This window comes from Trichosurus vulpecula, chromosome 7 (genome assembly GCF_011100635.1).
Source record: "Trichosurus vulpecula isolate mTriVul1 chromosome 7, mTriVul1.pri, whole genome shotgun sequence".
Classification (NCBI taxonomy): Eukaryota; Metazoa; Chordata; class Mammalia; order Diprotodontia; family Phalangeridae; genus Trichosurus; species Trichosurus vulpecula.
Genome location: NC_050579.1, coordinates 97,876,286 through 97,948,374, shown reverse-complemented (window position 1 = coordinate 97,948,374; position 72,089 = coordinate 97,876,286). Strand labels below are relative to the sequence as shown.

The 72,089-nt window shown below is 38.0% G+C and overlaps 1 protein-coding gene across 1 annotated transcript; it reads right to left on the bottom strand.

Moving 5' to 3' along the window:
• Window positions 1-15,610: 15,610 nt before the first annotated feature.
• Window positions 15,611-70,029, bottom strand: TMEM242 (transmembrane protein 242). Its single transcript, XM_036767465.1, has 4 exons — window positions 69,837-70,029; window positions 68,803-68,903; window positions 58,869-59,006; window positions 15,611-17,900 (listed from the first exon to the last, which is right to left on the bottom strand). The coding sequence occupies exons 1-4, from the start codon at window positions 69,922-69,924 to the stop codon at window positions 17,802-17,804; spliced, it is 426 nt and encodes a 141-aa protein (XP_036623360.1). The 5' UTR covers window positions 69,925-70,029; the 3' UTR covers window positions 15,611-17,801.
• Window positions 70,030-72,089: the final 2,060 nt, after the last annotated feature.

Genomic DNA, 72,089 nt, shown 5'->3' with positions numbered 1-72,089 from the left:
AGTAAAAATACTTTGCATCACTCTGCATTCAGACTCCATCCGTTCTTTATTTGCAGGTGAACAGCATTTTAGATCACAAATCCTACAGAACTGTCTTGGATCCTTGTATTTCTGGGAATTGCTAAGTCATCCACAGCTGATCATCATACAACACTGACATTATTGTGTACACTCTTCTCCTGGCTCTGCTCACTTCACTTTGTCACTTTGCAACAATTCATATAAGTCTTCTCAGGTTTTTCTAAAAGCATACTGCTCATCATTTCTTATAGCACAATAGTATTCCATCACAATCATATACCACAACTTGTTCAGCCATTCCCCAATTAATGGGCATCCTCTCAATTTCCAATTCCAAGATTACTCTTTAAAAATTTTTAAAATTCAATTTTATTTTTAGTTCCAAATCCTCCATCCCCACCCCCACTTCCCATCCATTTAGAAGGCAAGAAAAACAAAACTCATTACAAATATGTGTAGTCATGCAAAACAAATTTTCAAATTAGCCATGTCAAAGAAAGAGAGAAAGAAAAAGAGAAAGAGAAGAAAATATGTTTTAATCTGCACTCGGAATACATCAGCTCTCTATCTGGAGGTTCAAAGCAACTGAACTACTGGCTCCCCTTTGGTCTGGAACACTGCTGTCCTGGTTATTCTATTTCAGGCTTACATGTTAGACTAAAGACTAGACCTCAGCTGTCATTCTGCTCCTGGCCTCAGAGCCACACAGTTACATTTCCAGGACTTAGTACTCAGAGCCCTGCTTGCTCAGGATTGATTGTCTCTGCCCTTGATCTGTGACCAGAGACTGGATAATGGGTGATAAGAGCTGCCAGGTGGCACCCATTTCTGTACCTGATGCTAGCTCAGATTTCCCTTGGGATCTCTTTAAGTTCTGGCACCTCCTACACCAGCACTCTCTTGGTCCCCTTTCTGATCTTGAGAATGGAAATGTACTGCCCTCCCCCGCTCCCCGTGTTGCTCCTTTGGTCAGTGCTGCTGCATCATGCTCTTGGCCAGTCCTCAACCCAGTGTCGAGAGGATATGTCTGTTTTTCTAAGCTGCCCTGGGCTGGAAAAATGACTCACTATGACTTTTTTCTTAGCTTTCCTGATCAGAATTCAGTCTGGCATATTTTCTAGATTGTTATGCAGGAAACATGCTGGCTGAGCTAGGCAAAAATGCTTGCTCTCCCTCCACTATCTTGACTCTGCCCCAAGATGACTCTTGATAGCCATACCCAATGGCTTTTCCTCAGTCCTCAGACTGTTGCTGTCTCTGCAGCATTTGGCATTTTTGACCACCCTCTCACTCCTTCCAAACGCTTTTCCCTCCCTGGCTTTCTGTGATCCTGCTCTCTCCTGATTCTTCTTCTAGTGATCTGGTCATTCCTTCTCGGTCTCTTGGTGGATGATTATCTATGTGCCATCTCTTATGGGTCAGGGTAGCTCAGGACTCTGTCTTGGACCGTCTGATCTCTTTTTTTTCCCTCTACACTCTCTCAACAATGTCTTATGCAATCCTGAGCTCTGTGCAGATAACTTAAAGATCTATGTGCCTGCTTTAGTTTCTCTTAACTCTAGTCCAACATTACCAATTTGATTTTCTACAGGCATTTTAAAAGAACACGCCCTTCTCTCCCAAGTCCTCCCTTCTTCCTAACTTCCCTATTTTTGTTGAGGATATCAGCATCCTTCCAGTCACCCAGGCTGAAAACCTTGGTGTCATCTCCTTGAGAGCAGGAAGTGCTCGATTTTTGTATTTGTATTTTTCAACTCTTAGCAAAGTACCTGGCACAAAGCAAGCACTGAACAAATGTGGAATTAATGGAGACTTGTGGTTAGGACCGCCTATTCTAATCTGAGCACTCAAACTGATTTGCATGGCCTCGGACACATGGAATATACAATAGTCTCTTTCATGGAGTAGAAGGGTTAAACTCAAAGAGGATCAAAGCTGTGGTGTTCCTTCTCTGGGCTCTGGATCATCATACTACCTAACTCTTGAGAAGCTGTTTAACAAGTCTTTTGCTCTGACAACCAGATTCAATTATTGAAACCAATGAGGAATTAATGATATCATTCTCCTATATATCAATTAGATTCTTCTCCCCCTCTGCTCACCCAAACTTCCCATCCCATATCTACCCAGTGTATCAGCAGGCATTTAATAGATGCCAAATTCTAGTTATTGTGTCTATGGAAACCCAGAGTAGGAGAGCTATTTGGCATGGCATGGAAAAACAGGGAGAAGTGAGATTTAATAGAGAACAAACATGCTTGGGGTACTATTCTTTACTCCAACTTTTGGGTGAGCTTTACTAAAAGTCACTTAACCACATTATCATGCTACTCTTCCTTTTGACAAGTGGTTGTCTTCTAAGCATCTTCAAAAGATCTTGTATGAGAATTAACAAAATTTATTGCAGTAGCTGAGTATCCCTCATCAGTTAATATCTATACATAAGAAAAAGCAAACCATTCTCTTAAGCAAGAAGTTGGTGGGTTGATAATGCATTCTGATACCTTGTAACAATCTTCTACAATAAAAATTTATGGAAATAAAATCATTGTTGAGTAGATTAAGAGCCAAAGGCTTTTTCAATCATTCTTATCATTTGATGACAGCTTTTATTTTAGCTTTGTGTGAAATTTACTACAATGTAATATGTTGGGTTTTTTTTTTTAATTTTGTGACCCCATTCCCTCTAAGAGTGAGAAACAATAGGACAGTGAATGGTGACTGGTTCCAGTGCCCAGTTACCTAGTAACTGGTAAGCCCCTGTAAGATTTCCATATGGTGATGTATGAATGTCTGCATCTTGCTCAGCTTAGAAAACAGATGGGGGATTGAGAATAAAGTCACTACAGCATAAAGTTGGAGGATTCTGCTGACAAACAGCTGAAGATATTCAAGGCTCAAAAATCTGGTACCCATTTTGGCAAGATAGGCAACAGGAAGGGAAATATGGGTTTATCTAAGCAAAGTTCTCACCACTTAGGGCTGGATTATACCCGTGAGGGACCCTTGAACTAAAATCAAGGCCAAAGTTTAATGGAAGTTTTATATGAACATGAATCATCTAAGTTGTGCATGAAGAATAGCAAAAATAAAAAGAAACCAGTAGCAGGGATTTGGAGAGTCTCCAATGACTAAAAAAACAGCAAGAAGATTTCTTTCCCCAAAGCACTTTCATACTCAAATCATATTGACTGAATCACTGTACCTTTTGAACACCAGCACTCTACTAATGGAGAGTTAGTATCTAGAGGCAGGAGCAGGGCAATGGCAGATGGGCCCTGGGAACACTCTACTTTCATATTCATTTGTGGGTATTTTAGATACTAGTTCTGCTACTCTGTGAAATTGGGACAATACTCTTGAGTCGGGACTATCTAGAGCACTCTATTTTCAGAGGCTCAGGCTATAAAGTGCCACAAATGTGTCCGATTTTGCAGTTTACCTGACAACTTAGCACTCAAGTCAATAAAGAATAGAGCTTACCATTGTTTTAATATATATTTTTAGTCTTTCCCTTCCCAGTTTTACTTATCTGATGTTCAGGGAAAAAATGTGCTGAATTGTTAAAACTGAAGGAGCCCAAAGAAGCTTATTCCAGTGCTCCAATGCATTCCAGTGCTTGAGATAAGATAAATGCAACTGACAAGTTGTATTCTTTAGAAACAATTATTTTTCTTAAGACTTTCTTTCCTCAAAACTTATGTTTTAGAGGGGAGGTAAGCAAAATGGCAGAGAAAAGGCAGGAATTTGCCTGAGCGCCCCCAAATTCCCCTCCAAATAACTTTAACTAATGCCTCAAGACAAATTCTGGAGAGGCAGAACCTGCAAAAGGCCAGGGTGAAATAATTTTCCAGCCCGAGACAACTTAGAAGGACTGCAGGAAAGGTCTGTCTCAGTAAGGTAAAGGAAGACCATAGCCCAAAGACACCAGGTGGTATCTGGGTAAGCCAGCAGGAGGTCCCTAGCCCCAGCTTAGGTAAGCTACTGAGGCCCAATGGTTCCAGCACAGCAGGCCAGCTGTGAGGCCTCCCGCACCTGGCACGGCAGGTGAGTGGCTAGGCCCAGTAGGCCTGGTGCAGCAGATGAATGGCCAGGCCTGGAGGCCCAATGCAGCAGGTGAGCTGCCAGGCCTTAATGCCCTGGGGCAGGAGGTGAGCCAGTAGGCCTGAAGAGAGCCTGGTGCAGAAGGCCAAAGGGCAGGCCCCTGACCCTTAACGTAAGAAGTTTGTGAGAGTGCTCCCTGAACCCCAGGAGCAGAGCTCAACTTTAAAAGTCATAAAATAGGCTACAAAATGAGCAAAAATCAAACCAAACCAAACCAAACAAACCCAAAACTCTGACCATAGAAAACTACTATGGCAAGAGAGATCAAAACACAAACTCAGAAGAGGACAACAGTGTCAAAACAGCTACATGCAAAGCTTCAAAAAAAAATATGAATTTGTCTTGGGCCTAAAAAGAACTCCTAGAGCAACTCAAAAAAGATTTCAAAAATCAAATAAGAGAAGTAGAAGAAAAATCTTTCTTTCAAGAGAGTTATGCTAGAGAATAATGAAAAAAGAATCAACAGCATGGTAAAGGAAGTACAAAAAAGTGGAAAAACATGAATAAAAATTCACTGAAGAAAACAACTCCTTAAAAAGCAGAATTAGCCAAATGGAAAAGGAGGTACAAAAACCAACCGATGAAAATAATTCCTTAAAAATTAGAAGTGGGCAAGTGGAAGCCAATGACTCTATGAGATATCGAGAATCAATCAAACAAAATCAAAAGAATGTAAAAATAGAAGGAACTGTGAAATATCTCATTGGTAAAATAGCTAACCTGGAAAATAGATCCAGGACAGATAATTTAAGAATTACTGGACTACCTGAAAGCTAGAACTCTCAGGTTAAGGGGAAAATACTGCAAGCAGCCAGAAAGAAACAATTCAAATATCAAGGAGTCACAGGCAGGATTACACAGGATTTGACAGTTTCTATATTAAAGGACTGGAGGCTTAGAATACTATATTCCAAAAGGCAAAGAAACTTGGATTACAATCAAGAATCAAATATGCAGCAAAACTAAGCATAATCCTTCAGGGAGAAAAGTGGATATTCAATGAAATAGAGGACTTTCAAACATTCCTGAAGAAAAGACCAGAGCTAAACAGAAAATTTGATTTTCAAATACAAAACTCAAGAGAAGCACAAAAAGGTAAACAGAAAAGAGAAAACATAAGTTATTCAATAAGGTTAAACTGTTTGAATCCCTACACAGGAAGGTGATACTTGTGTAACTCTTAAAAACTGTATCACTATTAGGGCAGTTAGAAGGAGTATAAATAGACAGAGGGTGTGGGTATAAATTGACTTTGATGAGATGATATAAAAAAATTAAGGGGTGAGAAAGTAGATTGCATTGGAAGAAGAGGGAAGGGAGAGGTAGAATGGGGTAAATTATCTCATATGAAGAGGCACAAAAGACCTATTATAGTAGAAGGAAAGAAGGGAGGGTAGGGTAAGCATGGTTTGAACTTTACTTTCATTAGATTCAGCTCAAAGAGGGATAACATACACACTCAGTTGGGTATAGAAATCTATCTTACCCCATAGGGAAGTAGGAGAGGAAAGGGACAAAGAAAGGGGAGGGGCTAGATTAAGGGAGATGGTGGTCAAGAACAAAACACTGATGAGGGGGTACAGGGTGAAAGAAGAGAGAGAGAAATATAAACAAGGATAAAATAGGATGGAGCAAAATACACAGTTGGTAATTATAAATGAATGAGATGAACTCACCCATATAACAGAAATAGATAGCATAATGGATTAAAAACCAGAGTCCCACAATATGTGGTTTACAAGAAAACACAGAGACACATACAGAGTAAAGGTAAGGGGCTAGAGCAGAATCTATCATGCTTCAACTGAAGTTAAAAAAAAAAGCAGGGATAGCAATCATGATGTCAGACAAAGCAAAAGCAAAAATAGATCTAATTAAAAGAGATAAAGAAGGAAACTATATCTTGCTAAAAGGTATCATAGATAACGAAGTCATATCAAAACCAAATATATATGCACCAAATGGTATAGAATCTAAATTTTTAAAGAAGTTAAATGAGTTACAGGAGGAAATGGTAAAACTATATTAGTGGCGGACCTCAACTTTCCCCTCTCAGAACTATATAAATCTAACCATAAAAATAACAAGAAAGAAGTTAAGGAGGTAAATAGAATTTTAGCCAAGTTTTATATGATAGACCTCTGTAGAAAACTGAATGGGAATAGAAAGGAATGTGCCTTTTCTCAGTGGTACATGGCACCCACAGAAACTGACCATGTATTAAGATATAACAACCTTCCAAGGCAGAAACATTAAATATATCCTTTTCAGCTCATGTGCAATAAAAATTACAATTGATAAAGGGCCGTGGAAATATAGATTAAAAATTAATTAGGAACTAAATAATCTAATTTTAAAGAATGAGTGGGTCAAAGAACAAATCATAATAAACAATACAAAAAATGTCATTAAAGAGAATGACAAAAAATGAGACAACACACCGAAATTTATGGGATGTAACTAAAGTAGTACTTGGGGTGAAATTAGCGGATCAATAAATTGGTCATGCAACTAAAAAAACTAGAAAAAGAACAAATTTTAAATCCCCAATCAAACACCAAATTGGACATCTTGACAATCAAAGGAAAGGATAACTGAATTGAAAGTAAGAAAACCATTGAACTAATAAATAAAACTAGGAGCTAGTTTTATGGGAAAAAAAAAACAATACAATGGATAAACCTTATTGGTTAATTTGATTAAAGAAAAGAAAACCAAATTAACAGTATCAAAAATGAAAACAGTGAATTTGCCAGTAATGAAGAGGAAATTAAAACAATAATTAGGAGCTGTGTTGTCAAATTATATGCCATTAAATATGACAATCTAAGTGAAATGGATGAATATTTACAAAACTATAAATTGCCCAGAAGAACAGAAGAGGAAATAGAATATTTAAGTAACCTCATATTAGGAAAATAAATTGAGGTGCAGCTAGGGGGCTCAGTGAGTAGAGCACTGGTCTTGGAGTCAGGAGGACCTGAGTCCAAATCCAGCCTCGGACACTTGCCACACTTACTAGCTGTGTGACCTTGGGTAAGTCACTTAACCCCGAATGCCCTGTCTTCCCCTCTCAAAAAAAAAAGCCTTCAATGAACTCCCTAAGAAAAAAATCTCCAGGGCAAAATGGATTCACAAGTGAATTCTACCAAACATTTAAAGAACAATTAATTCCAATACCATATAAACTATTTGGGAAAATAAGTGAAGAAAGTGTCCCACCAAATTCCTTTTCCACCATAAATATGATACTGATACCTAAACCAGAAAGAGCCAAAACAGAGAAAGAAAACTATAGAGCAATTACCCCAATGAATATTGATGCAAAAATTTAAAGTAAAATACTACCAAGGAGATTACAGCACTATATCATAAGGACCATACACTATGACCAGGTGGGATTTATACCAGCAATGTGGGGTTATTTCAATATTAGGAAAACTATCAGTATAACTGACCATATAAGTAACAAAACCAACAGAAACCATATGATTATCTCAATAGATGCAAAAAAGCTTTTGACAAAATACAACACCTATTCCTATTAAAAACATTAGAGAGCATAGGAATAAATGAAGCTTTCCTTAAATGATAAGCAGTATCTATCTAAAACCATCAGCAAGCATTATCTGTAATGGAGATAAGCTAAAAAACCTTCCCAATAAGATAGGGATAAAGCAAGCCTACCCATTATCACCACTATTATTCAATATTTACTAGAAATGTTAGCTGTAGCAATAAGAAAAGAAAAAGAAATGGATGGAAGGAATTAGAATAGGGAATGAGGAAAACAAAACTATTACTCTTTACAGATGATATGATGGTATACTCAGAGAATCCTAAAGAATCAACTAAAAAACTAGTTGAAATAACTGGTAAACTTGCAGGATATATGTCAGATCTAAATAATTGGAAAAACATCAGTTGCTCATGAGTAGGCAGAGCTAATATAATACAAATGACAATTCTACTTAAATTAATTTACTTATTCAGTACCACACCAAACTACCAAAAATTATTTTATATAGCTAGAAAAATTAACAACAAAATTCATCTGGAAGAATAAAAGGTCAAGAATGTCAAGGGGATTAACGAAAAGAAATGCTAGGGAAGGTGACCTTGCCATATCAGATCTTAAATAGTATTATAAAGCAGCAATCATCAAAACTACCTGGCTAAGAAATAGAGGGGTGGGTCAGTGGAATAGATTAGGTACACAAGACGCAGTAGTCAATGACTATAGTAATCTACTGTTTGACAAACCAAAAGACTCGAGCTTCTGGGATAAGAACTCACTATTTGACAAAAACTGTTGGAAAACTGGAAAATAATATGGCAGAAACTGGGCACAGAACAATATCTTACACCATATTCCAAAATAAAGTCAAAATGGGTACATGATTTAGATATAAAAGCTGAACTGGGAGAGCAAGGAATAGTTTACCTGACAGATTTATGGAGAATGGAAGAATTTATGACAAACAAGAGATAGAGAACATTATGAAATGCAAAATGGATAATTTTGATTACATTAAATTGAAAGTTTTGTACAAACAAAGCCAATGCTTAGGAGGGAAGCAGAAAACTGGGAAAGAATTTTTACAACCAGTATCTCTGATAAAGGCCTTGTTTCTAATACATATAGAGAACTATGTCAAATTTATAAGAATACAAGTCATTCCCCAATTGATAGTCAAAGGATATGAACAGGCAGTTTTCAGAGGAAGAAATTAAAGATATCTATAGTCATATGAAAAAATGCTCTAAATCACTATTGATTAGAGAAACACAAGTCAAAACAGCTCTTAGGTAACACATTACACCTGTTAGATTGGCTAACATGACAAAACAGGAAAACTATAAATGCTGGAGATGTGGGAAAATTAGAACATTAATGCATTGTTGGCAGAGTTGTGAACTGATCTAAGCATTTTGGAGAGCACTTTGGACTATGCCCAAAGGGCTATAAAAATGTGTATACCCTTTGACCCAGCAATACCACTTCTAGGGCTGTATCCCAAAGAAATCATACAAATGGGAAAAGGACTCACATGTACAATAATATTTAAATCAGCTCTTTTTGTGGTGGCAAAGAATTGGAAATTGAGGGAATATCGATCAATTGTGGAATGGCTGAACAAGTTTTGGTATATGAATGTAATGGCATACTATTGTGCTATAAGAAATGATGAGCAGGTGGACTTCAGAAAAACCTGGAAAGACTTATATGAATTGATGCTGAGTGAGGGGAGCAGAACCAGGAGACACTGTACACAGTTACAGCCACATTGTATGATAACTTTCTTAGGCTTGGCTCTTCTCAGCAATGCAAGGTTCAAAGACAACTCCAAAAAGCTCATGATAGAAAATGCTATCCACATCCAGAGAAAGAATTATGGAGTCTGAATGCAGATCAAAGCATACTATTTTGTTCTCTTTTTTGTTTTGTTTTGTTTCTTCTTTCTAGTGGTTCATCCCATTAGTGAAAATATGTTTAATATGAATGTATACGTAGGGGCAGCTAGGTGGCACAGTGAGTAGAGCACTGGCCCTGGAGTCAGGAGGACCTGAGTTCAAATCCAGCTTCAGACACTTGACACACTTACTAGCTGTGTAACCTTGGGTAAGTAACTTAACCCCAATTGCCCTGTCTTCCCCCCTCCAAAAAACAACAACAACAAAATGAATGTATATGTAGAGTCTATATCAGATTGCACGCTGTCTTGGGGAGGGAAGAGGGGAGGAGTGGGAAAAATTTTTAAACTCAAAGGCTTGTGGAACTGAATGTTATAAACTAAAAATAAATAATTTTTTTTAAAAAGTTGCAAGATATAAAATAAACTCACATAAATCATAAGAATTTCTATATATTACTAACAAAGTCCAGCAGCAAGAGATAGAAAGAGGAAGTACGGCTACTGGTTTCGAGCCCCACCTTCGACTGTGAATTTGTACAAGTCTCCTAAAATGAGATGTGACCTAGATTAGATGTTCTTAATCTTTTTTGTGTTATGAACTAATTTGTTAGTCTGATGAAACCTACAGACCTCTTCTCAGAATGTCTTTTTAAAAAATTCTAATTGAAGGAAAAACTCACAACCTTGGAGACATCCTGGGCTCCTCACTACCTCTCCCCCCACCAATCTCTTGCTAAGGCCCATCAATTTTACCTTTGCAACATCTCTCCATTATGCCCCCTTCTCTTCTCTGACACTGCCACCATTGTAGTGCAGTCCCGCCTCACCTCACATCTGGATCATTGCCAACAGTCTGAGTGGATCTGCCTGCCTCTAGTCTCTCCCCCCTCCAATCCATCCTCCATCAACCACTAAAATGATTTTCCTGAAGCACAAGTCAGACCATGTTACCCCTGCCCCCATTTGATATACTCTAGTGGCTCCTTATTACCTCTAGGATCAAATACCAAATGCTCTGTTTGGCAGTCAAAGCCCCTCATAGCTAGCCCCCTCCTACCTTTCCAGTCTTTACACTTTATTCCAAGACATGAACTGATTCAGTGACACTGGCCTCCTAGCTATTCCATGAACAAGTATTCCATCTCAGCTTGGGGCAGTTTTTTCTGGCTGCCTCCCATGCCTGGAATTCTCCTTGCTCTGCTCTGACAGCTGACCTCCCTGGCTTCCTTAAATTCCAAATAAAATCCCATCTTCCCCAACTCCTCTTAATTTCAGTGCCCTCCTCATGTTACTTCCTATTTATCCTCCATATAGCTGGTTGACACACTGATGTTCAACTTTTTAATAATGAGGCCCTCTGCTACTACTACTAGTCTGGACTTTGTCACTGGAGTCCTACCTGAAATCTTTCCATCTTGGTAGAATTTGCCAAACCTTGCCTCTCCACTGACAAAACCTTCGATACCTTGCAGATACCTCTATGCCACGATGAAGCATCAGAGAATGTTAAGTCAACAACCTTTTTGTTATCAGTCATTTCAGTTGTGTTCAACTGTTCATGATCCCATTTGGGATTTTCTTGGCCAAGATACTGGAGCGGTTTGCCACTTCCTTCTCCAGCTCGCTTTGACAGATGAGAAACTGAGGCAAACAGGGTTAAGTGACTTGCCATGGGTGACACAGCTAGTGTCTGGGGTCAGATTTGAACTCAGGAAGGTGAATCTTCCTGATTCCAGGCTCAGCACTCTATCCACCATACCACCTAGTTTGCCCAATGAGATAGAAGAAATTAAATTGTTCTCCAAAAGGAAGTTAAACTCAATAGATTTTAATTTCCTTTGACCATATGGTTCTAGGTTTATTTTTCTTCAGAAATTAGGTTGTGATTGAGGGGCTTTACAAACTCAACCTAGTACCTGAGTCACCATTTTATCAAAGTAATAGAAATGATTGTATTACTTGGGATGAGGCTCACAATTTACTTGAGGCTAATAAATGTTTTCAGTTCAATTTCAAATATACTGACATGTGGCAAGGTGGATATTTCTTATAATCACACCATTAGCTCTGCTGCTATTTAGCAACAGGTCCTTGTAATAGTAATTAAGGTGGGACTTTTTGCTGTTGACCTTTAATGATTCTGGCCTTTGTTTGAATGGGGCAGATAAAGTGGGATGTTTTTGTATTTCTCAGCACTGAGACAATTGGGAGTCATTGATTTGTATCTGATGTGGTACTGGGGGTGGGGAACTTCTCCACACCCAGCCTGGGTGAGGTCAGGGCCCTGGGGGGGGGGGGGGGCCCGGAACAGGATATATAAGCGCAGAGGTTGGTGTTCTCTCTTGGAGCTCTTAGCCACAGCGAGAGTGGTGCCTGACTCTGGGCCAGCCGTTGTAATGAGTTCCCCGGCTGAACACTCAGATGTTGATAACTACGAATTATATTTGGTCTGTAATTCAGGGTGCTGACTTTTTCCCCTGAATTAGGTGGATGTTATTTGTATGCTGGATTAAAGTAAGATTGTTAACCCCTTAACGTTGCTTTCCTTAAGTAAAGCAGACCAAAATGACCTGTGTTGGCAGCTTTCTGGGTGCTGGTTGTCGGTGGATCTCACACCCCCACAGAGGCTGCTAGCTGGATTGTTGATACAGTCCTACACTCTGTATCCTTATTAAAACCCATTTTGTTTAGTGATGGACTACTACTTATAGTTTGCATATATGTATATATATGTGTATATATATATATATATATATATACACAGACTTATATATGTTATATATACTATATCAGAGGCATATTAACATGTCTCTATAGTATATACACATACATGCCCACATATGGGACAGTTTTGTGGCACAGTGAATAGAATGTTAAAATTTTTGAGTCAGGAAGTTCCAAGTTCAAATCCTGGTTCAGAAACAAGTCACCTCTCTCAGCCCACTTCCTCATCTGGAAACTTATCTTGCAGGGTAGTAAGGATCAATTGAGGTAATATTGTAAAGCACTTTGCAAACCTTAAAAGTGCTACATGAATAGTGCTATTGTTATTATGTGTAGCATAAAGTTGTTTCCAAGGTCTGTTTTCCATTCCCAAGTTGTTTAAAGATCTTTCTCTCTTTACCCTGAAAATAACCAATTTTTTACTTGGCAGCAATAAATAACAAGAGAAAGTATTTTCCTTGAATGAATGCAGAGTTCTTGTAAATATTTCCTCATATTCTCTCTGTTGCTTTGTGTACCAGCCCTTGTGGGCAATGAAATCCTAAATTTAGAGTTTAACCCCTAACCAACATAAACAATGTCCTTAGTAAAAAGTCTCCTTAATGTTGGTTTAGATGTGCAAGGGAAATAACTCGTGTTATCCATCCTTTTTAAAAATTTCTAGTGCTCAGCCTCCATGAAATGGATTGCTTATGGAGAGATAATGTCTGCTCTGTTCCTTTTTAAGTCTGTGAAAAATGTCATCCTGGTTAATAGGGTGGTTAAAACTCTTTATGCTCCAGGAGATAAATGTGATTATGTTTGTCATATACTACCCAAGATAAAGGCAGCAAAGAAGGCAAACTTGAAATTCCATAACATTTCCCCTCTTCCATATCCAGGAACATTCAGAGCTCAATACACAGATGGTAATCCACATAAAAGAATGAGATTATCTGTTAAACATTTTTCCCTTCCATTAACTAATTTAACAATATGCTTTTGATATAAAAGTAACAGACAAATGACAAAATCTTCTGACATCTAAATTCTGATTGTAGAAAAACATTTTTATTAGATTGTAAGGTTCTCATCTTTATTTTTTTAGCCTCTTAAAAAAAACAAACCACACAGTCAACATAGGGAAATAATTGTGGTTGTGCATACATACCTTCCCAACCTCAGTCTCATCTCATTAGGCCTCTGATTCAAGATCATTCTTAGAACATTCATAATCTTAAACTTTATTTTTTAGCATCTTTCCTATTTCTGTTTCCTGTTCTTGAAGGTTTTATTTGGTATTATCAATTAGGTCATATGGTTGATAGTTGGAAAAAAAAAAGACATTTTGAAAAAAATTTCCCAAGTTCCTAAGAAGCCAGGAATAACCTTTTAATAGAAAAAAAGATTATTCTGCCATGTATTCTCATCTCTCCCTCTCTAAGAGTATGTAGTAAAATCACATAGTACAAAAATGTTGTATTTAGTTCAAAAAAACTATAAAACTCTTGCATGGGCATAGATTCAGAGGAAGCTTGTGATAGTGGATAGAAAGCTGGCCTACAAAGCAGGGAGACCTGATTCCAAATCTCACCTCTAACATATACTGGCAATGTCGATCTAGGGAAATCGTTAAACCAGCTCACTCCACTGTCTATCTGCAGCTCTTCTGGGTTTCAACTCCCTAGAATGAGAGGCTGGGCAACCCCTAGTGTCTCTTCTCCCATTTCCCTTTCCATCTTCCTTTTCTGTGTTGCCTTTTAGATTATAAACTCCCCCCATTAGATTATAAACTCCTTGCAAGCACAGACTGTCTTTTTCTTATTTGTTTAATAAATGTTCAATATTCAAAATGTTTATTCAATTCAATGAACATTTATTAAGCACCTAGTATTTGTTAGGCACTGTGCAAAAAGAGGCAAAAGACAATCCTGACTCTCAAGGAGCTTACAATCTAATGGAGGAAACAACATGCAAACAGATATAGACAAAACAAGCATAAATAGGAAATAATTAATGACAGAAAAGCACTGAAATTAATGGGGTGGGGTGGGGAAAGCTTCCTTTAGGAGGTGGGATTTTATCTGGGAGCCAGGGAGGTGAGCAATTAGAGGTAAGGAGGGAGAGTATTCCAGGCATGGGGGACATCCAGAGAGAATGCCCCGAGCTGTCTCGTTCATGGAATAGCCATGAGGACAATGTCACTGGCTTCAAATAGTATGTATCATGGAATAGGGTGTAAGAAGACTGGAAAGGTAGAACAGGGCTAGGCTACGAAGGGCTTTGAATGCCCAACAGAGGCTTTTGTATTTGATCCTGGTGGCAATAGGGAGCCACTAGAGTTTATTGAATAGGAGCAAGGGTAAAATGGTCTGACCTGTGCTTCAGGGAAATCACTTTAGTGGCTGATAGAGGATGGATTGCAATAGGGAGAGACTTGAGGTGGGCAGACCCACCATCAGGCTATTGCAATAATCTAAATGTGAGGTGAGGAGGGCCTGTGGCAGAGGAGAGGAAGTGAAATGCAGAGATGTTGCAAAGGTAAAACTGACAGGCCTTGGCAAGATATTGGGGGGGTGAGGAATAGTGAGGAGTCCTAGATTGTGAGCCTGGTGGACTAGGAGTATGATGCTGCCCTTTGCAATAATAAGGTGTGTTGTGTGTAGGGGTAGAACATTAAGGGGAAAGACTGTGAGTTCCACTTTGGACATGTCTACTGGATATCCAGCTTGAGATGTCTGAAAGGCAGTTGGGGATTCAAGATTGGGGCAGGAAGGGTAGATTTGGAAATCTTTGGTATAAACCTCTCAGTGCCTCCAGGCAACTCTCTAGAGCTATTGCATGCAGTGCAGAAGATCTAGCGATCTTCATTGGCAAAGGAAATACCCTTCTGGAGAGTGCCCTACACCAGTAGTGTCAAACACTTGACCTGAAGGCCACATATGGCTCACAATACAACCATGCGTACCCAAAGCAGGTTAAAATGTTATTGGGAAATACATAAAAAAAATTGTATTGAAACACAGATAATGTTAAGATGTGGTTTTCTAGGTCAACATGTGGCCCCCAGGGATCTTTATGTATGGTTCAGTAACCCCAGTATTTGAGTTTGACACCACTGCCTTACACCAATGAAATCACATTACCAATTTCTTTTTTAAAATGGCATAGATTGGTTTAACATTGAAGGCAAATTATTTGAGGCACCTTTTATTTCTCATTTTACCCCCAAGTATATTGGGCTAACAAGCTCCATATCACACTTACTTTGTATGTGGACATCATCTTCAATCTACCTCATACTCATTTTTAACGTCTTCAATAAAAGCATTACGTTCATTATGCAGAAGCATTCACAATATATGCTGCTTCTACTCTGCTATTTATTTAGCCAATTCACACAAAAAGCATTCCAAGGTTTTCTGGGTTGGTTGTCATCAACATTAATAGGTAATACATATTACACAACTTCATAGTATTAAAAGAGGTGCTACAATGGGGTTTACAAAGAATAAAGGATATTCCCTGCACTCAAGGGCTTACACTCTAAAAGTCTGTTTCAAACCATGGGCACTAAATAATTAGTCAATTATTAATTAATTCCAGCTCTATTCTCTTGGAAAATTTGACTTCTTTCCCCTCCCCCAACGCCATTCCGTGGAGGAATTCTGCATGCAAAGAAAAACAAGAATCTTCAATTCCAGCTCCGGTGGCTACAGGTTCTTTGTGTAGTACATACTCCATTTTCCCATACAGACCTAGATGCACACTAACCCACACATCAGGGCATGTAACCCTGATATACACGTCAGAAAAAAATCACTGAATTATTTTCTGACCTTTATATTTGTCTTCTTCAACCAAGGCTATAAACCTTTTCCCACCTATGTTATTTAGTTTAAAATGAAAGATGAGTGAGATGAACCTTGAGACTATACATATGCAGTCTTATAAATTCCACTATAATTTCTTTTTAGTCTTAGATTTTTGTATTAAGCTAGCTACATAAGAAACCCAGACATTGATTACACCTGTTTAATCACAATTCAGCAATCTGAGTGTGGCATCATGGTTTAGAGAAAAATGCTAAATTATGCACTTGACATTTAATTTTTTATTTTTTATTAGAACTAAAAGGTTTCATAATAACAAATAAATTTCAAATGTACTTTATTAGACCTGATAGCTGACTAATTAGAGCTTAAGCAATCATAAAGAAACTTCAAAATTGCTTTTTCAACCAGATGTTGTTTCTCTGGAAAATTTACATATTAAAAATATTTTTCTTGTTCTTTTTAAAACTTGCAAGTCTCTGATAAATACAGTGATTGCAATTAGGCACTGTTCTCCATCAGTTTCTGTAAGAGACCACAGAGGAACAGAGAGTGTTTTCTTAATGACAAATTCCTTACAAATTTACTCACAGAAAATTCATTAGAATTATTAGACTAAATATTGAATGCTAGATTCAATACCATGTGAGTTTTTGGTTAAACATATTTGTTAGGTGGGTGGGTTCAATATTATGCTATTTTCACTTTGATGACTGAGGTAAAATTATAGTGTCATTTAGAGCCTATAGTGTTTGGGAATGCATTATCAAATTATCTCACAAATGTACACTTCATACTAATGACAGCATGACAGAGACAACAAATTACTCTCAAATTATATTAATCTGTTGCTGGTTTTTTATTTCCCTTAAAGCATAAGGACATATAGAAATATAAAGAATGGCCTTTAAGTTGGGCACTGAATGAGTGAACAAAGGTCACAAGGCAAATGAAAAATCATTTCACACAAATGATCTAAAGAGGTTTGGGCAGCGCGGTTCCTCTCAACATGCTGGGTATAGCCAGATAATCACACAACAACATGGGAGATTCCTGGAATGAACTCATTTAAAAGAATGAGCCACTATTATTTATTAGCTAGGGCCATGACAGTCAATTTGCATTCATTAAGCACCTACTACATGCCAGGCACTATACTAAGCTCTGGGGATACAAAGAAAGACCAAAAAAAGTGCCTGCTCTCAAGGAGTTTATGGTCGAAATTTTTTTTAAAAAGCTATTTTTAAAATTTTGAAAATGAACCACCTTTAATTTTTAGCTTGGTTTTCCAACCTGGTGGTGAGAAGTAACAAAGGTTTATAAAGATTCCTGTTCGAATATTTATCATAAAATTTGCCTTTTCAAGTAAGAGACTTGTTTTTAAAGTTTATAGAAATACATCTAACTTTCTATACTAATATATCCTCTACAAAGGGAATTTATTTACTTACTTATGACTGATGTTCTTTAAAACAACCCTCCAAACCTTGAAAAACATGTACCTTTCCCATTTGATTCCAAAATAAAGTAAATGCAGGATGACTTTGAGTTTTCATAGACTACACTAAAAATACTGACAGCCACAGAGTCCATGTTCCACCAATGATTTGTTCACTTTCCTGAGTAGAAATCAATTGGATTTTTTTCCTTTAAAGAGGGTTATTTTGGCATGTCCAAGCTACTTTCCCTGCAACGATCACTTTGGAATTCTTTCATGCTCATCTCATTTGGATTTCAGTGCTTCTTCCCACTCGACAGATGACTCAGGGTTCTTGGGAATCACTGGAAATATTGATTGCATTTTACTCTGAAAGTCTTTCATCTAAAAGAAGAAAAAAATCAGTCATCATATGTTAAAAAGAAGGGGTGAATATCCAAAGCTATTATAGACTGACACCTTTGCTGACTGGATAAAATTGTACTGCTCATGGGTAAAGACCAAAGAGTAATACCTGAATACAAATAAAATCTAGGATCAAATTCTGGTTCTTTTGAAAGAAAAACATAATTCCTACTTTTCACATTCCAAGTAAGTATTAATCTATGGACCTTAAAAACACATAAATCTCCCATATGATTATATAACTAGTAAGATGTCTCCAATTACTACAAAAATGGTATTTATTACTGGCTTTCGATATAAAAGATAATGCTAGGAAGAGTGTTGTTACGTATCTGAAAAATATGTAACTAAATCCTATGTAGTTATGTATAAGAATATACTTCATTTAAGAACAGGAATTATAAAGTAATAAAGCTTTTTAAAATCCTTAAACAAATATAACACAATTTATACCTTTAAAAGACTGTTTCCCCTTTCCATGGAGCTACCTTGGCAGGCTATACACTTATTTCAGTGACATTTCTTTTGCTCAAAATACTTTGGTAACTCTTCCTTTGCTAGTGTCTTTAAAGCCTCTGGGGTATATGTTCTAGAATATCAAGCCTGGATTTGATTTTTGTAAAAAGGCAAAAGTCATTTAGAGCCTAGTCTGATGAATAAGGTAAATGAACAACTGATTAATAAACAATACACCCTAAAGTGTTTTTTGGAAAGAAATAAATCTCTTTTCTGTGTGGTTCAAAAACTTGTTTCAAAGGTAATTTTCTAAGAGGAGGTTCCAGAAAAGCTTTCATCAATGGAAGAACCATTAAGAGAAATTTACACTCTTGGAAGGTAATTATCTTGAATGACAAGAACAATGGAAGGTTTCAGAATTTTTGGTATCTTCTCCAGCCCCCAAGCCCACCTTCTTCTGAAACTCCTTGTTTCCATGGAGGGCATCTCCATCCTTTTAGTCTCCCAGGTTTACAAACCTGGCATTATCCTTTGCTCACTCTCTCTAACCCCACATATCCACTCAGTTGCCAATACTTGTAGTTTTTAATTCCATAACATCCTATATCTGACTCCTCTATAGTCACAAGATAACCAGCCTAGTTCTATCCCTAATCATCTCTCATCTATCTACTGCAATAGCTCAGTAACTGGTCTACCTGGCTTAGGTTTCTCCTCTCCAGCCCATCACACAGTTACCAAAGTGACTTTCCTAAGGTACAGGTCTAAACACATCACTCAGTTGCTCAATAAGCTAAAAATACTTCCCTACTGCCTCTAGGATAAAATTCCTGCTTGGCATTTAAAGCATTTCACAATCTGATCCCAAGCTACATTTCCAGTTATATATTATAGCCCTGACACTATGGTTCATCCAAACTGGCCCTCTAGTTGTCCCTCATACATGATGACAATGTCCCTGTGCACTGGCTGTGCCCTGGAACTAAAATCAAGGATTATCTTCAAAATGAAGCCTTTATTGACCTCCCTAGCTCTTAGTGCTCTCCCTCTTAAAACTTACCTTGTATTTATTTTGAATATGCTCACATGCATGTTGTTTCTCCCACAGAACATAAGCTCCTTGAGGGCAGTGAGTATTCCATGTTTGCCTTTGTATCTCCAGAGTTAGTGCCTACTACACAGCAGATGTTTAATAAATGTTTGTTGGTTGACTGAAAACCTTCATCTGAATGTATAAACGTTGATATATATTTTTCTTAAGCCCCCAAACCAGTCCTATGTTTATTTTTGTTCTTGCTTCCCAACCTTCTCAGTTTACTAAGGGATATGATAGTGAGTACAAAAGGAACTTACAAGTACTCAACTCAAATTAGAGTTTCAGAAACTGGAAAACCTAGTAGAAGCAAATAAGGTCAAAGAAAGGGAATATTTAAAAGTAATAAGATCTCAATGAATATTTTCTTTGAAAAAAGACTTAGAAGGCACAGGACATGGCAAATAATGAATAACAATGAAATGGATTATGTTTTTAACATACAGGAAAGAATTCATTTATCATGTGGGAAATCATTCCAGAATTTGATATCTGTGTACAGTTAGCACCTTGACTTGTTAAAACAGAAATATCAATTAATATAAATCTAGAAGAATCAAAATTATTTTTAAAATTGCATAAAATTAAAATAATCCCAATAACTTACTTAAACAAGTTATTAACACTGAAAGCTGGGAAATAACTGGAGAAAAGGACCTCAACACTGACTATAGTAATTTTTATATAGAAATTTAACTGACTTAAATGCAATAACTAGAAAAGACCTAAAGGGCCTAAAAATCTCCTTGGTTAGAAAAGACTTAACAAATGAGAAAGGTAGCAACCAAGGACAACATGGATTTATTGGACTTTGTTAAATCCAAAACACTGGATTTTATTAGAAGAAAAATATATTTGTAAAACCTTATGGGGAAGGATAGTGGAAGATTATGAATAGTGTCACCTTGTAAACAGTAAGAAATCAATGAAGGGAAAAACCAATATAAAGAAAGCTTGGTGAGAGACCCAACTAAGCAAAGCCATCTCAGGATAAAACTGGAAGGACAAAAGATGAAAAGATTTTTATAACAAATCCTTTTCACCATCAAAGAGTCCACCATCACCATCAAAAAACAATCCCAGATGTGCATATAAATGAGGTAGAAATGGCACTTAAGAGAACAAAGATGGGAAGAATAGCTAGACAAGGTCAAATGTACACAGAAGAGATGTAGCCTGGAGAAGCAATAATTTTGCAGGAGTTGAGAAATCAATTCTCAGGGCATCTGAAGGAGGGAAAAACATCAAAGGCATGGGAAAATTTTGGACCTTATTATTATCAAAAAAGTGATCAAGAGAACATCAATAACTACCAACTTACGCGGCTGCTTTCCTATCTATGCAAAATTACGAAAACAACAGACATATGTATTGAGGGAATTCTCAATGAGAATATTAATAGGCAGGCTTCTGCAAGTAATATTCTACAGCCAATTACAATTTTACCATCATACAACTGACTGATGGCTATATAGAATAAGATTCCCCCACACTCCTTGCTTATTGTCTTATAACTATATTTAAAATTGATTCAAGAGGTTAAACACTTTTTAAAGGCTATTCACCAATAAAATGCTGTCCATACATATATTAAAAATTAACATAAGTTTCTTCAAAAGATTGAACAACAAGAGATAACACAGTCCAACAAACTTGAGATCATTAACATCAGGGGAGGCATTAAACAGGGAGATTTGCTTGCCAGAAGTATTCATCATTATCATGGAAGAGATCTGATGTATAGTACAAGTTGAAAAGGGATTCTGTATAGATGGTGAGGTCCTCCAGATATTCCAATCATGAGTAACACTGTATTGATCACATCAAGCTCCAGAATATCACAAAGCCTCCTGGGTAAAATTAATAATTACTCAAAAGTTTGGCCTATCTGCACAAGAGGGGAAAAAAAAGAATGCTTACTGTCTAATCTATGTTAAGAACTGGAATCAGAATTTTTTTTCTTAGAACATAAAATGTTAGAGCCAGTGACACCTGTAGAACAAAGAACATTTGAGCAGGAGGGGTTTTAGAACAGAGAATGGCAGCATGTGGAGGGTCCATTATAGCCTGCTGGTATACAGAAAGTTAGGCATGGAAGGGAGTCTGTAATAGGGAATACTGGAGTTGGGAGGGACCTTAGAACATAGAATGTCAGAGGTGGAAGGGACCTTAGTCCAGCTGCCCATTTCATGAATGAGGCTCACAGAGGTCATGAGACTTTCCCAAGCTCTCTTAGGCCAGAAGCTTCCTTACGATTTTTTTCTGGTGACATGCAGCTTTTTTTCCTTTCCTTCTTTCACATCGACTTGTTTTTCCATTTCTTCAACAGCCGCCTTCTGCAAAAGCCTCTGGGTGTGAGTACAGAACATTTCTTTTCTGATGGCAGCTGTGTGAAAGAGGGGCTGGAGTGGGCACAGATTTAAGACAGGGACACCCATTAGGAAGCTGTTCCAATAGCCCAGGTGAGAGGCTTGAGCCTGGGCAGTGTTTGTGTGAGTGGAGAGGAGCCAAATGCAGGAGATAGTCTGGATGTGAGAGATGCTTGGAGCTGGAAAGGGAGGGAATGTGAGGAGTCCAGGAGGACTTCCTAATCACCACCAGCAACCAATGCTGACCAGCTGAGACCAAGAGGAGAACACTCACAGGAACCCTGAGACCCTCCAGGCAATACAGGTTGCTTTCAGACTAGCCCGTGAAGCTATTATCCAAGGAAGTAGCTCCTTCTGTCCTGGGGACCCCTCTGTCTGATTGGAGATTGGAGGGTGAAAAGCACCTCCATTTAAGGAGGGTGCCCAGCCTGCTGCATGCCGCCTTCTCCTTTCTCACCAGGGGTGCACTACTCTGGATTTCTCTGTCTCATCTCCTCGGAATCAGAATTTTTTAAAATGGGGACAGCATGATGGATTGCTTTTGGGAAATTCCAAAAAAAATTTTAATGACCCCCAATTTCTCACTCAAAGAAAGGTCCGGCTCTTAAGATCAATACCCTGCTAGAATACTAGTCACTCTGAATTGATAAATGGTCAAAGGATATGAACAGGCAGTTTTCAGAAGAAGAAATCAAAGTTAATTACAGTTTCATGAAAAAATGCTCTAAAAATCACTATTGATTAGAGAAAATTAAAACAATTCCGAGGTACCACTTCATGCCTAAAAGATTGACTAATATGACAGACAAGGAAAATGACAAATGGTGGAGGGGATGTACAAAATTTGGGACATTAATACACTGTTGGTGGAGTTGTGAACTGATCCAACCTCTGACGAGAAATTTAGAACTGTGCCCAAAGGGCTATAACACTGTGCATACCCTTTGATCTAGCAATACTACTAGTTCTGTATCCCAAGGAGATCTCTCTCTCCCTCCTCCCCAAAAGATGGAAATGATCCATAAGTATGAAAATATTTATAGTAGCTCTTTTTGTGGTGGCAAAAAATTGAAGATTGAGCCCATCAATTGGGGAATGGCTGAACAAGTGGTATATGAATGTGATGGAATACTATTGTCCTTTACAAAATGACAAGCTGGATGTTTTCAGAAAAACCTGGAAAGACTTACATGAACTGATACAAAGTAAAGTGAGAAGAACCAGAAGAACACTGTACACACTAACAGCAATACTGCATGATGATCAACTGTGGATGATTTAGCTATTTGCAGCAATACAATGATCTAAGACAACTCTGAAGGGCTTATGATGAAAAATGCTGTCTACTTCCACAGAAAGAACTGATGGAGTCTGAATACAGATCAAAGCACACTTTTTTTAAAACATGCTTTATTTTTCTTTTTGGTCTCTGTTTTCTTTTGCAACATGACTAATATGGAAGTGTTTTGCATGACTGCATGTGTATAATCTATATCAAACTATTTACCTTTTCAAGGAAGGGGGAGGGCAAGAAGAGAGAATTTGGAACTCAAAGTTTTGTTTTTTTAATGTTAAAAACTGTTATTAATGTAATTGAAAAAAATTAAAATTTATTTCTGCTAAAAAAATCAATATTCTACAGAAAAGAATTAAAGGGCATGAACACACTGTAAAACACTACAAACAAAGAATTATAAAAAGAAATGGAATAAATAATTTCATCAAATAAAAGTATAAGTGAAAAGTAAACTGGTTATGTGGCAAGAGTGTGAGATAAATGTAGAACAGCCCATGTACTCTACTAGTATAATAGCAGTGTCAAGATAAAATGGAGAACTTTGCTAAATTCAGCAATCTCTATCTATAAACTAGCAAAAATAATATATGGTCTTCAATTTATGGAACAGATTTAATCCTTCAAAGGTGATTATAAAGCAAATCCTATGTTCCTATTAATTCCCATTATTTCTCATTTCCCATGAGAAAAAAGATCATTTAAAAGTCTAAATAAAATGAAATAACACATATAAAGCACTTTGCAAACCTTAAAGAATTATATAAATGTTAGTTATCATTACTATTATTATTAAGTTGAAAACTTTTGGTAAGGAAGTATTTAAGATAGCTGTTAGTCCTATAGTAACTTTTTCGACTTTGAGATAACCCTCTCAATTTTTAGCTATCCCACTATTTTCTTGGATCCACAAGAATTTCACTACATGGCTTTGAATCCCAACTCTACACATGTAGTCCCGTTCAATTTCCTTTTCTTTTGTCCAAGTATTTACAGCGTTCAGTAATGTTAAGCAGCATTATTACCAGTGGGTTTAACAAATAATATGTCTATAAAATTCTCTATGAAAGTTCCTTTAGAGATGTAATAATTAACTTTAAATTAAATTTCTGGTAAACAGTAATAATACCTTTATGTCACAATTAAATCCCACTGAAACACTGTTGCTAGAGGACAAGAATAAATACCATTTGTGAAAAGTAACAATGGTTCATAAGATTATATGATTATAATATTTATCATAAATTAATCTTTTGTGGGAGAGCTGACCTGTACATTCATTGATGTAGAGAAATGCCAGTGATGAAATTATTCCCACAAATGAAGAATGGCAACAGTTCTGCAGTTTGAAGTCTTAGAAAGCTTCCTGGGGCACAGATTATTAAAGGTCATGTGGCCAGTAGGCCAAAGTAGGACTTGAGCTTGGGCTTTCCTTACTCCAAAGTCACCTCTCTATCTGCTGTACCACTCTGTCTCTCCAACATTTTTGTTTATAGGGCATTATTTGACTAGGATTGTACTACTGGCTATTTGAACTCTGCAGAAAACAATCATGACTCCATTTGGGGTTTTCTTAGCAAGGATACTGGAGTGGTTTTTCCATTTCCTTCTCCAGTTCTGAGGAAACAAGAGACAGGGAGTTAGGTGACTTGCCTGGAGTTACATAAGAGCAAGAGTTAAGAGTCTAAAGCCAGATTTGAACTCAGGAAGATGAGTCTTCCTGACTCTAGCCCAGTACTGTCTCTATACATTGAGCCAAATAGCGGCCACAGAAAACATACTCATTGGAAAACTCTGAATGGATGCCATTTTGTTTCAAGATGCTGAATAACAGAACCAAAATTTAAATGTAAACTGCACCTTTACTTTCCTATTGTCAAAGACATCCCCCTGATTACACAGGTTTGCACTTAAGTGTTATCTTCAATTCCTCATTTGAACCCGGTTCCACATATTGAATCAGTTGCCACAACTTGATCTGGCTGTTCCTCAACCCTAGAATACTCTCCCACCTTACCTCTACCTTCAAACCTCAGCTCAAATGCCACCTTCTACTCAAGACCTTTCCTGAGGGTATCTCACCCCACTTCTCTAGCGTCCTTCTGTTACCTTCCATTTGTTTTGTATATACGTTGTATACACTTATATGTGTGCATGTTGTCTTCCCCAGTAAAAAGCACAGAAGATTTCAGATTTGCTTTTGCAAGTCTCGGTTCCTGACATATAGTAGAAGCTTAATAAACGTTAACTGATTTTGAAACTCTAAAATGATACCAAATTCAGCCAAAGTAAATTCATTTTAATAATCTCATGGAACATATAAATATAAAATGTCAGGCAGATGGAATACTTCATTTCATTCAGTCAACAATAAACTACATAAAGTAGTGCTATAATGTTGTTTTACTATTTGCAATGTAGAGTACCTGGTATTCTGTTCCTAAATGATGCCACAGGGTGATAAGTAAGTCACTTCAATCAGCCCATCTTCTCCTTACAATATTTCCTTAATCATGGTATGGTAGAATATTTTTCTATCTTCGCAATGACATATTGTGATAAGCTTCTCCATTCAGCATGGCAAGGTAAATGCTAATTTTCCAGGGAGTACCACTGACAAATGTCAGCTTGATATAGTTTAACTGAGAACTGCTGTTTAGTTTACAATGCAAAAGTCAGAGCCTTTTGTTTCTGATTAGAAGTTAACATCTATGGTACTACTGAGATAAAAGATATTTAAACATTTCATGTTTTAATTTATTTACATTATTACATTAGCATATGTACTAATATAGGAAATATAATCCCAGCTTTGCATTTTCCAAGTTGCCCCTCGCAGCTTCCCTTTTATCTAATGATACCCTCTTGAGAATCTTTACTCCCTTCCAAATCCCTACCATCTCACATGCAGAAAGCTTAGAATCTATACTAAAGTCAATTGATTTAGAAATAAAAGCTAATGTGTAATGTTCTGAGAAATACAATCCTTGAAAGTAATCATTCAAACAGCCAATTTTTATTATAGTGAGTAACATTATGGCACAATTCCAAAGCAATCTTCTATTAACAATGAAGTAAACTGAGCAACAGGGGTTGACTCTACAGCCCCTACTTAAGTGTCAAGTACCCAGGATAACTGGGAATTTTGCCTATCCCAGGGCTTTTGGTAGCAGGGTGTTGCTAAGACCCTACCCAATAAGAACAATTTGTAACATTCTTTGATTCAATACCCCAACATGCTCAGTACCCAGAGGCAGTTTTCTAAAGTGATTTCACTAAGTTGAGTTTTATTTTTAGCAACTATAAATTTTAGTGATACTGCCTTTTTCCTGCCAAATAAATTATAGTAACTGTTCCACCTCTGTCAGGATTTTTTCTAAAAGCCAATCATATACTTTACTGCGTTAAATAATCTCTAATCGCTACAGATCACTGTTATTTTCCTATCTTAACCTAATGATTACACCTCATCTGGCAAAATCAAGAGCACCTAAAAGCAGCTTCCATTTCATAATGTCTTTTTAATGTGCACTGCTGACGGTATGTCACAGGGAGAAAAAAAAAAAAGGTTTAGGACTGCTCCATTACGGAAAGTAGTTTTTAAATCTTGTTTGGATTAAAATGATAAAAATGGCTTTCTTGATCAAGTGAATCCTAGAGTTAAAGTTTTCAAACACATGTTTCTTCCAATATTCAACATGCATATTAGGCCAATCTAGATTTCTGGAAGACTTAGGTTTCTACTTTTAGTTCATGTGCTGACAAAAATGCTTATATTAATTTCCATATGATAATTAAAGTCTCTAAAGAGAAATATTAACTGGTAGCAAAATATGGTACACACCTATCTTATCCTCTAAGTCTGTTTCAACATTTCTATACCCCACACAACCTACGCTCAGTTCTGGAGCATTCATTTTGTGTACTGTTACTCTTATTCCAGTCTCTTTTCTCATCATTAGTGTCACTGACAGTTCTGGAGATATCACAAAAAGTGAGCAAAGCTGAGAAAAGATGTCCTGTGAATAATTCACTAAATGTTTATTTCAGCCAGCTATTAAATTTTTCTATACAGTAGGGACAGTGTTACTTTTACTCATAATTAAAAACTATATTCTGGAAGTTGAACAGAGAGGTCAATAGTGTCTTCTGCTAAAAATGGAGTAAAAATTTTAAATAAGCATAAAAATAAAACCTTTTAAAATATTCAGAATTTCAATTTTAGATTATTAAGACACTTTGATCACTGATTATAAAAAAACCCCACCAAAAACAATCACATAAACCCTGAAGGCTAAGTAAATAGTAGTATAGTTAGCATCCAACATTATTACATCAAATATGGAAATGCTCCTCCAAAATCTTACTTTAACTGCTCACTTTGCCATAGAATTTCTCAAAAGTTTGCCTCTCAGAACACGTGCACTAGAAGCTGAAAAACGTTTAATAATGGGTCCATCAATGTACTATGTGTGTTGTCTAAGGAGCAAATTAAGTTCTTAGAGCCTCAGCCATAAGGTTGGCTACTAGGTGTTTGTTTTTTGTTTTTTTTTAGTCACAGCAACTCAGGAAGACTATCTACTAAGGCACAGAGAAGCTGTTGAGATTTGCATCAGTGGCAGAAGTACTTGTGGTAATAAAAGTATAGATATTTCACAGAGAAGTATATTAAAAACATATCTTCTGCTCTTCCTTGTAGCTTTCTGAGAATGAAATGTAATCCCTATGCTTGATGTAATGTAACATTAAACCTAATAAATCAAGAAAATTATTAACATCTGAATAAGAAGAGATTCCCCCCTCCACAACAACTCATAAGCAAATCCTGGCTCCCCAAACCTATCATTTATATCCCTTTTAGGCAGCATAATGAGTGTTTGCTTCATGGAAGACTTGGACCATGCCATAGAATACTGACATCCCTTCATGTTGCTTAAGTGATTTTGGTTTCAGGATACTGAATCTTGATAAAATGAATAATTTATATCTATAATTTGAAAATCTATCTTTATTCTCTGTGGGGAAAATACAGGCCAACAAGAGAGATAATAAGAAAAGGAATAATTAAGGAAGAAGAAAGTGTAGTAAACTAATTGTATCTCTATGCACTTCTCTTCTATCTTTCAAAACTGTTCCTTTTCTGAGATCCTTAACTCTCAAATTTCCCTTTCTAATCATAATCTGTCCTTCCACCTTCCTCATCTATTCACTTCTCCTTACCCTCTCTTTGCTCTGGCCCCTACATCCTTCCCTTGTTCTCTGTGTGCTCCTTGGCTTCACTGCCTTCCCTTCATACTCTTGAGTCTATAGCTGGCCATTTCAATGGGGCACTTGAATGCTCTGTTCCCTTATTCTTCCACTGTTTCTACCCAAAGCCCCAAACTCTGATGACTTCCATCATTCACATTTTCCTTTCATTCTTACACTGGGCCATAAGTAGAAACCACCATGACAGATTTCAACTCCAAGGAGGGAAATATTTTCTAACAATTATTGCTGCCCACAAATAAAATGAGCTGCCTCAAAAAAGAGAGCTGAGGCTAGCTTTGAGGAACACCCACACTTAGGGGGCAGGACTCATCATTGCAGTCTCCAAGTAGACCTGATGAGCACTTATCAAAGATAATGTAGAAAGGATTCCTATTTAAGAATGGCTCGGCATAGATGAGCTCTGAGGTCCCTTCCAAACTTTAAGGTTCTACGTCCAACTTTGTAAATGATGCTAGAAGAAGATCTAAAACCATGTTGACTGGGTCCACTTTATAAATTCATGTTATCTAAAAAATTTCAACTGTATTCTCACAGCTACATGGCAATGCTTCTATTCACCTCTAGCTGACTTCAATCCCACAAGTGGTGTTCCAAACCTCTCTCAAGCCTCTGATGCCATACCTCTACTCTCTTCTTTCTCAGCAGGCCTTTTTACGTTACTTTGCAATGTAATTAGATTGTAAATTTCTTGAGGGCAGGGACTATCTTTTGTCTCTTTTTGGTATCTCTAGCACTTAGCACAGTACCTGCCATATAAGAAATGGTTAAGAATGATCACTCAATGAATTACTGAGAAATTTGAGGCCTTCTGTCATGAGTTCCATCAATTTCTATTCTCTTGCACCTCAAAAACTTCTCTATTTCTTCGTCAATCTTGTCTTCCGACTCCAGTTTTCACCAATGTGGTAGCCTGCTTTCAGGCCAAAGCTAACCTTTTCATTTGTGTCCTTAATCCCCATCCCTTTACTGCATTGATTTTTCCATCTCTCCCATCCTATTGGCTCCTTTCCCTGTGTATGTAAATATGATGCTTAAGTCTACTTTATTCTAAAAATAAAACAAACAAAAACTCTTCTCCTTGACTCAACCACCCACTCCCATATTTTCCCTCTTCTTCCCTTTCTATACTTCTAGACAGAGAAGTCAATCCTCTCCTCTGCCTCTGCTTCCTCACTCTTCCAACTACTACAATCTGGTTTCCTTCCCTACCACATGACTGAAAATGCTTTCTCCAAGGCCACCAATGATTTCCTAAGAATCCAATGCCCTTTATTCAGTTGTCCTCCTCTCTGATCTTGCATAGCATTTGCTACTGTTGCCCATTACCTCCTGATGCCCTCTTTGACTTAGCTTCCAAAACACTACTGTCTCCTATCTAGCTGACCATATTTTCTTAGTGTCTCCTTTGCTGATTCATCGCCCAAAGCCAGTTCCCTAAGTTTGGGTGTTCCCCAAAGCTATCCTCAGCCTTCTTTTCTTCTTTCTCTAATTTCCCTCTTCCTTGATGTTATCTTCTACTCCCATGGCTTCAAGTACCACTTCTTTGTAAAAGTGTCTTAAATCTATTTCCTGGTAGAAACAAATGAGGTCTGTGAGCTGAAGTGCCCAGGGAATAGAAGGCCCCCAGATCACTTGTCTTGCTTCTAGCTAGGTCTTTCCAGCCATCACTGAAAGGAGCAACCGTTATGGAGGAAGGAGCCCCTAACCCCAACAACACCAACCACCAACTGAGGGCCACTGAACAAGTCCATGGAGAGCAACAGTACACACCAGACTACCAGCTCTGCTTCCAGCCTGGCCTCTGCAGCCATGCTCCAGGGAAGAAAGCCCCGAGCACATGTGACCTGCTAACTAGCTCTGCAGGTAGCACAGCCCTCACCTCCTCATGAGTCACAACTACTAAAGACTTGAAAAAGAAATTTCTTGCAAATAAAAGTCCTTGGTAATGTAAAACGAGTCAACATCAGAAACCAATATGGTTTTACTAGTGAAAATTATATCAAAGAAGATGTATTACCTTCTGCTCTGCCACTGCACCCATGGGATTTTTCTATAAAACTCAAAGCTAAAATCTCCTGTATGTGTTGTCTCCCCCTATTAGAATACAAGCTCCTTGAGAGCAGGGGTTGTCCTTGTTATTTGCATGCCCAGCACTTTGCAAATACTAAGTGCTTAACACCCATACCCAACAAGTGGTTAGCCAGTCTCTGCCTGAAGACCTCCAAAGGCAGCCCATGCCATTTTTGGTCAGCTTTAGTTCCTTTGCACATTCCCCTTTCTTCCTCAATAAGTTCAATGCCTGACTCACAGTCTTTCTCTACTCCAACTCCTGCCCTCATACTGGGAGGCTTTAATATACTTACTGATATTCCCTCAGATCCCCCACCTTCCCAAGCTCCTCTCTCTTCTCAATCCCCATGACATTCACCTCAGATATGAGAGATGGCCAGACCTCGATCTAACCATCATCCACAAGTGTTCTACTTCCATATTCATAAAAATTCCTTTATCTGATCATCATCTTCTATCTCCCATTTTCCTTGATGACTAAATCTGTTCTCTGCCCTCACTGTGATCTCTAATTCCTCTACCCTTCAGGTTTTTCCTAGGCCATTCCTTCTTGCAAAGGCTACACTCCCCTCCTTTCCCAATTCCACCCACTGGTGAAACGGGTCAACTCTACACTATCCGCTGCTCTTGAATCCTTTGGCCCCTTGCTGGCCCTAGACTGCTCTCACTATCTGCCACCTCTGCTCCCATTCCATTCACATGCTATGAATAGAACCAGGGGAGAAAAATCACAAAACCACGCTGAGTCCACTACAAATTTATGTTGTCTAAACTCAATCAGACCTTCATTGCAGCAAAATAATTCTTCTACTCATCCCTAATTGATGATAATGATAACAGCATTTATATAGTATCATGAGGTTTACAAAGGACTGTATAAGTATTATTCGTTATTACACCCTCCACACTAGCATCTCCAAACCTTCTCATCTCTCCTCAAAATTCCCACAGCATCACTCTGCCTGCACTCTTAGCAGAAGATTTCATAAGATCTAATTTCACACTTCATCCAAAAAAAACCGAAGTCATTCACCAAGCTCCTTCTCTCTTTCTGCTCATCCCACGTCATTCAGACTTTGCCCCCACTCCCTCCATCTCCTCCTTTCCTCTCCTCTCTTACCCTGGATTCCCACCCCTTTTTCTCCAGAAGAATGCCCCCACTATCGTCACTCTCTAACTTTCAATCTCTCCTTAATGGCTTCTTCCTCTCTGCCTGCATGTCTCCATCATCATTAAAATACCATTCCTGTTTATCATCTCATCTCTCTCCTTTCCTTCATGGCTAAACTCCTTGAGAAAGCCTCCATTTCCTTTTCGTTTTTTTCTAAAACTTCATTCTGACTTCCAACCTCATCTTTGAACTGAGAATCCCTCTCCAAACTTACAAATTATTTCTTAATTGCCAAATCTAATGGCCTTTTCTCAATCAGCATCGTTCTTGACCCCTTACAGCATCTGACACTATAGATCACCTTCTCTTGGATACTCTCTGCTCTCTAGGTTTTCATGATGGTGTTCTTTCTCCTCTTACATGTCTGACGACTCCTTCTCAGTCTCCTTTGCTGGATCTTCATCCATATCATATAATAAACTCCAGCAGCTCCTTATTATCTATACGATCAAATATAAAGTCTTCTGATTGGCACTGAAAGCTCTCCACAACCTTTTCAGGCTTCTTATACTATAACCCTCTCTACACAATCTGAAATCCAGGTACACTGGCCCACCTGATGTTCTTCAGACACATTTCATCTTTACACTTTTGCAATGGTTATACTCTGGGCCTCAAATACTCTGCCTCTTCACCTTCCCACCTTAGTTCCTTGGCTTATTACAAGACTCATCTCAAACCTGCCTTCTGCAAGAGGTCTTTCCCATACCCCACAGTTGTTACTGCCTCCCTTCTACTCTGTATCTGACATGTACCTTGCTATTTATATACACGCTGCTGCCCCCACTAGAATGTAAGCTCTCTGAAGACAAGGGCTGCTTCTGTCTTTCTATCCCCTAGCACTTAGAATAGTGCCTTGTACACAATATGTGCTTAATACTTATTGACTGATGGTTAGTTTTTTTTTCTTCATATCATCTAAATCTGCCTTCATGCAACATCCACCCAACTTCCCAGTCATTCTCCAGCCTCTAAAATCTGTAACTTTTTTATTTGTTTAAAGTTTTAATGATGTTTTGATTTATATTACCAACATTTACAGATTATTCCCACTCTATGAGAAGTCTTACAAAGTTTTACTTTACAAAGTAAAACAATTAAGCAAAACTAATAACATAGTGACTTCATCTGAAAATACAAACAACATTCCACCTCTGTAGCACCCCCCTCTCACTTATTTTTATTTAAAAAAAGAACAGAAGTTTCTTTTCTCTCCCACTCCATTTAAGATAAAAGAAAAACAAATTCCTTCCATCAAATATGTATAGTCAAGCAAAACAAATTCCTGCATTGGCTGAATACCAAAATATCTATTTCTTAATCTGTACAGGAAGTGGAAAGTATGTTTCATCATCAGTCCTCTGAAATCATGGATAGTCTTCTTGCTGATCACAATTCTTATAGCTTTCAAAGTTGTTTGTCTTTACACTGTTGTTGTATAACAATTATATAAATTGTTCTGATCGAGCTCATTTTATCCTTCATCAACTTATATAAGTCTTCAAAACTGTTAATTTTCATGATATTGATGTTATAGCACAAAATTTTCTTCTGGTTCTGCTTACTTCACACTGCATCAGTTCATATAAGCCTTTCCAGATCTCTCTGAAATCATCTATTTCCCCATTTCTTACACCAACCTCTTTCACAAACATGCCAAAATAAGTTTCTTGATACTGACCATGTCACTTTCTTATTCAAAACCTCCAGTGGTTCTCCACAGCTCAGAAACACATATACGCACCCTCGCGCACGCGCGTGCGCACACACACACACACACACACACACACACACACACAATCTCCTCAGTGTGGTACTGATGTCATCCACAATTTTTCTACCTACTTTTCCACCTTTATTTCATTCCACTGCTCTTCATTTTCCCTAACTTCCAAACTGGACTACTAGCCATTTCCTATTCCCTTGTCTTGCCCCTTAAGCGTCTGTTCATTGGCACAACTCATCTTGTATGCCTGGAATGTACCTTTTCCATCCCTTCTTCCCTGGGCCTTCCCCACCCCCACCCCCAAAATACTCTTGTTCCAGAATCTAGTTCAAACATCGCCTCTTCTCTTTTCGCCTCTCCCTTCCCCGCTCCCCACTCACCCACCTTCCAGTACTTTCTCTGGACCTTTCCTTCTTTCTTACATTACAACTTGTATTCATATCTTAATAAACTTTAGAGAGTGTTGACTGTATTGTTTTTCATCTTTGTAGCCACACAGCTGCACACATAGTAGACACTTCAAGCATGTTGAACTGAATGTCTTAATTTTGTTTCAATCCGCTGATGAGTCATTTATAAGAGCATTTCTCCCCCCACAGGAAACCGCACCCCCCCCCCCCAGCAAAAGGTTTCAATTATGAAATCATTATCAAGCACATTAATTTAAGTCTAGCACAGTGCTTTGGCCCAAAGCAGACACTTAACACATGTTTACTGACTTGGGTGGTTGAGTCAAATGGGCAGGTAGACAATATATCAGCCCTTCTGGTACAGCAGTAACAACCTTCTCAAAGGATAAGATTCATTTAATAGCAGTCATTATTTTAAGCTCATCCTGAGAAATTACCTCATTTGGATGCCTTTAACTCATCTCTCCATTTTATTGAATCCTTGAATTTTTTTTTCCTGATGCTCAATCCTACCTCCATATTATAATGGTTTCTTTCATTGAACAATCATGGTTTTTCAAGATAACTGTTGCGTATAAGGTTCAAGGGCATGAAGACTCTTAGCTGGATCATTTCTTCCTACAGTGGCTTTCTAGAATTTGTAGCACTTCAAAGAAATAGTACCTGAAGTAGGTGCATTTTCCATTTTTTTCTTACAGTGAACACTGAATTTTTTAAAGGCCTGAAAAAGAATCTCCCTAGATAAAGCAGATACGTATATTAAATCTCTAGACAAAAAAGTTATAAAAAACAAAATAGCCAATATCATCTTAAGTGGATTTGGATTTGCTGAAAGAGGCAGAAAATATAGCTAATTTCTGAATGACTTAATTTAGATGATTTATATTCCCTCCTTTTCATAGAACTTAAAAAATCAAAATTCAGTACAATATTATAGTTGATGGTATGATTAACACTCCATACTTTTGGTTACAATGAAACCTATTTTAGGGAAGAAGAAGCAGGAGCTGGTATACCAGCTGTGAGACTTTCTGGTCTTGGGACAAGAGTATAATCAAGCCTGTCCAAGGAAATGCCCTGGTTTGGTGAGCAAATTATGAGTTTGGGTTAGTTTGGGTAAGGGTCAAAATATAAAGGTAAGGCTTAGGGCATAATACTTAGAGATCTAGGCTAAGGGGTGAGTCTCTAAGTTGACAAATTTGTCAACTAACTTTTACTCTTAAGAACTTGCAAATTACTTTTTTAAAATTCTGCTTTTCAATACAGAAGAAAATAAATCAAATATGCAATGGTAGAGATTTTTGTCCCCACTCCAAAGTGTTAAAAGTATTTTATCCTCTAAAAATTTTCTTGACAAAATCAGGATGTGAAACCCCTGATTAGCAAAGCAAATTAGAGTACATTAAAAGCAGTCAATGAACATTTAAGCTAAACTTGGAAAAAAAGGCTGAAAGTCCAAAAAATTTCTACTGGAGTCTTTTTTCAAAAAGTCTTCATTACAGCTTAAAAATCATAAAATATGAATTGTAGTTTTCAGTTATATTTGTAGGCTTTATTTCTGTCTTTCACCTAGAGGCACAAAGAGAGAAGCTGATAATGCATCATATCCATAAGTACTCTCTCAACAAGCCCCAGGCCCTTAAAGTATTTCCCTTGTCTATAAACTCATTTGAACTACCAGTATATAGTTAGAGCTTAAAGAGCAAAAAAAAGATTTGACTCTTTTTGAAGAAGAGAAAGCTGGATTCTGAATGTAGAAAGCAACTGCTTGACTTCCAAGGGGTCCCACATACCTACTCCAGCAAAAACTTAAAACTCATACCAGATCAAAATATCTGACAAGAAACTAGAGTAACTTCCACCACCCCAGAACTGTACAAAAAATCAGCTAGAATCCTGCAGGCAACAGAAAAGGGGTATCTAGCAAAGCCAGCACCAGTGCAGTCAAACGGAATCAGCCTCCCAGCATGAACAGCACAGAAAAGACCAGAGACACATGTAACTTACAAGGCCCTGTGTGCCCAGAAGCAGCAAGAGTTAAGGGCCCTCCAAGAAAGGACAAGGGATCTTGGGAGCCCCAAGTATCAGAAGCAGCCAGAGCGGCCTGGCAGCGCTCAACCAGGACAAACAAGGCATTTGGGGCTCTGAGATCTCTAGCATTCTATCCGGAGATGCCAGGGAGGGTCCTGAAGATTTAGGGTTCTGAACCTCAAAGCTTCAGGTGGGGAAAGGGAAAAGAAAGAAAAAAAGCATTTACAGAGTCCCTGTTAGGCTAAGCACTTTACAGTTTTTATTTCATTTGATCCTCACAATAACTCTGCGAGGTAGGTGCTACTATTAACCCCATTTTACAGATGAGGAAACTGAGGCAAACAGGGCTAAGTGACTTGCCCAGGATCAAACAGCTAGAAAGTGTCTGAAGCTAGATTTGAACTCTGGTCTTCCTGAATCCAGGTCAACCCTCCACTCTATCCACAGTGCCACCTACTCCTGGGAGACAGAGGTCAGCTCAAGAACTCAGGGGGAGCCTGGGCAAGAACAAGCAAGGCTGACTACCCCACCCAAAAGCACAGCATAAGACGGTGCCTAGTCCTGGCCTAGCCCCCATTCAGGAACTAAAGCTAGAGAGATGAATAAATCAAAGGATACAGACTGGTATAAAAAATTGTTGGAAATCTAGAGATCCCCCAAAAGAAGGAGTAACTGTGGAGTAACTGTAACCAATGAAAGCACAGACACAAAGGGGGCAGCGAGGTGACACAGTGGGACTTGAAGTCAGAAGGACTTGAGTTCAAAACCTGCCTCAGACACCTACTATCTATGTGACCTTAGGTAAGCCACAACTTCCCTGTTCCTCAGTTTCCTCATCTGTAAAAAAGGGACAATAATAGCACTTATTTCATAGGGTTATTATGAGGATCAAATGAGTCGACCTATTAAAGCACTTAACAAACCTTAAAGTCCTCTATAAGTGGTAGCTATTATCTTTAATGATGATAATGAGGATGGAAAAACCAGATTTCCTCTAAGGACTACTTTAATACCCAAAAGTAATTCAACAAGAGGTTAAAAATGAAACAAAAGAATTGGAAGGAGAATAACTAGCTTACAAGAGAAAGTAGTAAACCGTACCTAAGTTACAGACTAGTTGACAACTAGAATAGACTCAAGAGAAATCAATGACTCCATGAGAAAGGAAGAAATATCAGAATAAAATAAAAATAGTTGAAAAAATAGAAGAAAATGTGACACCATGGAAAATGGGTCAAGGAGAGATAATTTAAGAATCACTGGACTCCCTAAATTTTTTTTTAAATTCTGGACACATTTCAAGAAATCATAAATGAACACAACCCAGATCTGTTAGAACCAGAGGGCCAGGTAAAGATAGGAGGAATTCACTAATCACCTCCTGAAAAAGAACCCAAAAGGAAAAGTCCCCAGAATATCATAGCCAAAATCGAGTTCCCAAATTAAAGGAAAAAATACTTCAAGTACCCAGAAAGAAGCAGTTCAGGTATCAAGGAACCACAGTTAGGACAGCACAAAACCAGAAAGCTTCTACTATAGGTGGGAAAAATACAATATTCCAAGAGGCAAATTAAAAGGGGAAAAAGAAAAGCAAAGAATCTAAGGGGGTTCTCATCAATTGAAGGATAGTTGAATAAATATGGCATCGGAATATAACGGAATATTATTAAACTATAAGAGACGACTGCAGAGAATCCTGGGCAGTATGAACAGATACAGAGGGAAGTTGGCAGAACCAAAGAAACAATTAATACAAGACCAACAACAGTATAAAGAAAACTTTTGAAAGACTTAAGAACTCTGATCAATGAAATGACCAACCATGTGTCCAGGGGACTTAATTTTCAGGGAATGTAAACTACTTATTCTCCTTTCAATTCTTTCCTCAAGAGCTTTTCAATGATTTTTTAAATCTCCTGACTCATTTCCCCTAAGTATTCATGTAGTCCTTGTAGAAAATCCCCATCTGGAATATTATGTTCATCTAGGATGTCATAGGTTAAGAAGGATGCTGATAAGCTGGAAAGTGTCCAGGAAAGACAGCCAGCATGATAAAAGGTCTGGAGTCCATATCATATGAAGATTAGTTAACAGAACTGGGGACATTTAGCCTAATCAGATAGGACATGATGGCATTCAATTTGTTCCATGTGGCTGCAGAAGGCAGAAATAGAGGCAATGGGCAGGAGCTGCAAAGTGGTGATTGCAGGGCTTAAAGTCAAGAAAAACTTTGATAATCAGAGCGGCTTAAAAGTAGAATGTCTTCCCCCTTCTTGGAGGTCATCACATATGATAGAGGGGACTTCTTTCAGGTACTGGTTGAGTCCAACTAGATTGGCTGCTGGGGTCCCTTAAAATTCTGTGATAGACAAAATCAAGATCCCTCAATGTATGCTTAATGGACAGAAAGTCACTCTTGGAGAACAGTACTTCGAACCCAAAAGCATTCTCTTAAATAGAAACAATAGTATTAAAACCAAATTCCCCAGTTATTATTTAAAAATCACAAAATTAACAAGTAACCCATGTTTATAAACCAAATGGAGTAAATAAGCAATACTTTAAAGATAAGTAAAACAGTATTTCATTTTTTCAGTGAAATATAATTTTTATATGGGACCTGTGCTTTGAAAAAGCTACTTATCTCAATTGGTTAGCAGAAAAAAGAGACATAAAAAATTTGAATGAGGAATATAGCATAAAACCCCCCCAAAAGGAAACATTAATTTTGTGGCTTTAGAGACACGGTTTATTGATCAATTTGTCCCTTTTCTTGGTGTTTATTTTTTCTGACATAATTCTATCTATTAATAATTTGAATCCAAGGAAACATGCATGGATAAAGTGATTTTGTACAACAAGTAATTTTCTTTTTGAGAAGAGATTTTAGTTATTCTAACACGAAAGAACATGTAAATAGTCATTTTGAAATTTAACTACTTCTGAAATATGCTAAATTATTCTAGGAATAATTTGTCCAAAGTTAAAATACTATGTTTGGAAAGAACACTTAATTCCACGATATATTTTAGTAGACTAATTCCCCAGTTACCTAGAGATAAGACTTTCAGTAACCCCAACCACCTAGAAAAAGCCAAGATCTCAGAAGAAAATGAAAAAGGTCTATAAGCAGCAAAGCTATCACAAAGTTCAAGCACATAAGAGAGGCTAGTTCCACCCTAAGGCCTTCATCAGACAATTTAACAGTAAATTGTATTACTATCAATAAAATAAAGTAGTCAGGCTGGAAGTGACAAAGAGGAAAGACAGAAGGAGCATAAAAAGCAAAAAGAAGTAACTATAAAAGCATAGCCTATTTATTTTTATATGTATGAGGCAAATGGTCTAATATGCCTCAATAGTTCTTAAGAGTAACATGGTATTATAGCCAAGTACAGTAAGTCATGCTGAATTACCAAGAAACTGTATTCAATACATACTGTTTAAGTCAGGAAAGTGTGTACAACATTTGTAAAGAATTTCAACCAAAAAAGTAAAAAGATTTTTTTGCCTAAAAGTTGAAGAAGCTTCAATATTCTAGAAAATTTCTTTGATGCCGAACACCTCACTTCCTGACAATTTTACTGTTATTAGTACATATACATCCAAAAAAGGATTTTTTCATAGTTTTTAAAATTATATTTAACAATTTACAAGTGTATAAGTATAACCAATAACATTTTAAATAGAACTTGAGGGAGAAGCATCATTTGAGAACATGTATCATTAGCTATTCAGTTCACATCTCCCCAGATCTCTTTTCTTCCATATGTTCCTTTTGGGATGGGGGTGGGGGAGGAGGAGTATGAACAATTATGTAAGAAACAAGGGGGAAAAATCCCTCATGTAAGTACTTTTCATAAATCAAAGATATCTTTTTCTTATGGTAGGATAACAAGCATTCTTAGGGTGATTAAACTCGATTTATGCCTAGCATGAGGTTTTTAAGGCTTTCATGACTGAGTTTATCTTTTCTATTAATTGCTGTATGTTTTGGATCCAAAAATGCTTGGGGCTCAGTTCTACTTTTAAAAGAAAGCTATGGCTTAAAAAAAAAAAAAAGAAGGCACTTAGAAATGTTGCCAAAATGATTTAATTTTTCATGGAAATGCAAACAACTGCATCAATCATGACTCCTTTTAAAACTATTGCTTGTAATTCAGCCTCACAGTCACCAAATCGCTTCTGCACATTTCTATCAAGTAGCTTTCCTCAGCCCATTACAGTTCCAAGAGAATTTGAAATAAGAGCTAGAGAGACGTATTCTTGCTATCAGTTTTTAATTTAAAATATCTGATCCATAACACAATAATTTCAAATAGTTAAAAAGTTATTTCAGAAACATATTCCATAAGCCTTAAATTTACTAAATATCCAAGAGCACTTATAATAGATGGAGCTTTCCTCTGATCGAACAGTCTTTCAAAGATCACTGTGATTCTATGTTCACTGATTTCTGCTAAGGGCTATCAAGAGTCAGAACAAGAGGGAACTAGACAGGGCACTCTGACATGTAGTAATCAGAATATGAGATTCGAGTATGCACCCTGGGGGAGAAACTGGTTGGGAATGCTTTGAGAGTACAGTGTTTAGGAAGCAGAGAAGAAATGAAGAAATCATTTGTGAGATTCCCTCTCCAGAAGCAGTTACAATCAAGGCTTCTCAACAGCCTCTCAGTGTTAATCTTAAAATTTCAACTTTCTACTGTATAGTAAGTGGAAAATGATCTTCTATAGGCCCCAAGGCAACCAAGTGGTAGCCATTAGAATGTTGGTAAAATGTCAAGGAAGAATTATCTGGGTAAAATTTGCAGAATGCCAAAGATCAAAAGGAAATTAAAAAGGGGGCTGGGAAACTTAGCTAGGTAGTTCAGGAGTGGGGAAAGAGAGAATAAACATTTATTAAGTGCCTACTATGTGTCAGACACTGCTAAGTGTTTTATAAATATTTTATTTGATCCTCACAACAACCCTGGGAGGAGGTGCTATTGTTACCCCCATTTTACGGGTGGAGAAAATGAGGCAGAGGTTAAAATACCTGCCCGAGGTCACACAGTTACTAAGCGTCTGAGGTTGCATTTGGACTCAGGTCTTCCTGACGCCAGGCGCTGTGCTCTATCCCTATACCACTGCCAAACATTCCACCAAGGATTAAACATAGAGAAAGGAGATTGGGGGGAAAAAAGAACTTTGCAAGGGTATGTCTAAATGATCTCCAGAGAAGAGACTCAGAGCTCTAACCAGGAATTCTTGCACTTGGGGAAAATTCAGTGGAGGTGGTCAAGATCACCTAAGGTACAAGGCTAAAGTAGACAGAGGGAAAGGTCATGGGATTTAAGGAGAAATTGGGAGGCCAGAATGTTCAGATATTATGAAGCATTATGTTTGAACATACTATTAATATTGTTATATTATTTATGTTCAAACATTCTGAAGATCAAATGAGATAAAGCACTTAGCACAGTGCCTGGCACACAGTAGGTGCTATATACTTATTCCCTTTCCTTCCCTGTCAAATGTTAAATTTATTAGGGAGGAAGAAGAGTGACCCTAAAGTCCATAAATGACAGCAAGAAAGATCTGTACAGGAAGGAGTGAACTTTAAAGTTTCCAATACTTCGGGGTCTCTTTTATGAGATCTAAAACTACTCAAGAGCTTGGCCTAATTAGTCAATCAACAAACATTTATTAAGTGCCTATGTTCCAAGTGCTGGGGAAAAGAGGACAGATATTAAACTCTGTGTGTGTGTGTGTGTGTGTGTGTGTGTGTGTGTAGTGGGGGGGGCATGTAAAACAGTCCCATGAGAAAGACTGAGAGAGGGAAACAGAGAGTTGGGTCCACAGAAGACCACCCCAAATTCAAGGAACCTTCTTTCTCCACTCCCTAAAATCAAAACTGCTCCTCTGGTGAGCTGACTTTCAATATCAGCCAGCTGACACAATTAGCGCAAGAAAGAGCTGAAATGAAATGGCCTTGTAAGAAATGTAACAACAAAACCTCTAGCTTCTTCCACAAATACACTATTAGTGGGAAGAGCGGCTCACCAGTGGACAGATGCACAGTGGGAATACATATAGCGAAGGCAAGCCCCTTTGGGGCTCCTGCCACCCTGAGTCTCAGTCTCTGATGATGTTTTACAGCCTGACAACAGTAAATATTTTCTTGAGTTGTGGACTAAGCTGACAAACTACTCCTAATAAAGCCCACATGCTAGCACTAACAGGATCCCAGGGGGCCTGGGCAGGATCCTAAGCCCCAAGCACAAGATTCTTTACTTCTCTCACCAACTCACACCCTTCAACCCTGTAGAGACAGACTCCCTTCTTGAGTGCCCCAGACCACTCTCCTCAGAGATGGATAGCTTGCTTTTTGATATTAGCCCAAGGAGCATGTCTGATTCTCTATGCCAATCGCCAGGTGCCTCCAAGCTGTTCTCAGTTGCTTCCATCTAATGGTCAAAGCTGAATAATCCACTTAAAGTTGATTAAAGAACTTCATACTTCCTAAATGAGTAAAGAAATGGTCATTTACAGTAGCCAAGTCTCCGTAATCTTCTCAAGTTGATTTATTAATTTCTTCATATCTGGTCGGGTTTCTGGAAAATTCCTTAACGCCTTCATTACACAAAGTAATTTGGGGAGAGGGAGGGAAGTACCAGCCGCCGGGGGTGGGGGGTGGGGTGGGAATATACAAACTCCATATAGAAGATGGCACCTGAGATGAGTTTTGAAGGAAACCAGGGATTCTAAAAGGCAGGGATGAGGAGGGAGTGTATTTAAGACATGAAGGACAGCTGTGTTAAGGCATTAGACAGTAGGTAAGGAGTGTTATGTGTGAGGTGCAGCATGGACAGTTGTACTGGACACAGAGTGTGGGCAGGAGATTAATGCGTAAGTTTGCAAAGGCAAGTTGGAGCCAGATTGTGAAAAGCTTTAAATGCAAAACTGAGAACTTCATATTTGAAACTAGAGGGAATGGGAAATCAGTGGAGTTTATTGAGTAAGGAGGGGTGGGGAGGGTGGGGACATGCACTTTAAGGGAATCACTTTGGAAACAATAAAGATGGATTGGACAGGCAGGGAGACCAATTAGGAGACTGTAATAGTTCAGATAGAAGTAATGACTTCTTGATCATAACAGACTAACAGGTTTGGCCGCATGAGTCCCCCTAGCTCCATTCAGAAGCATGTGAGTAGCAGCAGGGGAGGTGGATGGTGGGAGTAAGCCAGGGTTGGGGTCCAGCAAAGCATGAGCATTGATAGAAAAAGGAGGAAAGGGATCCAAGAGTAGAGGAGAATGTTGAGTTGAACTAAGTATCTGCTAGATCCAAACAGGAAAAACAAAATTGTTGAAGAATGTTTTATTGTCCTGACAGAAGAACAACTCCTAGAGTTAGCCCTAAAACTAAAAAGGAGGAAGAGAATGGCCTTGATATTCTTTGGGGAAACTGGGTAATGTTTTTAATGACTCCAAGATCCTTCCTGAAACAAAGGCCATTTTTTACAGGCACAACACACAACAAAGTGTATAGGAAATGAACCATAAAGGATATTTTCATAGAAATATTACGCCTAGAAAAAAAACATGTGCTGATCCTCTAATATGAACAAAGTATTACTGATAGACAGCTTATATGCTTCACCGGTATCCATGCAATAACATGAGTTTAGAGGAAGGCCCCCAGCACACTGAGTGGCACTCTTGTGGTAGATTTATGGGAGAACATGAGGAAAAGTCGCCCAAGATAAGCTAGCATTGATGGATTATCTGCTTCATAAGATGGAATATCCGCATTCACAGATCCATTGACATCCCTTTATCACGTATCATTTTGCAGCTTGTGTATTGTATTCTTTCTATTAGATTATAAACCCCATGAAGAAAAGGACCAGATCTTATTTAATACTCGTATCACCCCGGGTTCCTAGCACAGTGATCACTGGATATTAGAAACACTTAATAAATGCCTGATTGTTGAAAATTAGCCCCATTATCATCTGGGCTTTTAAGAGCAGGTCCCCAGTGAAGAAGTCAAAAATGTAAAATCAACTCCCTTTTAATTATAAAAGGACATAAAGTATGTAACAAGGGATTCACAAGGTACATGTATGTGCGGTTAGTCAAAATGACTCTAGATTTTAGCAACTTGAAGCAGAAAATCAATTTTCCCCTCACGATGAGGCAGAAAGAGAGTAGGGAGCTAGACAATGCTGATCATAACAATAAGAATAAGATTAAAGAGAGAAAAACTTTTAACATTTAAAGGTTTCAAACTCCTTGATGATCCCAAGTTTCAAAACCAGAACCAAAAACTCTATGTGCTTCTGACAAGATTCAATATAAGGTGAACATTGGGGTTTTTTTTTTTGTCTGTTTGATTTTACTGAACTCCAGAAGGAAAAATCAAGATAGTCTAAATTACTGGATCATCAGGAAGAGACTGCTTGATTGTTCCTAAGTATCTGTACTTTAAATTTTATTTTAAACCTTATCAATTAAAATTAATATGCAAATAGTAATTAACAATAATATTTTGTTAAATTAAGTTTTTAATAGAAAAGAACAACTCAGATTTGTAAAAGCATTCTATAATTTTGTTTTAGTTATCCATGCTTTTGTTTTACATAGCCATTTAGATCATATGACCATGACTCAAGCACCACTGCTCACCTGGGTGACAAATTACCTTCTAGGAACAGAGCTCAGAAAAAAAGAAACAGCCTTTTGAGAGTTGGCTTTGCCAACACAAACTAAAAAGATGGGAAAATGTCACACCATTCAAGCAACCTTTTAAGTTTAAATTGGCTTTCAATGTATGATTTCCTACTGGGAAACACATTTAGTTATAGGCTGACACAAATATTCCAGTAGCAATTATTGTTAAACTGTTTCATTGTAAAATAACAAACCGGCAGTCAGGTTTGTTGATTAACCCCCTATGAGTTTGGTTAGCTGAGTGATTTAAGAAAATGGAGTTTCTGTGTTATATGGCTAAGGGATCAGGTCCTGGAAGTTCCCAGACTTTTTGAAACTTACAGATCATATTAAGATAGTTACGTATAATCCCTAACCCTAAATATGTGTGTGTGTATTTTTTTTTTTGATGAATCTTTTTACAGAAGAAAAAGATTGTTAGTCCTGGTTTTCTTCTGTGACATCTCAGAGCTTAATGAACCAACAATGCCACGGTAAAGTAAATGATGTTGTAAGTTATCCACAGGAAAAGGGGATAGGGATTGGGATTGGATCTGTGACTTCATTGATAGAGCAAACTCCCAGAGGAGGAAACTGCCTCTTACTGATGCAGGTCAACATCTTTGTTACAATTTATAGTTTTAGAGTGTTGCCTAGAGTACTGACAAGTTAAGAGACTTGCCCAAGGTCACACAGGCAAGTCTTTGTGACTCTGAGGTTGGCTTTCTCTCTGCTATGCCATACTGCCTCTCTTACAAGGTAAGACTAACATGATGAGATTAAATCAACTGGCTACATAAGAAAATCAGTATCACTACTTTATAATTACATCACGTTTCACAAAGTCACTAAAACTTTTCATGTGAAACTATTTTTAGGTTTAAAAAGGTTCCAACGATGTTTTGTTTAAAAACAACAACAAATGAATTCAAGAGGGCCCATAAAGCAAGCAGAATGGGGAGAAAACATTACTTCTAAAATATTTTTTCTTAATGACAGAGATAATATTCTAGGATTTCATAATCATTTCAAAGTTTTAAAACAGGTTAAAATATATTATGAAATTATCACGATTCTTTATTTCACATTCTCTTTTATCATCAAGGTTTTAGAAATTATACTTCTTCCAGAGGGCATGATTTGTGTCTTCATAATTTCCAATCACATTCTCAATAAATGTTGGCAGTGAAAATGATATGAACTTACATTTTTGTAGGGGGCATTAATCTGAGAAACAGATTGTAATGTCAGACTAGGTCCAAAAGAATGTATCATTTCAACATCATAATAATTACACTGATAATTTGCTTCCTTAAAATTGACAGAAGAATCCACCCTATTCAGCTATTCCAGAAAGCTGAATAAACAAACACAAACTACTCCAGAAATATTTTCAAGTGTCACTAACTGTGGGATGACGTATTTAAATCTGCATAAAAGGAAAACAGTTATACCAAAGCTCTAGGTACAGCTGAAAATTATGAAGCTACACTCATAGGCTATGCCTTCAGGGAGCTGTCTCTACTCTTGCTGTATCTACCTCACTAGCAAAAGAGCCAACTGAAATAAGTTACCGAAATTGTAGTCATATAACATTATTAATTAAAAGTCATGGATTTCACTTCAGCCCATTTTATAGCTTCAAAAAAATGAAATGTACTGATTATTTTTAAAGTAGTCACAATGAGAATAGATTCTTACATTCAGAAATGTAGTAAAAACAATGTAGAGGCCACACATGGCCTTCTAGGTCCTCAAGTGTGGCCCTTTGACTGAATCCAAACTTCACATCCCTTAATAAAAGGGACTGTTCTTTAAACTTGGACTCAGACAAAAGGCCACACCTAGAAGGCCGAGTGTGGCCCCAAGGTCCCCACCCCTGGTTTAGGGTTTAAGTCGTGGTGGGAGTTTCAGATCTGCCACTAACTAGCTGTGTGATTTTGAACATGTTACACTCCTCTGAGCCTCAGTTTCCTCATCTATAAAGATGAAGTAATTAATTTGTACTAATTGTACTTGAACCCGATGTCCAGCAGACATCTTAAACTTGATATGTCCAAAACAGAACTCAATTTCTTTCTCCCTAAACCTCTGCACTTCCAAACTTCCCTATTACTTTCAAAGGCACCACCACATCCTCCCACTCCCCAGGCTCAAAACCTAGGCTTCATATTTACCTCCTCACTGTCTCTCACTCCCATACCAAAATTTGTTGCCAAGTCCTAACAATTTCACCTCAGATAAATCTCTCAAATGCTTCCTTTCTCTCCGATGATACTGCCACCATCCTAGGACAGGCCCTCAGCACCTCCTGCTTAGCCTACAGCAATAGCCTGTGGGTGGGTCAGCCTGACACAAGTCTCTCCCTACTCTACATAGAGTGGCCAAAGTGATTTTCCTAAAGACCAGATCTGACCTCCCTACACAATAAACTCCAATGGGTCCCATCACCTCCAGAATCAAAAACAAAACCCTATTTGGTATTGAAAGCCCTTTATAACTTGCCCCAAACCCTCCACTCTTTCAGCATTCTTACTCCCCAAAGTATTCTTCTGTCCAGTGACACTGGCCTCCAGGCTGTTCCAGGAACAAGACATTCCACCTTTTGGCTCCAGACATTTTCTCTGACTGGAATAGTCTCCTTCCTCATCATTGCCTCCTGACTTAACTAGCTTTTCTCAAGTTGCAAGTAAAATCCCATCTTCTAAAGGAAGGCCTTCCCACTCTCTCTTATTTCTAGCGCCTTCCCTCTGCTGATTATTTCTTATTTATCCTATCTAGAACTTGTTTGTACAAGTTCCTTGGCTAAGTGCCTTTTTTGTATCTCAAGTGCCTGGCACATAGTAGGTCCTCACTAAACAATTACTGACTGCAGACTGATTGTTTAAAGGAGTTCTTAAAGTGCAAATGAAAACACAGGATTGAATTTATAGTTTCCACTAGCTCTTCCACTCAGTAAGCTTTTATTAAAATAAATGACTGAAAATAGAAAGGGAAATAATCTGTAATCCATTGAAACAAACACCCATAAGGGTTAAGAAAAATTAGAAAGCAAAGCCAAAATAGAAGAACGTTCTTAAAGGACTTGAAGAAATGTGCTTCTTCCTTTTCTAGCCAGCAGATGTCGCTGTGGTTTAAGATAGTGAAAATAAGCATTTTTTTTTTTTTATTAAGTGCTCTCCAGGTCAGTCATCAGATGGCATTTTTCCTTGAGCTAGATCTACATTACAACCTGAAGTCAGCAATTTCACACTGTAATATAATTAGGTTTACTGTGTGAATTACTCTCCAGAGTAATATATTGCCTTGTATACACAGACCTGTCCCATTTCTAACTATATGCTGGTGTTTGTATGTTAAACATAGTTTCCTTATTCATAGGGACTGATTTTTTTCCTAAGAAACAGTGGTAAGTGTTGATAAAGTTTGATCATAGACAAATATATCTCTCCCTTTTTCTAATATCATAATTATCATACATACATATATAAATACCCTCTTGAGCAAAAAGTATAAACTTGAAGCCCACGGATTTCCATGCATCTGTGTGGAGAGAGAATTGAAGCTTAAATTCTCTCACTGTGTGATGACAAGTAGAGAACTGCACAAGAAAAGTGACACAAAAGTGCAACTTGAAAAAAGCTAGTGAAGTCAGGAGGCAATGATGAGGAGGGAGAGTGTGTCATTATAGAATGTAAGACTAGAAAATGAAGTGGGCTGGTCACATGCATCAAGAACAAGATCTCAACAACAGACTGCCTGTACGGTCCACTGTACCCGCACAATGTCAGGAGATCCTGAGAGCAGCCCAAGAACTCCCGATGGCTCCCTTGTGGAGGATTTAGAAAATATGGACAACAAAGAGAGAGCATGAATGGGCTGGGACCTGCACTACAAGATGGCGTGCCCGTATAAAATGAGATCACAGATCCAAAGACAAAGTATTATTACATAAGTTATGTGACCAAATGATGGAGGACTAGACCTTTTCTACAACGCTCACTGATTTCCAAACACTCCTCCAAAAGAGGAAAAGCGATTGCAGCTGTCTCCACAGGCCAAGACATTAAGAAACCTGACAAAGTAACAACCTCATGACAGCAGAGAAAGTTAATCCATTACTTGCTCACTCAGCAAGTCCCACCACAAGTCCCCATGCTCTGGCAGGCCACAAAACCCAACCTTCTGGCTTGTGCTCTGGGATCTACTCAGAAATTTCCCTGCTGCTGCCTTGGTTTCTGCTAGCACAACCTGCCCATGCCCTCACTCCACCATCCTGAGGTAACCTCAACTCTGGTTAATATAGGAAAACAGAAGCATGCTCCGCTACGGGATGCAGAGCTCAGCCAGAGAACAGAAGACAGAAGACACTCAGACAAGGTACCAGCATGCATGAGGATCTGAAGAGTGATAAGAAAGCGGGAACTTTTCCCTTAAATTTAAGTGAAAATGTGTTCTAATTTGGCTTAAGATAAAGTCAGAATTTTTTATACCATTTGGCACTAAGACTAATTCGGAAAATGCGTGAATCTCTAATAAAGAGACACTCTGAGTCTTCCAGTACAAGGAGAGGGGACAAGGTACCACTGGATTCTCTTTTTTCCAGAGCTCCCCGCCTGGGAAATTAACATAGGCAGGCTCTTTTGTTTTCTAAGGGACTTCCCGGCCCAAGGTAACTTACCTGTGGCTGAGATATTTATCATGGATAATCCTGAGTTCCTCTTTAACTCACCTTTGTGAAAAGGATCCCTCTCTTCTCCTGCTGAGGTAGACAGAAGGGAGGGGAAACTAAAATTGTTTTAGCTTGCTCCTTTTGCTTGAAAGGAAGTGGCTCACCTCCTTCAAATTCCTTAGGCTTTTTGTTAATTCAAATCCATTTGTAAAAGTGTAAGAATTAGTCAGGGATTGGAATGCATAAGATGAAGCTTGGAGAAAGCTGGATGCAAATAAAGTTGTTCTTTTCTCTTATAAGTTCATTCCTGGCCAGGCAAATATTCCTAATAAAGTGTATTTAAGATATTAATGTATTAGTATATGTTATGCATGTATTTATATATTAATGTATTAATATAGAAATACCAGAAGTCACAGGATCAACAATTCCTATATGTGATATCTAGAAAATCTGTAATAACAAAGAATTCAGTTGTTATAATACTTTGAAAATGTAGGAGTGTGATTTTCAAGCCTGTATCATCTAAAGCTGTATTTATGTTAATTTGTGAATGAATCCCAATGTTTAAAGGTTATTTTCCTTTAAGAAGGAGGCTCATCTCATTTTAAAGCTCTCCAAATAATTTTCTTCATGACAGTTTAGTGACCATCCCTGTTTATATCAGGATAAATTTTAAATGGTTTTGAAGAAGGGAAAATACTTCTGAAAAACGCTCTGTAAACTCTTTTTGTATGATTTTCAGAAGGCCTGCTGAATTTCCACCTGTAAGCTAATTGGTTGCAGTTTTCTGTGAGTTTTCCAAGTTATGGGTGAGAACCTTATACTTGGGGAAAAACAGAAAATTGGATAAATGCAAATATGTGAAATCTTGTTGTTCTAATCAAATGACTGGTAACATTGGTACTCTTGTATAGCCAAATGAAAGATAATATGGCTTCTAAAGTATTAATGGGAATAATTTGGGAAAAAGAGTTTCAATGTAAGTTTCTTTAGGAGAGAAGTTGTAGAATATTTCTGTATTAATGGGAAAAGTTAAATGTGGATTTGAATTCATTCCATCATCTAAAACTAAAGATAAAGTTATATGGTTCAATTCTTTTAGATCAGGCATAATTAGAGAAGAATAGAAAATTGAAGAGAAACTGATGCAAATGTGTTAGAGCGGTAACTTATGATCTTAATGGGAAGATTTTATGAACAAGGGAGGAAATTCTTGCAAGCTATTTAGAGCTAGCTTTAAGGATGTTCCTTAGGCAATAGTCACTGATAGTTGGAACTTGCCACTCAAAGACTATCGGGACCGTTAACTGACTGTTTTTCTGAGTCTAACTGCAGGTGTGAGTATCAAGGAAGGTTGACCCAAGATGCCAGCAGCCCTGTGAAAGGGCAAGCATGAGCTGCAGGTATGATTTCTTGGCAGAGTTGAGAGGGCAACCGTTCAGCATGTGCTGAGGTGGGACCGTCTTGACCTGATGCCTTAAATTGAAACCTGGCAGTCTAAGCCTGACTCAATGCAGCTTGCAGTTTAACATGGCCTCTGCCTGGAGTTGACAGGAACCTGGGGAAAATATGGTCCTACCTTACTCTGTGTCCCTACTCTCTTGGTGGCAAATTTCTATAATCAGAAGGTTTTGTAAGCACAGTGAAAATCTATTAATATTGGTTATGGAAAAATTAACAAGTTTAGCAATCTACTCTTTGATAAACCCAAAGAGGCCAGCTTCTGGGCTAATAATTCACTATTTCACAAAAACTGTTGGGAAAATTGGAAAATGGTAGGGCAAAAACTGGGCATAGACCAATATCTTACACCATATACCAAAATAAAGTCAAAATGGGTTCATGATTTAGGAGTAAAAGTTGATACTCTAAGTAATTTGGGAAAGCAAGGAATAGTTTACTTATCAGATCTGTGGAAAAGTAAAGAATTCATGACCCAACAAGAGATAGAGAGCATTACAAAATGCAAAATGGATAATTTTGATTATGTCAAATTGAAATGTTTTTGTACAAAAAAAGCCAATGCAACAAGAATTAGGAGGGAAGCAGAAAATTGGGAGAAAATCTTTGCAACTAGTATCTCTGATAAAGGCCTCATCTCTAAAATATACAGGGAGCTGAGCCAAATATATAGGAATACAAGCCATTCCCCAATTGAGAAATGGTCAAAGGATATGAACAGGCAGTTTTCAGAGGAAGAAATTAAAGCTATCTACAGGCATATGAAAAAATGCTCTGGATCACTACTGATTAGAGAAATGCAAATCAAAACAACTCTTAGATACCACATCTCTCCTGTCAGACTGGCTAAAATAACAAAACAGGAAAATGATAAATGCTGGAAAGGATGTAGGGAAATTGGAACATTGTTGCATTGCTGGTGGAGTTGTGAGCTGATCCAGCCATTTTGGAGAGCAGTTTGGAACTATGCCCAAAGGGCTATAGAAATGTTCATACCCTTTGACCCAGCAATACAACTTCTAGGGTTGTATCCCAAAGAAATCACACAAGCGGGAAAAGGACCCATATGTACAAAAATATTTATAGCAGCTCTTTTTGTAGTAGCTAAGAATTGGAAATCAAAGGGATGCCCATCAATTGGGGAATGGCTGAACAAGCTGTGGTATATGAAGGTGATGGAATACTATTGCGCCATAAGAAATGGGGACGATGCAGACTTCATAACAACCTGGAAAAACCTACACGACATAATGCTGAGTGAGCGGAGCAGAGCCAGGAGAACGTTGTGCACAGCCACAGATATATGGATTCCGTGAGGACCAACCCTGACATACTGCGCTGTTCTCAGCAACCTAAGGGGCAAGTACAACTCCAGGGGACTCACGATGGAGAATGCTATCTTCATCCAGAGAAAGAACTGCGAAGTTTGAATACAGATCGAGGCGCACTACATGCTCGCCTTTTTTGCTTCTTTTTTTGTTTTTGTTTTTGGGGTTTTTTTTTGGTTCTGTCTCTTCTTTCTCATGATTCATTCCATTGGTCAAAATTCTTCTCCACGACTTGACTAGTGCATAAATTAATTCAATGCGAAGTTATACATGACAGTTATATGAGATTCCATGCCGTCTTGGGGAAGGAGGGGGGAGGGAGGGGAGAAAAACTGGAACTCAAAACCATGTAGAACCGTGTGTGGTAAACTAAAAATAAATAAAGAAATTCAAAAAAAAAATATTGGTTATGGAACATCTTAGATTACTATAGGACTGGGAGCAGTGTTTTTGTGTAGGTATAAGTTAGATTTTCTCTCAGTAATGGTATGGAGACAATTAGGTCAAGGGCTTGTGAGAATATTATTTTGCTATTTGGTTAATATCAAGCTTGTCTAAAGCTTTGTTACAATTAGTAATGTTAAAAGAAGAATGGCTTGTGTATTATCCTGTAAATGCCATCAAAGAAACATGACATGACAAAAGTTTATGACATATGTACTGTGTTGAAAATTGGTTATTTAATGTATTGGTTATTTAATGTACTGGAGTCTCATCCGTCTGGTGGGGAAAATTAATGATGAGTAGTGTAAAGTATAAGAATTTGTGTTCTGATGTGAATTTCTTAAACAGAACAATTGGTCAAGGTTCCAATTTTGAATTTGTAAAATGATCAGGGTTATAAGGATTAGAAATGGTAACTTAAAATTCTGCTAAAATTACTCTTGTAGAAGAATGGACAGAAAGCTGGTTCCTGCAAGAAGAAGAAGAAGAAGCCTCTGTGCTGGAGATGACTGGGAAAATGCCAAGGACCAGAAGACTTTTGATGCTCCCTTCTGGACAGCTATACACGAAAAGACTTTTTGAATCTTAAAGAGACAATTGCATCATTGCTTTTCCTTTTGGTCTATGTATCTGTATTTACAAAGGGGATTCCCCCTTTGATTTGTCAATGCGTCGATCAATCCTTCACATGTTTATTTACAAGGGGAGAGTTAAAGGAAAAATTTGGATGTACCTATAGTGGTGAGGTGTCAGCAAAAACAAAAAAGGGGAGTATGAGTCATTGACTGGAATACTGACTGACTGGAATATTGAAGTAGCAAAACAATTATTGATTATTGATAGTTTCAAAAAATTATTGGTATTTTCAAAACATTTACCCATTTCCTAATGTATTCTTGACTATTTCCCATACAGTACCTTATGTTCTTTGTTTGGTCATAATAAGTTTTTGTCTACCTTGTGTCCTTAGGATAATGAATGCTATGTTTAAGCCTTATTTCATAATCAGAGCATTATAGCAGAAATTACCCAGGTGTTACAACTGGCCACTGAGGAAGGAGGGGCAGTACATGAGAACTTACAACCTGACAGTGTTATAGACGATTTTCTGAGTCACATTAAGACCTTTTTAACCCCCAATTGGCTTAGTCATGTTTTAGAGACTGTGGCCATTGTGGGGGCCTTGCCTTTTTTATGTTTAGTGCTTTAGTGCTGAGTATGTTTCTTGGGGCCCTGTATTAAGCCATTGAGTCGGTACCCGTTGACTCTTGGTGCAAAACAAAAAGGGGGAGTTGTTACAGGCCGAGTTAGAGCCGAGCCCTGCCCTCCTCGGACCTCCATGCCCAGGGGCCTGCTGAGATAAACTCAGGGCTCTGAGATATGGGTGGAGCCAGGAGGAGGGGTCTCCCCTTTGTTGCCTCCCTAGCAATTCCAGGTCTTTGCCTGGACCTGCTTGAGCACATGGAACTTCCAGCTCTCTGTCTGGGCTTGCCAGAGCACATGGAACTTCCGGTTCTTTGCCTGGACTGCCTGACCACAGGGAGCTTCGGGTTAGCACGGGAAGAGAAGGGGAGGAGAGTAGGCAGAGTTGGGGCGGTCCTAGTACCCAGGTGTCTTGATTTTACCTGTTCTTTCACCCACGTAACCAAAGAATGTACCTACATCGCTAAAGATATAAAAGTTTGCTGCTATCCTGAATAAATTGGAGTCATTCACCACGTTTGGCTCCCGCCCCATACATTGTCCGTGAGATCAGGCCCTTTGCTAGGCAAAGGCCTGGGTGTGGGGGGCTAACAGACCCCCACGATTTGGTTGTTGAGGGGGAGGACCTCACAACACCAAAGGATGTTTCATTATGATACCCAATATTTATTTCATTATGAATTACAGCTATATAGTAGTGTTGCTTTGAATTAAATTTTAGGCACTGAACCACACTGTGAAAAAACAATGACGAAAAAACTCCATCATCTTGCTACTAAAAAAAAAAAACTCAATTCATTGCCTTATTGGGGTAGGACTGCTATTGACATTACTGTTACTGGGAATGAATGGGTAAGCACTTACTGACAAAAATAATGTGTTAAGTGCACAGAACTTAAAGTGGACATCATTTGTGTTTTTAACTCACTGCATTGCATATTGCTTGACTTCTTAAGAAGAGAAGATACAAACTGAGTAGGAGTGGAGAGAGGAAACAGAGGAGTATAGAGTTTGAATGGAAAGTGGAAAAATGTGAGGAGTGAGCTAACTTATGTTTTATAGAAGGTCCCTGCCCATGTACAGGGCGATTCAATTAATCACCAGGCACATCTGAGTCCTTACTATGTTCCAGGCATTCTTACAAGGCATTAGAAATACAGAGACAAGAAAGCCAAATAGTTCCTACCCTCAGGGGGCTTACATCCTGCAAAGGGGAGAGAACTTGTGCACATATCAATATGTACCAAAAGGGATCCAAGGAGACAGCATATTCTTGCTTCTAGGTAGTTCCAAGGGAAAAAACTAGGACCAATGAGTAGATGTTGCAAGACAAATTTTAGTTCTATAAAATGAAGATCTTTCTAACAATTAGAGTTATCCCAAAATGTATTAATGCCTTATGAGACAATAAGTTCCTCATTACTGAAACTATTCAGACAAAGGCTGGGTGACCATATGTTAAGGATTCCTATACATCAGGGGTTCTTAACCTTTCTTTTTCTGTCACAGATCCCCTTTTGGGGTCTGGTGAGGATCCTCAGAAGTGTTTTTAAATGCAAAAAAAACCCCAGTATTATAAAAGAAACCAAATATATGAAATAATTATTAAGATATTTTTAAAATCTCAAAAAAATCATTTACAAGATATTTTTAAAATAAGTTTGTAGACTTAAAGATAAGAACTCCTACAAAATAAAGTGAAAGATTTGCTCAGATTAACCACCATCCCTTCTACCTCTAAAAGTCTATGTCGATAAAAGATTTGATAGTTTTAAAACAGATGCTCCTGGGGGCAGCTAGGTGGTGCAGTGAGTAGAGCACTGGCCCTGGAGTCAGGAGGACCTGAGTTCAAATCTGACCTCCAACACTTGACATACTTACTAGCTGTGTGACCTTGGGCAAGTCACTTAACCCCAATTGCCCTGCCTTCCCCTCAAAAAAAAAAAAAAAAACAACAACAACAAAAAAAAAACCAAACCAGATGCTCCTAATACTGCCAATGTGACAGCAGGGGATATTAAAATCTATTTTATTAGTCATTCTAGTTTGACATGAATTAGCCTTCAAGCCACTTTTGAGTAACCTTTTTTCAAAAAAAATTGGTGTTTCTAGATATTTCTGACTTTCTAATGCAAGTGCTCAGACTACTCATATAGATTCATTTTACACTCAAGTGTCAAACTGAAGGGACAGCAGGACAAAATCAGGAGCTACTACGACCTTCAAAATGATTTGCACTATATAATAAAACTGCTAAGCGAGGAGAATCTCAAATGAATAACTGACAAACAACCCTTTTGGCAATCCTCTACCATTATAATTCTGTTTACATTAAGCAGAAACTAAAGAATGACAATTTTAAATTAATGCTTAAAATTTTTTATGAAGTGTATCTACTGACCAGAGAGATCATTAGAACTGACTACTCTGGACAAATAAATTATTCTCTTGTGAAAACACAACAAAACAAAATCAGGCCCTTATTAATTCCTTTATTAACTCTGGGCCTCCCAATTACTTTATATGCCTGGAAGTACTTCTGTCCATGGAACTCTGAGTTCCAGAGGCTTTGCTGATATTTTTGGCCAAGACGGGTTTCGATTTGGCCACTTGTACTCATCAGGGATGGTAGAAATAGAGCTGCAGGTGCATTTCTACTGCTCCACATTTAAGACAAGTCTAGTTTGATAGATTCTGCCTGTAAAGCTTGTGCTCATAAGGCATTAAGTCAGCATGTTAGCTACCACATTTTCAAGAATATTGTCATTCTTTGTGGTCAAAGAAATATTCTGATCAAATGAGGCTAACATGTGAGGGGACTGCTATGGCAGGATCACAATAACTGTTTTACATTTTTGAAATTCAGGAACTGTATCTCTCTCTATAATACCTTAGTCTGATATATCTAGGAATGTACAGTAGGGACCTCATGAGCACACCCAGATGATGGATTTGGTCAATCAAAGCTACAACAGCTCAAAGTGCTGGGATCACAGTAAGCCATTAAGGACAGAACGAAAACAAGGAAGGCTTATGGACAAGCAGAATGAGGAAGAGATAAAAGGTGAAGGACACTACAGGCCAGAGACTGACCACAGGAATTGATATATAGACATAGACATAGATGGAAGTGCTGAGCAAAGTGAACACAGTATGGGGAAGTAAAGTGAAGACAGAAAGGACCTGGGTTCAGGGGTTGGAAATCTTGGGATAGAAAAAGAGAAACAGCCAGGGAGGATAGTTCAGCATGGAGTAGAAAGAGAATGAGCACATGGAATGTAAGAGGGGAAAAAGCAAACTGAGAGGAAGAAAATGAAGTATAAAGAGGGGAAAGAGATAGATGAAAAGGTCACAGAGACAGAAGACGAAGTTAGAGCCTGGGAAGGATGACAATTAAAGAATGAAGAGCTAGCACGAGGAAAACCTCCAGAAAGGAATGAACAAATAACTGTGCTGATAAATATGTCTATTTCTTGAGTGGAGTCGGGATTTCACTGATACAGAGAACTGTCTCTGAGGAAGCACATCAGCGCTTGTTCTACATCTCCCATTCTTGGAAAGTTGCCAGGAGCAATGGAGGGTAAGTGGTGAGTAATACAGCAGGACTGAAGAAAGGCAGGATTTGGACCCTGACTCCAGGTCCAGATTTCTATCCATTACACCACACTATCTCTGTGTATAATTATAATCCCTGTTCTAGGAGTCTCAGACTGTAAGTTATCACAGACAGAAATCTGTCTACTGTAACCACACACACACACACAGAGAGCAAAATAATAAGAGATAGAAGATAAGGCTGACACCAAGTTGTCAAGGGTCTTGAATGCTGAGGACCAGAATCTGAACTTTACTCAGCAGACAAATGAGACATCAAAGACTGTTCCAGCAGTGCTATAAAGGATGGATTCAAGAAGGAAAATGGTGATTTAGGAATCTCACATAATTATTGAATTTGGGGACTATGGGAGGCCTCAGGAATATACCAGCCTGACTTACTTATTTTACAGATGAAAAAACGAAGATCTTCAGAGGCTAAATGACTTACCCAGAATCACACAATCTCTAAAAATAATAATATCGGTTTCAATGACTATAGTTGGTAGGGAAGGAGGAGAGAGAAGGGGGAAGGCCATCAACTTGGAAGTGTTTACCCCATCTCAAACTAAATTAAAAGCATTTGTAATAAGGAGCATGTAGTCATGGAAGGACTTAAGCAACTTTATAACAATATGACTTTTAGGGGGAGATTTTTTTCTTTTCAGCAATGTTTATAGAAAGGAAGAATTATGAAAATCATGTTACAATTTCATTACTTTTATTCACACATCTATACATAAAATTTGCATATATTATGCTTTAGAAAAAATGACTGAGAAGCTATTGTGGCTACATCTAGAATTCTTTTATTTTTTTGATCCTAAATTCCAATTGCAGATAATTAAAAAGAGTATTTTTCAGGAAGGAATAACTATGTAACTCTTTCTACTTATTTTTTTAAAAAAATAAACGTTTTACATCTCCTTAAGTTGATTTATTAAATAAGTTGTGTGTCTTAAAGATTATTAATAATGTGGGATTTTTCAATCATTTTAAAATGCCATAACATACTTTTAAAGTATGCTTGTGGAATCTGAAACCAAGTGGCATGCTTCATAGAATTTTTATAACTGAAAGAGATGTGAAAATTCATCAAGTTCGGGGATTCTTGGATTTATGGGTGGGAGGGGATCTGTGAACTTGAAAGGGAAAAAATTACATCTTTATTTTCACTAACCTTTGACAGAAATTTATGCCATTTCCTTCAATTATTTAAAAAAACATTATTCTGAGAAAGGATCTGAGAAAGGTTAAGGACTCCTGAAATATAGTACCTCATTTAACAGATAAAGAAACTCAGGCCTAGGGAGGTTAAGCAGCTCACCCAAGATCACAGGACTACATAGAGCCAGATAGAGGGCTAGAACACAGGTCATCTAACTCCCCTGTTGTAAAATAAACTAAAATTTTTAAAAAGGCTATTTTATCATGTTATATATTATATTCAATTATTTAAATCACTGTCTTATATAAGCTTAATGTGCTATGAACATTAGTGAGAACTTAGCGAAGTTCTTCAGCATTCAGTGGGATCTGTGCATAAATGTATATTAGAGAGAAAAGGGTAAAATTAGCTAAGGTTCCTAAAATCTGCAGCAGATATGGTGACTGTGCATGCTAAGACTTAGGCCAGAGATATAGGGATGGTACTTACACTGTGAACTCCTAAAGCTTTCCAGACTGCAAAACTGATTACACCAACTCCACACCATGCATAAAGTGAACCCCAACCCAATGCTCGCAAGGCGAGAGAAGAACCACTCTCTGGTAAAGCAGCTGTGGCAGTAATTCCCTGGAAACAAAAACAGAATAAGAAGAACAATGTGAGTCAGAAAGAGTGATAGAGATAAGAGGAAAATTAATCCAAGAGTAAGAATTTAAGAGTAAGAATCACGGGATCACAGACTTAGAGCTAATGGAGATGTTAGGGGCCACTGACTACATTTTAAAGATGAGGAAAGTAAGTCTTAGGGAGGTTAAGTGACTTGGATTCAAATTTAGGTCCTTCTGACTCCAAGTCTGGTGCTCCATCTACTATGCCACCTGGGAAAATGTTCAAGTGAGAAGTTATTCTAAGGACAGCTTTCCACATGCTAAACTAAATAATACAATAATAGCTAGCAATTACATAGCATTTCAAGGTCTGTGAAGCATTTTACATGTTATCTCATTTAATCCTCACAACAACTTTGTGAGGTAGGTGCTATTATTATCCCCACTTTACAGATGAAGAAACTGAGCTGAGTGATGTTAAGTGAATTCCTAGGGTCACACAGCTAGTGTCTGTGGTGGCAGCAAACTCATACTCCAACCTTCTATCTACTAAGCCACCTAGCTGAAAGAGGTCAAGTCAAAAAATCCACAGGTTGCTGTTTTTAACTGGGCCTCGCTATCTTGCCAGGCTAGAAGTGCAGTGCCCACTTGTGCGTGGATCAATGCCACTGATCTGCAAAGAAGGCTTGGCTTGCCCCATTTCCAACCTGAGAGAGTTCAATCCTCCCTAGGCAATTTAGTTCCTCCTCCCCCATCCCTTTACCACACTGCTTCCGGACTTAGTATGGACAGCTGATGGGTTTTTATGCCTACTGCAGCTCAGATTTCCTGAGCTCAAGTGATCTGTCAGTCTCAGCTTCCCTGGTAGCAAGGATTACAGGCATATGCAATCATGTCTGGCCCACAAGGTTAATTCTTAAAGAAACAATCACAGAAGATCAATTTACCAGCTTCAAATTCTTGGCCCTCCTACCCACCCTCCTCTTCTCACACACCCAAACATTCAGCTGTTTTTCAGATATTTGGCATCTCTAAATTAATAATATTCTTATTTGAAACTGTTTTTTGTAGTCCTGTGTATTATCACGGCATTTGCATTAAAACTAACCTAATTAGCTACTGTAATTTAAGGCAAAGACTCTGGATTTAAAGCCTCTCACAAAGACCAGATGCTAGCCCTAGCAACCCTAAATAAAGCAAAGAGAAAACAGACAGTCAGTAGAAGAGGAGGTTGGAAAAGAGTATGTAGGCTTTTAGAGCATTCCTCTCTGCCATGTCCTGAGGGGACCTTCTCTTCATCTCTTCATGACCAGTCCCCAGAGGTTCAGCCAGGGGACTGATGAAAGGCAATCAGTTTAGAAAGAAGAAGTTGAAGAACAGGCCACTCAGAAACTCCTAAAGTAATGTCCCAACTGGTAACCCATACCTGCTAAGAGACAGAGACTTCATCCTTGGTGTGAGATATCAAAGAATTAGAAGGACTAGAAAAATGGCGCAATAATCCAAGGCTTTAAGAAGGAAAAAAAGTGGCATGGAGAAGAAAGTTTTTAGAAAGTATATCATATTGTACATATATACCTATATTGCTTGCCACCTAGAGGAGGGAAAAGGGAGGAAAAAATATTTGGAACTCAAAATCTTATAAAAATGAATGTTGAAAACTATCTTTACATGTAATTGGAAAAAATGAAAGTATATCGTAGGAAAGGGATGATAAAGAGATAGACAAAAGCTGACTGAGGACAAGAAATGAACAGACCTTCAGAAAAAGGACTATTTCAATGTAAAAGTACTTTATCACAAAGGAAAATGAGTCAAAATCTCTTGAGGAGAAGGAAGGAACTACAGTCAGTTCCATAAGACTCCCTCAAACATCGAACCAACTCTGACAACCTAGAGAATGATTCAGAGGAATAATAAGAAAATTAAGTGAAAATATAGAGGACAGAAATTGGAGTTCTGGCAAGTGTAGTAGATACTAAAGAATTTAGAAAAGATAACGAGGTATGCACCATAGTATTCAATTATCCAAAAAAAAAAAAACAACATAATTGGAAGGAAAAACGGAACAAAACTTTAAAAAAAGATGAAAAATACACACGAAAACTCTAAAAACAAAAAGATTGAACTTAAAGAACAGACACAGAAAGATTCTAAGGAGTAGAGGCCTTTCAGAAAAAAGAAAAACCCTAATGTAATGACTTAAAAAAAAAAACTAATGATGAAATACAGCTCTTACCTTTTGGAAGAGAGGTGATAGAGCAAAGAAAAAGAAAAGAAATGGGGGCTTGGGGGTAGTGCCAGATATTTAAAAATCATTAAGAAGACCAGAACGGTGCAGCTAGATGTCACAGTGAATAGAGCACTGGTGCTGGAGTCAGGAGGACCCAAGTTCAAATCTGGCTTCAGACACTTAACATTTACTAGCTGTGTGACCTTGAGCAAGTAACTTAATCCCAATTGCCTTACCTCCCCACCTCCAAAAAAAAAAAAAAAAGACCACAGCAATTTTGTTACTGTGTTGATAAAATGAATACATACATATACACATATATGTATATGCATAAAATTCTTTTTAAAACTTACATAACAAATTCAGTATTCCTTAAGTAATTAGGCAATAAATGAGCATTTATCAAACACTAACTTTATGTCAGGCAGTGTGTAAAGTGCTAGAAATGCAAAGAAAAAGAAAAAAAATTTCTCCATCTAGTTCTGCATATATTTGAAAAGTCTGTTGATAAAAAAAGAAAATATTTTAAAATAACACCATGAAAATGAAAACCTGAATACCACGCTTCAAGAAATCATTCAGGAAAACTGCTCAGAAATAGCAAAAGTAGGAAGAAAAATACTTATTTAGAGGATCTAGTCCATCTGTTTGGTGATCTACAGAACATCAACAGACAATTGAAATAAAATCCTGCCTAATAGGCTACAGCGAGTTATGCAAGAAATCATTCATTAAGACCAAGTTGGATTTATACTATGGATGCAAGGATGGTTCAACAATTAGGAAAACAATCAACACATTTAATCACATTAGAAACAAAACCATTCAAAACCACAATTATCTCAATAGCTGTAAAAAGCCTCTGACAAAATACCACACTTACTTATGCTAAAAACCTAACAAGTAAAGGAGGGAATTTTTTTTTATATATATCACCAAAAGTATCTATTTAAAACCAAAATCAAGTATCACCTTTCCTAATACAAGAATGGCCACTCTTCTCATGATTACTTAATACAGTCCTGGAAATGCTAGCTAGTAGCATTAAGACAAGAGAAACAATTCAAAGGTGGAAACATAAGTAAAAAAGAGATAAAACTATCCCTATGCAGAAGATATGATGATATGTACTTAGAAAACTCCAGAGAATCAACAAAGATAAGTGATACAATTAATAGCTTCAGCAAAGTTGCAGGCTATCAATATAAGTAGGCATTAAATATTAGTGAATAGAGCACCGGATCTGGAATCAGGAGACCTGAGTCCAATTCCACCTCAAATATGCACTCACTGGTAACCTGGACGAGTTACTTAGCCTCTACCTGCCTGAGTTTCCTGGGAATAATAACGCTTACCCCACAGGACTGTTCTAAGGATAAAATGAGACATTTGTAAAGCACATATGACAGTGATTGGCACATAGTAGGTGCTTAATAAATGCCTGTTTCCTTCCTTCCAAAATCAACTGCATTTCTACATACTAACAAAATACAAGAATCAATAATGGTAAGGGAAATTCTAATCCAAGTAACTAAGAAATACATAAAATATTTGGAAATCAATCTACATCTGGGAATATGGGGGAAAATGGGGAATGGGGAAAAATGAGAGAGAAAATCTTTGTATCAAACTTCTATGACAAAGGTTTGGTATCCAAGATACAAAAACAATTAACAGATATATTTCATATAAATATATGACCAAAAACTGTTACCCAGTAAATGGTCAAAGGATATGAACAAACAGTTCTCAAAAGAATTGCATAGTGTTTATAACCATATGCTCCAAATCACTAATAAGTGAAATATAAATCAAAATAACCCTGAGGTCCACCCTACTCCCTGTAAATTGGCAAAGATGACAATAGTTAATGTTGGAAGGGTTGCAAGAAGATAAGCACATTGGTCTATTGTTGGTAGAGCTGTGAACTGATACAATTATTTTGGAAAGGAATTTGGAATTACACAAATAAAGAGGTCCATATCCTCTGACCCAGAGATTCTCTTAGCAGGCTTATGCTCCAAAGGAAACCATTGCTAAGAGCAAAGTCTCCATATCCCTCCAAATATTTATAGTGCATTTTTTTTTGTGATAGCCAAGACCTGGAAACAAAATAGATGCCAATTGATTGGGGAATGGCAAAACAAACTGTGGTATATGAACGCGGTGCTGTTAGAAATGATCACTGTGGTAAATACTGAGAAGCATGGAAAGATCTACATGAAGTAATTAATAGTAAAGTAAGCAGTACCAAGAAAACAATATATACACAATGACTACACATACACACTCAAAAGTGAATGGGGGAAAATTATAAAGAACAAGCGTGGCTTGAAAAAAGCCAGATAAGAAGACACTCCCATCCCACCCCTTGGCAAACATGTAAGGACCACCAAGTGTGGCATTTATTTTCAGACTTCTTTTTGATGTATTGCTTAGTTACGCCGAATTTTTTCCTTTTTTTTCTTTAAAAAATATAATAAATTTACGTTCTTTTAAAAAGATAACTGATACATGGGATGCTCTCTAGAAAGGAGTATGATAAGACTATTCAGAGAAACTATGGTCATATATAAAAAAAGACATATTTTAAAAAGAAAATATTTCAGCCATTTGGAATTATAGTAAAATAAAATGTAAGTGGAGATTTTAACTTGTTTTAGAAGAGTCAAAATCTGCTAAACCTATATTTAAAAATTCTCAGACCTAAAATTTTTAATGTCCTTCATACGGGTTACATTCAAATTAACTTCATACTTCAACTCCTTAATTGCTCTTAATAATAAGAATGACACACACACTCCTCCTTTTCCCACATAGTGGGTCCTACAGCATGGTTACATAGGTACCATACAGACATGTGCCTTAGTTTCTTCAATTGGCCGTATTTCCCTCTAACAATAAAAGCTATTAACCAAATGCTATTAATCAGAGGAAGTGGAAACACTAGTGGCACAATTCTGATTTTAGAAATGTAAGTTAAATTACTTCCCCAGGGGTCAGAATTCAGTCTGTGTAGAAATACATTGAAAATATTAATATTCTGTTTAAATCAAATAATGATAGTTGTATTAAAAAAAAATGAAGAGAACATCAGTAAAAAATTTGACAAGAAAAAAAAAAGACTTGGCAAGGTAAAAGTGGGAGAGGTAACAAAGGGCTTTGGATGCCAAATAAGAGCATTTTGTATTTGCTCCTGGAGGCAATAGGAAACCACTCTCAAAATGAAAGGTCATCTGAAATGCTAGCAAGAAAGTAAATAAATACATATTATATACGTACCTATGCTTGTGTCTAATTATAATCTTTTCTTTTAGACTTATCCGGCAATTCAATTCAATTCTCCCTACAGTTATTCTCTTTCATTATTACATAGAACTTATTTTAAAATTTAAATTAAATATCAAAAATCCTTACTAAAACAATGAACATTTGCATGCAATTTCACACAAAGGTTACTTATGAATCCCCAAAGCATGTTACGGATATTTGTAGTGCATTTTCCAAGGCTAAAATAATTGAGTTACTCTCCTGTGAATAACTCTATACTCATTATATATTTCTTTCTCAATATTAGTGTGCATTTCATCTTCTGAAGATTTAGCCATACTTTTCTGAGGAAGTAGCTGGCAAAAATTAATAATCCTTTGTACAAGTATAGAAATTAAAGGACAGGACTATTAAGCAATTTACTCAGAGTTAATCGAAAGTCAATGAGACAACTAAGAACAAAAGTTCATTAACTTTCATCAATCTCATCTTCAGAGAACATTTAAATTAAGTCAAACTGATATGAATCACTAATTCAAAAGATACATTTTAATCATATTTCCCTTACATTTTTGTTATATGCTGTAACCTCAGTGATACAATTCTCATTTCCAAGACAGGTAGAGTTTTCACTTTTATAAAAGTAACACAAAGTAGTGATATAGATTTTTTTTTTCAGATTGACCTTGCAGCTATATCACAAACTAAATAATTTGCTTCTTTTATTTACCTAAAAATAAAGTAGATACTTGGGGAGTTATTGGGAAGTCAGCCAGTTTCAATTCAACAGATTAATAATGCTTCTTTTGAGAGTTTGGGGGTTTTTTCCCCCTCCTTTGGCCATTCTACAGTATGAGGTGAGATAGTGGTAGAGAGGAAAGAACGCTGGCTCTTGCCTCAGAATCTGAGTTCAAACGCCACCTTTGCCACTTACTACCTGCGTGACACAGACAAGCTACTTAACCTCTCTTAGACTCAGTTTCTTAATATATAAAATGAAGGAGTTGGACTAGCTGGCTTCAGAGATCCCTTCCTGCTTTATGTTTGAACAACAATGATTTTGGAGGACTTGGGGTTTTTTACTCAAACCTCAATGTGGTGAGCTCCTACTATAAAAATTCCCTCCACCAACACAAACTAACAGCTTAAGGGACCTTGCCCTGTTCACACCGATAGTTTGTGTTAGAAGTAGGCCTCGAATACAGGTCTTCCTAATTCAACAGTTGCCAAAACTTCTAAATTATTTATATAACTCAAGCAAGACACAAGTATTTTCAGATTTTCCTTCAACAAACATGCCATTATATTTCTTATATTTTTAAAATTTTAAACTAGTTACAAATATGAAATATAGTAGCCCTTTAAAAAAATGAAATTTACTCTCAATCAGGTCAATGAAAGAAACTTAAAATAATATGTTCATCGGCTAACTTTGTCTTTATCTTTTTCTTTTTTACTACTCGTAGGTGGGGAAAGAGAGGTAAGCCTTCAAACAATCAACATTTACTGAATTACCAATTTGTACTCTTTCAACCTTCCTAATTTCTCAATTAAAAATTACTTAGAATGGAAGAAAATATTCTTCCTATATTTGTGAAAGAAACTATTACTGTTAAAAATTGATTATTCCTTCAGTAGTCTCTAACCATATCCTTAAGTTCAGTTTTATCTAAAACCTTATTAAATATACAGTTCTTGAACGATTCACCCTTACCTCAGAAAACGATTGGAATTGGTATCCAGGAAAAAATACTGCTGATAATCTTTTTGTCATTCAGTTGTTTTTCAGTTGTATCCAACTCGTTGTAATCCTAGTTGGGGTTTTCTTGGCAAAGATATTGCTATTTCCTTCTCTAGCTCATTTTAGAGATGAGGAACTGAGGCAAACAAGGTTAAATGACTTGCCCAGGGTCACATAGCTAGTAAGTGATCAAGGCCACATTTGAACTCAGGAAAATGAGTTTACTCACTCTATCCACTGCACCACCCAGATGCCGTAGATAACCTTACAGCAAATTATTTTTTGGTAGTTAAATTCACTGACTCTCTAGTACCAAGTTGAGAATAATAATTGTCTGAGAGATCAGTAAATGGGAGTATGGGGAGCTTATTTCCCCAAGTCAAGTCAACTGGTTGCAGAGTTAGGACTAGAAAACCCAGTTTCTTCAGGTCCAGTCTGGTTCTGTTCCCTTATACCAAGTCACAACAGTGTCTCCCAAAGTCCCCAGGATAGTTAAGCATCATCCTAAAAAATACAAGAACCCCCGTTTATGAATGGATTGTGCTTGAAAAGCTTAAGAGCCAGCTGTTTGGAACTCATGACATTTCCCCACAGAACTACCACAAATGATGATTAAATTCTCAGTCTAACCCACAAAATCTACCATGTACCTGAAATATTCTTTCAAAGTAAGGTTAGAACTGGATCGCAGACTCGTTTGAACACTGACTCCCTTGAGGACAGGCTGGTCTGAGGAACCAAAAGCTTTAAAGACCAGTAGTATTAATGTAAGAGTTATAGGACTGAAGCCAGAGAAGCCAGGAGGAAGAGGTGAGTAAAAAGAGCATCCCAGCACAGGGGACGGCCCCTAAAAAAGCATGGAGTTAGGAGATGCCGAGTTGTGTGTACAAGGAACATCAATAAAACATTGTTGCTTGGCTGAAAAGTACATGGATGGGAGTGAAGCATAAGGAGACTGGAAAGATGGAAGGAGGGCCAAAGTTATGAAGAGCTTTAAATGCCAAACAAGGGTTTTACATTTGATCCTGGAGATAATAAGCACCTGTGGGGCTGGTGGCAATATTCAGGGACTGGACCTGAAATCTAGGGGACCTGGATCGGAACCACTTTCTATCTGTGTGACTCTAGACCAGGGCTGTCCAAAATGCGGCAGTGCGATTTATGCGCCTGCAAGCACAGAAATTTACACAAATGCTTTAGTAAAGGAAGCCAAGATGCTGCAGAGCTCTCACTAAAACGGCAAATCAAAATATTGTCTCAATAAAAACCTAAGGTTGGACAGCCCTGCTCTAGACAAATCACCTAACCTCTCAGTCTTGGACCCCTATTTGTAAAACAGGGATAATAACAGCACTTACCTCACAGGGTTGTTCTAAGGATCAAATTAGATAACATATGTAAAATGTTAGTCAGACCTCCTCCACAATCACTAAAATGATTTTTCTAAAGTAACATCCGACCATGTCACCCTTCTACTCAACAAATCCCAGTGACTCTAGGATCAACTATAAACTCTTCTGTCCAGCTCTTCACAAACCGGTTCCCTGCTACCCTCCCAGTTTTTTTTTTCCTGCTACTCCCCTCAACACACTCTCCAGTTTACTTGATATCCCTCCCCCATACCCTATCTCCTGCCTCTATGACTTTAGGCTATTTCTCTTTTGGCCAGGAACCTTGAGGGTCTTCCCCTCCCAGTTTGATTTTATTCTTTTTTTAGTTTTGATTAAAGGGGCCATCCCTTGATTAACTTTTTAAAGAGGCCTATTCACTGAATGGACATTACCTCTTAATGTAGCTTAAGATCATGTTAGCTTTTTTTGGCTGCCTTGTAATACCGTCATTTCATATTAAGTTGATAATCCAGTAAATTCCCTGATCATTTTTCACATAAAATGCTGTTTTGTCACTTCTCACCTAGCTCATATATGATAAATAGGTACAATTACCTCTACTAAAAATTTTTTTTATTAGATTTAGCCCATCGTTCTAGATTGGCAAGAACTCTTTGAATCCTGAGTCTCTCACCCAATGTGTTAACTACCCCTTCATGTAGTTTGCAAATCTAACAGGCATATCTATGTCTTCATCAAAGATATCAATAAAAATATTAAGTAGCAGACAGCTAAAGACAGAAACTTGGGCCCCTCTACTCAAGATCTTCATCCAAGTTGAAATCAATTTATTTATCTTCAGATCTATTCCTTTAAGCAATTCCAAATCCACCTAACTATAAATATCTAGACAACATCTCTCTACCTTGTATTTAGAATGGAAATCCTCTTTGGAAACAGGATATACATTTAAAGGAAGCACTTCTAAGCATTTTTACTTTGAAATCAAATGAGATAATAATTGTAAAGCACTTGGCAAATGTCTGATACATAGTAGATACTCAATACTTGTTCCCTTTAAAACTAGCAATAAAAAAAGAACTTTAGACTCCATGCATATTCAAAGATGTATTAAATCAGTGGGAAACACCATCAAGATAAAAATCGCACTCCATCCTCGCTCCATGTAGCAAAATGTTACTGAAAATAATATAGATGCAAATTAACTTAGATCACAAACCTTATTGAACCATCGAGGGCTTTTCTTTTTGGCCAGTGACAAAGTTGTAACAAAACCAGCAAACATTCCTGCAGCAGCAACTGTACCAAGAAAAATTCCACCTGCCAAAGATTAAATTTAAAAAATTAAGAACCTCAGAAAGAGCCTAAATAAGAAAGTTTCAAAGAAAATTTAAGACATGCTCTACTCCCATTTATTAAAAAAACTCAGAAAGAAATGTTTATCATCTATCCTGCAAAGGAGAAAATGGAAAGTTATTACAACTGTTTGAGATCGGTGACAGTTGTGCAAAAGAAAAGGTTTTTTTTCTTTTTATTGTTTTTTTTCCCATTAAATTAAGCTCATTCTGAAACGAGCAATAAAGACAAGTTTAATGACACGAGCACTAGATGGGGAGTCAGAAGCCCTGGATTCAGATCTAGATTCTGCCTCTTAGTAGTGCTTTGACCTTGGGCAAGCTGCTTCATTTTTCTGGGCCTGTGTCCTCTTCTGTTGCAGAGGGTTACAAACATCAAAGCCGCAACATCCACGGTGATTGATGACGGCATCCGCACCCACCTCCTAGGGTTGTTGCGAGCCTTAAAGCCCTACAAGAACGTGAGTTACTATGGTTATATCTAAGGTGCCTTCAGCACACCAGACCCCACTGTCAGGGCCGGGTGGTGGCTTTGGGGGCGGGGGTACATGGAGAGCAGCCTGCCCGCCTTCCTCCTCTCCCCAAAGCTCCCCCCCCCCCCGCAAAAACACCAAGGGCTTCGGGGAGGGCTGAAAGGGTCCTTGGATTATGTGGTTGCTCTACAGACGAGGAAACTGAGGCTCAGAGCGGATCAGTCTCTGACTGCGGGTCGCGGCCAGGAGGAGGGGAGGGTCTGCTGGGAGGCGTTGGGGGGCGCACAATGGCACACGCCTCCCACAATCACCGACACAACCCGCTCGTCCTCCAGGCAGAGCGCAGCGGCCCCGGCGGCCTGGAGCAGTGGCCGCGCCAAGGGCCGAGCTCAAGGCTCCTGGGGACCTTCAGCTGCCGCGCGCACCTTTCACAAGAAACAGCCGGTTGTCCGGGGCCGCGGGCTGCTCCAAAGAGTCGGGGAGCCCCCCGGGCCCCGAGCCCACGGGCTCCATAGCTCGATGGCGGCCGAGCCGTCCACCAACTGAGACCGGCTGGAAACAACGAAACCAGAGAGAAAGGTGCCGGTGCGGTGCAACCGGAATACGGTCGCGGGCAGGGCTGCCGGCTGCAAGGTTCCGCCCTTCTCCTTCCGGTGCCTGAGCATCGCGAGCTCTGGCCCCGCCCCCAAGGCCTCCTCTTCCCCTCCCCCACCCCAGCCCAAGTCCACATCTGCGCAGACGCGCTATCACGCCTCTGCTGGGGCACGTGCCCTAGGGCCCACTTTCCCTTGAGAGCACCCTATTGGGTTAGGAGTGAGGAGGGGCAGGCATGTAGATGTAAAGTATATACAGGGTGTTCCTGAAGTCAGGACACATAGGCAAAAAATGCATATTTTCAAGAAATGAAATGAATGAAATTTTGAACATTTTATTTACTTGGAATATTAACAAATAACATCTTCAATATGATTTCCATCATTTCTGATGCAAAGGTTGATGCGCTTTGCAAGATTCACATGAACTCAATGAAATAACTCCACATTGCCGTCAATTTTAGCACATTAACTCTTTATGCATTCAATCAAGTGTGTTGCATCTGTGATTTTCATTGAGTACAACTTCTTTAGCATACCCCAGAAAAAGAAGTCAAGGGGGCTAAGGTCTGTTAATATTCCAAATATTTCAAAATATGCATTTTCCCCCTATGTATGCAGACTTTAGGGACACCCTGTATTGCTAGTAGGGCCTTAGACTTCGAAGATCTGGTATTATCTAGCCACTGCATGAATTTAATACTAAAATCCACTGGCTGCCTAGCAGAGAGCCCAAGACACCTTGAACTCCTAGCATGGTGTACTAAATGGATGGATGGATGCATGGATGGATGGATGGATGGATTGGTAGGTGGATGGGTGGATGAATGAATGGTTGGATGGATGACTAAATGAAAAGTTGGAAGGATGAATGGTTGGTTGGATGGATGAATAAATGAATAGTTGGATGAATAGATGAAGTCATGAATGATGGATGGATTGGTGGATGGATGAATGAATGGTTGGATCAACAGATGAATAAATAAATGAAGAAAACATTTATTAAACATTTACCATGTGCAAAGCACTGTACTGCACCAAATGCCGAGGATACAGATTGAAAAGCAAGACAGCCCTTTGCTCTCAAGGAGGTCACATTAGGGAGAGACAACACATATGGAAGGTTTCAGCTGCAAGTCAGATGGAAAGGTCCTATGGGTCCTTAGGGTGCAAAGGCAAAGTGATGCTTCTTCTTTAACATCATCTCCATTGATAAGATCACATCAGTTTCTGATGCTGAATCATTTGACAATGCCAAAGACCGTGGTGACAAGAACTTTCTTTTCTAAATCTTCAGTAGATGGGGCTATAGCATCTATAGGAGGAGTGGCCAGGCTTCATTCCACAAGGGTTGCTTCAGGCAATGGACTGGAAGCATTACCATTCCCAAGACTCTCAGGTTTGGGGTCCTGAGCTATCTCCATCAGGATCTGAGGTGAAAGGGTGGTCAAGGTGTGGTGATGGTGATGGTGGTCCTTGCCTGTCACATGCTGCCTCTTGTCTCTCCTTCAGGGTGTTTTGTTACTTCGGGAAAGCTTGTTTGTCTGCCTTGTGGGTGGGAGTTGGTGGCCATGAATGACCCTTTCTCCATAGCAGTTTATTTCCCCAGAGGATGGATGTGAGGGCTAGTCTGGAAGCAGGAAAGGGGTGGGGGGTGGGGGTGGGGGAGAAGATGTTGCCATTCTCAGTGCTCCTGTACTTATCTGCCTATTGGTGGCAGTTGATCAGCAGTTGTTGCTGGTGGTGATAGGGAAAATAGGACCCTTCTCCACAATGGAGGATAAGTCAATCTTGTCCAATCTCTCATTTTACAGATGGGAAAAGTAAGGACCAGGGAAAAAAAATAATTGCCCAGAGTGACAAACATGCTAGATATCAGAAACTCAGTGCTCATTTTCCAAATTCAGTGCTTTTTTCTCTCCCCCTCCAACCCCTACATATGTTGTTATTGTATTGAACCCATTCATATGAGGACTAGCAAGTAAACTAGCTTGGGAGAAATATCAAGTACATGATGTGTAATCAACCTGCAAATACAGGTTGAAGCCTTGTTGTAAAGATCTTTAAATGTCAAGCCGTCAGTCA

Coding starts and splice junctions, on each gene's coding strand:
- TMEM242 (XM_036767465.1), bottom strand. CDS start 69,924: ATGGAGCCCGTGGGCTCGGGGCCCGGGGGGCTCCCCGACTCTTTGGAG. Junction 68,904..69,836: donor CCGGCTGTTTCTTGTGAAAG/GTGCGCGCGGCA, acceptor AATCTTTGGCAG/GTGGAATTTTTCTTGGTACA. Junction 17,901..58,868: donor AAGCTTTAGGAGTTCACAGT/GTAAGTACCATC, acceptor TTCTTCTTTTAG/ATGAAAGACTTTCAGAGTAA.